The sequence below is a fragment of the Lolium rigidum genome, chromosome 2, assembly GCF_022539505.1.
Source record: "Lolium rigidum isolate FL_2022 chromosome 2, APGP_CSIRO_Lrig_0.1, whole genome shotgun sequence".
Taxonomy (NCBI): Eukaryota; Viridiplantae; Streptophyta; class Magnoliopsida; order Poales; family Poaceae; genus Lolium; species Lolium rigidum.
Window position 1 is genome coordinate 247565531 of NC_061509.1, and position 69213 is coordinate 247634743.

Below are 69213 nucleotides of genomic sequence, written 5' to 3' on the forward strand. Positions count from 1 at the left end.
TTCTTGGACCAAAACACTTTGGGCCTGGTGGTCCTTCTGCTTCGATCATTTCTGACAAGTATACTCTGTCCAGACAGTGCCTCGCATCCCGTTCCGGCGGGTATCTTTCTCCCAAACGTTCTGCCAATGGGTTCCGGTATGCTGCCGGTCTTGCTGAATCAACCTCGTCTTCATATTCCGGTACCGCGGCTCTTGCCTGCCGGTACCTTGGGGGATCTATTTCCTCCTCATCATATGCTGCCCTTGCAGCTCGATAATTTTGCCCGGTTTCGTGTCTACCGGCATGATTGTTTCCGGCATAGCCTCCTTTGGCGTAGCCTCTATCTGCCCCTTGGCTTTTTCTACCGGCATCGTGTTGCCCGGCTTGTTGTTTTCCGGCAAGAACCGGATCATACACAGTCATCTGCTGCACATTTGTCTCTTTTTCTCTCCTTCTGTCCGGATGGGGGGACGAAGCCTGCCCATGGGACTTGCTACCGGCATTCTTTGTTGAACGCGCGGATTATGAAGCCACAGCTTTGTTTAGCTTAACAAGCTGCTCAGCGTGCTGCTGCTCGATAGTCTCAAGCAGCTCCCGGACGCGCTCTTGTTGCTTTACCAGAGCGTCCCCGGAAAGCGATTCACATAGCGCTACCGCGGCTTTAGCAGCTTTCATGGTTTTATCCGGGCTACTGTACTTAGGTTTCTCTACAGTGCTCACAGATGCTGAGGTACTTTTGCCGGCAACAATTTCTTTGCGCAGATCCTGATCTAGATTGCGGGCCTTAAGCCGGTTCTCCGGTATCCTAGCAGCATGAGCGCTAACAGAAGCAAAGCCATGGGCAGCGTTGTACTCACGTATGGTTAGGTTCAGCTCGCGCTGCGCCTTGAGGATGTCCTTGCCGCTCTCAAGCACCTTCTGGCGCTGCGCCTCCAGCTCCGCCTGAGCCGCTGCCGGGTCGATGTTCTGCGCGATGGGGGTGGCGAGGACGTTCATTGCTGCTTGGAGCGGTGTTTCCGTTGGCGCGGATGATGCTCCCGCAGCGCCTGCGTCACGCTCCAGCGGTGGCTTGGCCGCACGGGTTGAAGCCGCACGCCCAGCACCTTCTTCCACAGCTCCTTTGCCGACGTCGACCGCGCCTGCCATCATCACCTCCACGCTGACAGGAGCGCGGCCAGCATGTAGCCATCTTGGCGGATCCGGCACCACCAGCACCGGCGAGGGGCACTGGCGCACAGGGACGGTGCCGAAATAGATGCGGTGGCTACCGAACTCGATGGTGCGGCCATTCTTGGGGAAGATGCCGCCGTTGGCGAAGCATCCCGCGTTGTCGTTGATGAAGTCCATGGCGTAGATGCGCTGCACCAGCGCGGACACCGTACGCTGGCCGGCGACGTCGAGGATGCCCACCCGAATGTGAACTCCAGCAAGCGCCACTTCATGCCCCACGGTGGGCGCCAACTGTCGTCGTGGTGAACGAGCAGATGCCATGGGATGGCTTGAGTTGGGGCCGAATGGACGCTAGAGGATTCGGGGGAGGGTTTGTGATTAGATGGGATGAACTTCCGGATGCTTTCCTCAAGAACACAGCCAAAGGCAGGGATGCAAGAAGAAACACACAAGGAAGAACTCTGCTCTAGATCACTATCCTCATTGATCTCAACATGATTACAGGTTTTTGGATACAAGGTTTCTCCAGAGATTGATCATCCTACATACGGGTGTGCCCCCTCTCCTTATATAGGGGAGATGGTGGCTTACAGAGCAAGAAACCCTAATGGCATCTTTGACTGGACAAACTACTTTACAAAGTAACTTTAATCATAGATGACGCCGGGGTCTTCTTTAATCAGGGAGGCTGACGTCCTCCGGCTCCTTTCAGCGTCATCCCTCTCTTTGGCGCCAGATCTTCGTTTAAAGCCACTTTGCTTACCTCAGCCTTGTCCTCTAGCTCTGAAGAGAATCTTTTACCAGTCTTGCCGACATGCTCTTCCTTTCGGTAACCCGGTGTCTTCTTCGTCCGGTTCCTGTATACCCCTCTGGGGATACCGGCATGGCTTTACTTAGCCAAACTCTTATCTTTGTGTTCCGGTAAAAATATTAAACCGGTATCTTGATGGCTCAAACCATCCGGTTTGGCATGCCTTTGGCATACCGGGGGTCATCCCCCCAACAGCACGCCAGCAAGCTGTTTTCTGGCACCGTTACTACTGCTCATATTCATTCATACCACTTGTATTTCACTATCTCTTCGCCAAACTAGTGCACCTATACATCTGACAAGTGTATTAGGTGTGTTGGGGACACAAGAGACTTCTTGTATCGTGATTGCAGGGTTGCTTGAGAGGGATATCTTTGACCTCTTCCTCCGTGAGTTCGATAAACCTTGGGTAATCCACTTAAGGGAAAACTTGCTGCTGTTCTACAAACCTCTGCTCTTGGAGGCCCAACACTGTCTACAGGAAAAGAAGCGTGAGTAGACATCAAGCTATTTTCTGGCGCCGTTGCCGGGGAGGAAAGGTAAAAGGTACTCACACTCCGGATCTCGGCAACTAAGCTATTTTTTGGGTGAGTGCTTGAAGCTATTTCCTTTAGATCCTGCATTTGCATCTTTTTGTTTCTTGTTTAACACTAGTAAGGCATAATGGAAAACAACTGTGAGCTTTTTAATCTACTTCCTGAGTTAAGGCATAAATGGTGTGTTGCAAAAATTAAAAAACCTATGGAACCTTATTTGCATGCTAGTAGCGATGTTATTAGTATGAACACTTTGAACACCATTGTTGCTAATGATATGGAAAATTCTAAGCTTGGGGAAGCTGGTTTTGATGAGCATGATATTTTTAGTCCCCCAAGCATTGAGGAGAAAATTTTCTTTGATGATACTTTGCCTCCTATTTATGATGATTATAATGATAGTGGTCTTTTGGTGCCACCTACTATGGAGAGTACATTTTATTATGATTATACTATGCCTCCTACACTTGATGAGAATAATAATGATAACTACTTTGTTGAATTTGCTCCCACTACAACTAATAAAAACATCATGCTTATGTGGAGAGTAATAATTTTATGCATATAGCTCATGACAAGAATGTTTCATTTGATAGTTATATTGTTGAGTTTGCTCATGATGCTACTGAAGATTATTATGAGAGAGGAAAATATGGTTGTAGAAATTTTCATGTTACTAAAATCCCTCTCTTTTTGCTGAAAATCTTGAAGTTGCACGTGTCTAGTTTTCCTATGCTTGTTGCATTATGCTTCATGAATTTGTTTATTTACAAGATTCCTTTTCATAGGAAGTTGGTTAGGCTTAAATGTGTTTTGAATTTTCTTCTTGATGCTCTCTTTTGCTTCAACTCTTATTTCTTGCGAGTGCATCATTTAAATTGCTGAGCCCATCTTAATGGCTATAAAGAAAGCACTTCTTGGGAGATAACCCATGTTTTTATTTTACTACATTAATTTTGTTTTATATTTGAGTCTTGGAAGTTGTTACTACTGTAGCAACCTCTCCTTATATTTATTTTATTGCATTGTTGTGCCAAGTAAAGTCTTTGATAGCAAGGTTGATACTAGATTTGGATTACTGCGCAGAAACAGATTTCTGTCTGTCACGGATTTGAGCAGTATTCTCTGTAGGTAACTCAGAAAATCTGCCAATTTACGTGAGTGATCCTCAGATATGTACCCAACTTTCATTCAATTTGAGAATTTTCATCTGAGAAAGTCTGGTGCACCTAAAAAATTCGTCTTTACGGACTGTTCTATTTTGACAGATTCTGCCTTTTATTTCGCATTGCCTGTTTTGCTATGTTTGATGGATTTCTTTGTTCTGTTGACTTTCAGTAGCTTTGTGCAATGTCCAGAAGTGTTAAGAATGATTTTGTCACCTCTGAACATGTGAATTTTTTATTATGCACTAACCGTCTAATGAGTTTGTTTTGAGTTTGGTGTGGAGGAAGTTTTCAAGGGTCAAGAGAAGAGGATGATACAATATGATCAAGAAGAGTGAAAAGTCTAAGCTTGGGGATGCCCCCGTCGTTCATCCCTGCATATTTCAAGAAGACTCAATCATCTAAGCTTGGGGATGCCCAAGGCATCCCCTTCTTCATCGATAACATTATCAGGTTCCTCTAGTGAAACTATATTTTTATTCCATCACATCTTATGTGCTTTACTTGGAGCGTCTGTATGTTTTTATTTTTGTTTTGTTTGAATAAAGTGGATCCTAGCATTCATTGTGTGGGAGAGAGACACGCTCCGCTGTTGCATATGGACAAATATGTCCTTAGCTTTACTCATAATGTTCATGGCGAAGGTTGAACTGCTTCGTTAAATTGTTATATGGTTGAAAATGGGAAATGCTACATGTGGTAAATGGTATAATATCTTGAATAATGTGATACTTGGCAATTGTAGTGCTCATGTTTAAGCTCTTGCATCATATACTTTGCACCTATTAGTGAAGAAATACATAGAGCTTGCTAAAATTTGGTTTGCATGATTGGTCTCTCTAAGGTCTAGATATTTTCTAGTAAGGGTCGAACAACAAGGAAGACGGTGTAGAGTCTTATAATGCTTGCAATATGTCTTTTATGTGAGTTTTGCTGTATGATACGCCTCCGACGTATCGATAATTTCTTATGTTCCATGCCACATTATTGATGATATCTACATGTTTTATGCACACTTTATGTCATATTCGTGCATTTTCTGGAACTAACCTATTAACAAGATGCCGAAGTGCCGCTTGTCGTTTTCGTCGTTCTTGGTTTCGAAATCCTAGTAACGAAATATTCTCGGAATTGGACGAAATCAACGCCCGTGTTCCTATTTTGCCCGGAAGCATCCGTAACACCCGAGAGAGGCCGGAGGGGGCCACAGGGCCCCCAGATGATAGGGTGGCGCGGCCCACCCCCTGGCCGCGCGGCCCTATGGTGTCGTCGCCCCTTCGACCTTCCGACTCCGCCTCTTCGCCTATATAAAGGTCCCAGACCTAAAACCTCGATACGGAAGAGCCACGGTACGAGAAACCTTCCAGAGCCGCCGCCATCGCGAAGCCAAGATCTGGGGGACAGGAGTCTCTGTTCCGGCACGCCGCCGGGACGGGGAAGTGCCCCCGGAAGGCTCCTCCATCGACACCACCGCCATCTTCATCAATGCTGCTGTCTCCCATGAGGAGGGAGTAGTTCTCCATCGAGGTTCGGGGCTGTACCTGTAGCTATGTGGTTCATCTCTCTCCTATGTACTTCAATACAATAATCTCATGAGCTGCCTTACATGATTGAGATTCATATGATGATGCTTGTAATCTAGATGTCATTATGCTAGTCAAGTGGGTTTTACTTATGTGATCTCCGGAGACTCCTTGTCCCACGTGTGTAAAGGTGACGAGTGTGTGCACCGTGTGGGTCTCTTAGGCTATATTTCACGAATACTTATTCACTGTTATGAATGGCGTAGTGAAGTGCTTATTTATATCTCTTTATGATTGCAATGTGTTTTGTATCACAATTTATCTATGTGCTACTCTAGTGATGTTATTAAAGTAGTTTTATTCCTCCCGCACGGTGTAATGGTGACAAGTGTGTGCATCCGTGTTAGTACTTGGCGTAGGATATGATTATGATCTCTTGTAGATTATGAAGTTAACTATTGCTATGATGGTATTGATGTGATCTATTCCTCCTACATAGTGTGAAGGTGAAAGTGTGCATGCTATGTTAGTACTTGGTTTAGTTGTGTTGATCTTTCATGCACTCTAAGGTTATTTAAATATGAACATTGAATTGTGGAGCTTGTTAACTCCGGCATTGAGGGTTCGTGTAATCCTACGCAATGGTGTTCATCATCCAACAAGAGTGTAGAGTATGCATTTATCTATTCTGTTATGTGATCAATGTTGAGAGTGTCCACTAGTGAAAGTATGATCCCTAGGCCTTGTTCCTAAATACTGCTATCGCTGCTTGTTTACTGTTTTACTGCGTTACTACTGCTGCGTTACTACTGCTTGTTTACTGTCCTGGGCAAAGCACTTTCCTGGTGCCGTTGCTACTACTTATTCATACTGTTGGGGGGATGACCCCCGGTATGCCAAAGGCATGCCAAACCGGATGGTTTGAGCCATCAGGATACCGGTTAGATGTTCGTACCGGAGTCTAAGATAGGCGTTTGGCTGAACAGGCTAAGCCGGTATCCTCATAAGGGGGATACCGGAACCGAGTAGAAAAGGTGCCGGGCCACCGGAAGGAAGGGCTTGTCGGCAGGACCGGTCAAAGATTCTCTCCGGAGCTAGAAGACAAAGATGAGCTAAGCAAAGTAGCTTTTGACGAAGGGCTGACGATAAAGAGAAGAGTGACGGTCAAAGAAGCCGGAGGACGTCAGCGCCCCTGATTAAAGAGGACTCCGATGTCAGCTATGATTAAAGTAGCTTTGTAAAGTAGTTTGTCTAGTCAAAGATGCCATTAGGGTTTCTTCCAGTGTAAGCCACCCTCTCCCCTATATAAGGAGAGGGGGCAGCCCTTCTTCACGGGCACGTAGCGAGACCATAGAGAGATCTCGTGTACTGAGAAACTTGTAACCATGTTGAGATCAATGAAGCTAGCGATCTAGTAAAGAGTTCTTCCTCTTGCCTCTCTTCTTGCATACCTGCCTTTGGTTGTGTTCTTGAGGAGAGCATCCGGAAGTTCTTCCCATCTAATCGCAAACCCTCCCCCGAATCCTCATACGTCCATTCGGCCCCAACTTAAGCCATCCTATGGCATCTCGCTCGTTCACCACGACGACAGTTGGCGCCCACCGTGGGGCATGAAGTGGCGCATGCTGGAGTTCACATTCGGGCGGGCCTCCTCGAGTTCGCCGGCGAACGGACGGTGTCTGCGCTCGTGCAGAACTTCTACTCCATCGATTTCATCAACGACAACGCGGGCTGCTTCGCCAACGGCGGCATCTTCCCCAAGAACGGCCGCATCATCGAGTTCGGCAGCCACCGCATCTACTTCGGCACCGTCCCCGTGCGCCAGCGCCTCTCGCCGGTGCTGGTGGCACCGGACCCGCCAAGATGGCTCTGTGCTGGTCGCGCGCCCGGCAGCGTCGAGGTAATGATGACCGGTGTGGCTGGTGCAGGAAAGGAGGTTGAGGCCGAAGGTGCTGGTCGCGCGGTTTCGACCCGTGCGGCTAAGCCACCGCTGGAGCGCGACGCGAGCGCAGCGGGAGCATCATCCGCGCCACCGGCAACGCCTCTTCAAACGGCGATGAACGCGCCGGCAACCCCCATCGCGCGGAACATCGACCCGGCAGCCGGCTCAAGCGGAGCCGGAGGCGCAGCGCCCGAGGATACTCGAGAGCGGCAAAGACGTCGTCAAGGCGCAGCCGCGAGCTGAACCTAACCGTACGTGAGTATAACGCTGCCCATGGCTTTGCTTCTGTTAGCGCTCATGCTGCTAGGATACCGGAAAACCGGCTTAAGGCTCGCAATCTAGATCGGGATTTGCGTAAGGAAGTCCTTACCGGCAAAAGTACCTCTGCATCTGTTAGCATTGTAGAGAAACCTAAGTACAGCAGATCCGGATAAAACAATAAAAGCCGCTAAGGCTGCTGTAGATCTGTGTGATTCGCTTACCGGAGAGGCTCTGGCAAAGCAACAAGAGCGTGTCAGAGAGCTGCTAGATGCTGTAGAGCAGCAGAACGCTGAGCAGCTGGTTAAGCCGAACAAGGCTATAGCCTCGAAATCCGCGCGTTCGACAAAGAATGCCGGAAGCAAGTCCCGTGGGCAAGCCTCGTCCCCCATCCCGATGTAAGAAAAGAAAAGGAAGTGAACGCACGGCAGATGACTGTGTATGATCCGGTCCTTGCCGGCAAACAAAAAGCCGGGCAACACGATGCCGGTAGAAAAATCCAAGGGGCAGAGCGAGGCTACGCCAAAGAAGGCTATGCCGGAAACAAACATGCCGGTAAACATGAAACCGGGCAAAACTATCCGGCTGCAAGGGCAGCGTATGATGAAGATGAGGAAGAGATGCCTCCACCAAGGTACCGGCAGGCAAGGGCCGCGGCACCGGAACGTTACGATGAAGCTGATTCTAACAGACCGGCAGCATACCGGAACCCTCTGGGAGAACGCTTGGGAGAGAGATACTTACCGGAACGGGATGCGAGGCACCGTCTGGATAGAGTATACTTGTCAGAAATGATCGAGGAGGAAGGTCCTCCTGGTCCAAAGTGCTTTGGCCCAAGAATCATGAGAGAAAAACCACCAGTTCGCAACTTCACGTTACCCCGTGACACAAAAACATACGATGGCACTACGAAGCCGGAAGATTGGCTCGCGGATTACGTGACCGCGGTATACGTCGCAGGAGGCGGAGGAACCGTAGCCGGAGGAGGAAACCGGCGTTGGGCCGTGAGGATCATACCGTCGTTTCTGGTTGGACCGGCAAGAATCTGGCTAAACAACTTGCCGGCAGGAAGCATAAATGGCTGGCTGGATTTTGAGGAGGCTTTTGTGAGCAATTTCAGCAGTACCTATCAGAGGCCAAACAGGCCGCAACAACTTGCTCTGTGTCTGCAGCGCCCGAACGAAACAGACCGGGATTATCTGGCCCGGTGGAACACCATAAGGAACTCTTGCGAAGGAGTAATCGAGGCGCAGGCCATTGCTTGGTTTAGCAGTGGGTGCAAAAGAGGTTCGCCGTTGTGGCAGAGGCTGCAGCGGAACATGCCGACAACGTTGGCAGAGATGCTACGTGTGGCGGATAACTATGCGTTGGGAGACCCAACGCAGCCGGCAATGCAACCTGAACCGGAACAGCTACGCCAAGAGCAACACCGGGACAACCGGAACAACAAGAGGAGGGAAGATTTCCCGGACCGAAGGTATGGCCCGCAGCAAGTTGCTGCTGTGCAGGAAGACTCTGATGCCAGCGGCAGCCAGAGGCAGAGAACCGGATCGCAGCCATGGGCGGGTCCAAAGAAACAATGGGTGGAGAAGAAACCCTGGGTCCAGAAAAGAAACTGGCAAGAACCCGCAAAATACACCATGGAAGCTGCCATGGACCAACCATGCCGGTGGCACACACCGAATCCGGCACACCCGTCAAACCATCTGACGAAGGATTGTACCTGGACCAAGTACTTGATGGAAAAAGGGGCGGTAAAAGATACCCAAGGGCGAGGAGGCAATGCGATGATGCCACCACCGGACATGCCGCGGCAGCAGCAGATGCCGCCACCACCGCCGCTTACCGGGCCAAATGCTCTACCGGTGCAGCCAAACCGGCAGCAGTACCAGCAAGTTAACCGGGTGGAACAAGATGGTAACCAGCTACCTCCACCGCCACCTTTAGGCCGGAATGTTTACGAAGACCCACATGTGTGCTGTGTTGTTTTTGTCACTGAGCCGACAGACAGGCAAAGTCTACATCGCCGCTCCATGGAAGTAAATGCCGTGATGCCGGCAGTGCCCAAGTACATGCAGTGGTCCAGCCAGGAAATTGCTTGGTCGATCAAGGATCACCCCAAGATCATGCCAAATCCGGGTGGATATGCTCTTGTTGTGGACCCAATCATGAAAGGGCCACAAACTCGAGTGAAGTTCAGCAAAGTGCTGATAGACAATGGCGTAGCATCAACATCATGTACAAGCATACCATGCATACACCGGGCATAACAGAAAACATGCTTCAGCCGACGCGCACAACGTTCCATGGAATCGTTCCGGGTTTGTCCTGCGCACCGGTTGGAAAAGTCCGGGTGGACGTGGCATTCGGAGGACGTGACAATTGCCGGGTGGAAAATCTGGAGTTTGAGGTGGTGGATCTAGACAGTCCCTACCATGCATTGCTGGGAAGACCGGCATTGGCAGCTCTCATGGCCTCAACCCATACGGCTTACCTCAAGATGAAGATGCCGGGACCTCGTGGACCACTAACTGTGGTGGGAAACTACAAGGTCTCGCTGGAAACAGCATCTGCCGGATCGAATCTAGCGGAATCGCTGGTGATCGCGGAGGAAAAGAAAAGGATGCAAACAGCTGTTGCGCCGGCTCGCTCCTCACAGCTCGAGCTTAGCGGCAATGAGTGCAAGTCTCGAGCGCTCCGGCATTCAAGCCAACAAATGAGACAAAGGACATTGTGCTGGATCCGGCCTACCCGCAGCGCACCGTTCGTATCGGTGCCGGCCTCGATCAAGCATAGGAAAGCGCGCTCGTCGCCTTCCTCCGTGAGAATCGGAATATCTTTGCCTCGGTCAACTCGAAGATTTGGTAGGTGTTCCGAGGAGCTGGCTGAGCACTCCTTGAACGTTCGGAAAGATGCCAAGCCGGTGCGACAACCTTTGCGCCGGTTCGCTGAAGATAGAAGAAAGATCATAGGAGAAGAGGTAACCAAACCGCTTGTTGCCAAATTCATTGTGGAGGTCACGCACACGCAGTGGCCGGCCAATCCGGTGATGGTTGAAAAGAAGAAAGATGAGAACCCGGAGGCAAAAGCTCCCAAGGTGTGGCGCATGTGCATCGACTACACCAACCTCAACAAAGCTTGCCCAAGAGACCCTTTTCCTTTGCCACGAATCGATCAAGTGATTGATTCAACCGCCGGGTGTGAGTTGTTGTCCTTCCCGGACGCCTATTCCGGTTTCCACCAGCATTCCCTTGAAAAAGGAGGATCAAATAAAAACTCGCGTTCATTACCCCGCACGGGGCTTATCGCTATATCACTATGCCTTTTGGTTTGCGCAACGCCGGTGCAACGTACCAGCGCTGTATGCAAAAATGCTTGTTTGATCAGATCGGAAAGAATGTGCAAGTGTATGTGGACGACATCGTGATAAAAACTAAGGTAAAAGATACCCTGATCGATGATCTCCGGCAAACATTCGATAACCTAAGGAGGTTCCGGATGAAGCTCAATCCGGCAAAATGTACTTTCGGTGTCCCCGCCGGCAAGCTGCTGGGTTTCCTTGTCTCGAGCCGAGGCATTGAGGTTAATCCGGTAAAGATCCGGGCAATCGAAAGAATGACAATACCACAGGATTTGAAGGACATACAAAAGTTTACCGGAAGCTTGGCATCGCTAAGCCGGTTCATAAGCAGGTTGGGAGAGAAGGCCTTGCCATTGTATGCCTTAATGAGAAAATCCGATAAGTTCGTCTGGACCCCTCAGGCAGACGCAGCGTTCAAAGAGCTGAAAACAATGTTAGCTACCGCGCCAATATTGGCTTCGCCGTTGGAAAGAGAACCTATGCTGTTGTACATAGCAGCAACCAACCGGGTCGTGAGTGTTGTTGTGGTAGTAGAAAGAGAAGAGGAAGGAAAAACCGTCCGCAGGCCGGTATACTACCTGAGCGAGGTGCTCTCCCTCTCAAAGCAAAACTACCCGCACTTCCAGAAAATGACCTATGGCGTGTTTATGGCCGCCACAAAGCTCAAGCACTACTTCGAGGAACACCCTATGAAGGTGGTTAGTGAAGCACCCATCTCTGACATCATGTGCAACAAAGACGCCAGCGGCCGGATTGCGAAATGGGCGATCCAGATATCCCCATACGTACCGGTGTACGAAAGAAGAGATGCCATAAAATCACAGTGCTCGGCTGATTTCCTTGTTGATTGGGCGGAGATGCAATACAAACCGCCTGATCAGAGGATAGAGTACTGGAAAATGCACTTTGATGGATCCAAGCTCAAGGAGGGTCTGGGTGCCGGTGTGGTGCTTACTTCACCAAAAGGAGATCACCTCCGCTATGTTTTGCAAGTACATTTCAGGGCATCGAACAACGTCGCTGAATATGAAGCTTTGATCCATGGGCTCAAGGTTGCAAAAGAAATCTAGGCACACCGGATCATTTGCTATGGAGATTCAGATCTTGTGGTACAAGCAGTTGTTCCGGAGATTGGGATGCAAAAGATGCCAACATGGCCTCGTACCGGTTTCACGTGCAAAAGATTGCCGGATTCTTCGAAGGTTGTGAGTTTCACCATGTACCGCGTGCGAAAATGAAGCCGCTGGATGCTTTGTCCAAGATAGGCTCATCCCGACAAGAAATTCCTCCCGGAATAGCTCGGCACACCCGAGAGTACCATCAATCAAGCCAAGTCCCGAGTCGGAATCAATTTTTGTTCCGGAGTCACACATTGTGCCAATGGATATCGATGGAGGGAACCCGGGGACCGCTCCGGCGAACCCGGGACTGTTCCGGCAAGCTCGGGGACTGCCGTGCCTATACCGGAAGAAACGATGCTGGTGGATAGCATGGAGATAGATGCACCGGTGTTTTTGGTTCGAGAGATACCGTCATGGGTTAAACCTATTAAGGAATTCCTGATTAACGGCACCTTGCCAGCTGACGAAAATGAATCAAGGAGAATCCAAAGAAGGTCCAAAGCATACACATTCATCAATGGTGAGGTGTACAAGAGAAGCGTTACCGGTGTCCTTCAAAGATGTGTGGAACCGGAGGAAGGGAAAGAAATGCTTGAGGAAATTCACCAAGGAGAATGTGGGCATCATGCTTCGTCAAGGGCGCTAGTAGCAAAAGTATTCCGGCATGGGTTCTATTGGCCCACCGCTTTGGAGAACGCTCGAGGATTTGGTAAGAAAATGCAACGGGTGCCGTAGGTACGCCAAGCAAAATCATACCCCAGCGTCCGGTTTAAAGACAATACCGCCGACATGGCCATTTGCCGTTTGGTGCCTCGGACATGGTTGGCCCATTCAAGATCGCAAGGAGCAAGCATGACTCACATCTTGGTCATGGTGGATAAGTTCACCAAATGGCTAGAAGTAAAACCTATCGCAAAGTGTGATGGGCATACAACTGTGAAATTCTTGAAGGATATCATCTTGCGGTATGGATACCCGCACAAGCATCATCACCGACAATGGAACCAACTTTGCTCAAGGGGAGTTCAAAAGGTTCTGTGAGGATAAGAATATCCGGTTGGATTTGTGTTCGATGGCACACCCACAAGGCAACGGCCAAGTGGAAAGAATGAATGCTTTGGTACTCTCCGGTATCAAACCCGGACTCATTGACGCAAGTGGAAAGAGCACCGGGGTGTTGGCTTGATGAGATACCATCGTCGTCGTGGAGCATAAGAACAACCCCAAACCGGTCTACCGGATACACTCCCTTCTTCATGGTTTATGGAGCAGTAAGCGGTGATACCAACCGACATCATCCATGACTCACCAAGAGTACAGCTCTATACTGAGCAAGAGGTCAAAGAGGCCAGAGAAAATGATGTGGACTTGCTAGAAGAAGCAAGAGAGCTAGCGTTGGCAAGAACAGCCATTTATCAGCAAAACCTAAGACGCTATCATGACCGGAAGGTCAATCCAAGAGTTTTCCGGGAAGGAGATCTTGTGCTTCGCCTAGTGCAGCGCACTGAAGGCCGGCATAAGCTCTTGCCACCTTGGGAAGGTCCCTTCATTGTAAGCAAGGTGCTTCACAATGATGCATACTACCTAATTGATGCACAGGAGTGGAAAAGGAAAGGCGGACAAGTCCGGAGAGGAGAGCAAGCGTCCATGGAACGTAGCTCGTTGCGTCCTTTCTACTCTTGAAGTGGTGGTGTAAGAAGTTCCTTTTTTGTACCTTATATGCTATGAATAAAAGATGTCGGAACCTCAAATGAGTCTCGGGGACTACCCCAACTTAAGTTGCATGTAACTTGTCTATTTTTTCAGCTTTACCGGTTGCTTATTGAATGTTTTTTCTTTCCGGTTTAGTAGTGTGCTAAATCCTACCGGAGTCTTCGACTCGCTGCTGTCCGCAAACCGGCTTCATGGCAAGCAAGATAAACCGGTAGGGGATAAGCACATGAACTCGCGGAGAGGGAGAGCAGGAAAGAACAATCCGAAAAATTTAACTAACCCCGGCCAAACCGGTTTTTTGCAAAATTTCAAAGTTATTTCTAAGTTCAAAGAGATGTTTGTTTGGTGAAAGAACCTTGTGCTCATACGCCAAAGAATGCCCGTGAGAAGGCAGGCAGAGCCAAGGCAAAAGAACCAAGTATGCATCAAATTGGATGCGGAAACAATTGGGAAATCTTTGCGGTACAAGATAAAACCAAAAACAAAAGCAAATGTGCTAAAGCAAACTCAAGATAATTAGCTACCGGTATAACTTACCGGCAGGGAATATTGTAGCACAACCACAAGAGAACTTAAGTTTTACATCATAGACCCCGCATTCCGGGCAGTAATTTAACAAACGTTGTTTTTAAGACAAGCAGTGGCAAACAGATAAGTCTCGTGCAAATAGTTGATAAGAGGTCATCGGCAAGCGGGGCGTCGGGTGGAGCGTCACCGGCTTCGGCATCTTCGGGAGGACCAGCGCCGGCTTCAGGAGCTTCCGGCGGCACGTCCCCGGCAGCTTCACCTTCATCTCCCTCGTCTTCTTCTTCCTCATCGCTGAGGTAGTCTTTGACACCAGGAGGGGGTGGGATGAAGGTGCGGACCTCGGCATACTCAGCAAGCCGGTATGCACGGTCCCGCCGCTCGCCGCAGTGAGCGCCGGGTCTGTGTCCGTGGGAGCATCCGCGCGCACGCCCTGAAGAGCGTCCAGGTCAAGAGCAGGGTACCATGAGCACGCGGAGCGCAGCGCCGTGTCAGCTCCAGCACGAGCCGCAGAGCATTGCCACTCGCGGATCCGGTGCCCGCATCTTTGAGCCGGTCGGCGGTGAGCGTCATGTTCTCCGGCAGCTCCTCCTCAGGCCATAACACCTTGAAGATCTGGATGGCGGCGGTTGGCAGGTCGACAAGGAGCCGGTCAACGCAGCGCATATGTTGAACCCGCGCTGAGAGGGCGACAAGATAGTCGTACCCGTCCCAAAGGCGCATCCATGTTGGGAAACTCCCGCGCAATCCGATCCTCCCTCACCTTCTTCACAAGATAGGCCCGGGATTCCGGAAAGTGCTCTACAGAAGAAAGAAAAATATAAACACAAGACACCGGAAAAGAGTATGTCGGAAAAGAAAGGAACAAAGATATATCTTCAAAAGGAAAAAAGCTTGTAAACAAAAGGAGGGACAAGGCAAGACTTACGGAGAGCTAGCGCATCTATCTTCATAACCAACCGATCGTACTCCCGGTGATCGGTGGTCATGGTATCAATAAGGCGCTCCGCTGCTTTCCGCGCCTTCCTTTCCTCCTCCAGCCTCGCCGTCAAGACGGTGTTGGCGTTCGTGGAGTCCTCCACAACCTCCGCCAGCCTGGCTTCCGCTGCAACCCGGGCATCCTTCAAAGCTTGCTCATGCTGAAGCGCGGCTTGTATGGCCTGCTCCTTGAGCTCCCCAAGGCGGTCTTCTGGGCCTCCAGCGCCTCGTTGTGCTCCTTGAGAAGCTGCTCCTTCTCGCCTAGGTACCGGAAAGAAAAGTCTTAGCAAGAAACACTAAGTCGAATGAAAAAAGGAAAGGGTCAGCAGAAAAAGTGGTACCTTGAAGCTTGGCAACTTGGGCCTTCAGGGCCTCGAGGCTAGCTTCCGGAACAACTGTTAAACAGAAAGTGCATAAATATCAAGGAAAGAAACATTCCGGAGAAAAGATGCCGGAGGGAAAAGAAACGAACCTTGGCAGTGGCTATGAGCCTCAGCAAGCTCCCGATGCTCCCACAAAAGCTCCTCGAAGAGTTGCTTCCGGGTGTCAGCAGTGCTCTGTTCAAAGGAAAGTAGTTGTGAGAAAGAAAACAAAGTTCTTAACCCGAAACTCGGGGACGGCAAGTGCCGGTTTTGCGCTAAGTTTTTAGCTAAGTTTTGCGCTAAGAACAAGGTTCTTAACCCGAAACTCGGGACCGGCAAAGTGCCGGTTTTGCGCTAAGTTTTTAGCTAAGTTTTGCGCTAAGAACAAGGTTCTTAACCCGAAACTCGGGATCGGCAATGGCCGGTTTTGCGCTAAGTTTTTGAGCTAAGTTTTACGCTAGAGAACAAGGTTCTTAACCCGAAACTCGGGGACTGGCAGTGCCGGTTTCACGCTAAGGTTTAAATTAAAGTTTTGCGCCAAGAGCTGCGCTCTCACCACAAAACTCGGGGACTGGCAGTGCCGGTTTTGCGCTAAGGTTTAAGTTAAAGTTTTGCGCCAAGAGCTGCGCTCTCACCACAAAACTCGGGGACTGGGAGAATAGATAAGATCTGGAAAGAGAAGGAAACCGGCATCAACAGAGATTATGAAAGAGGTTTAGCAGTAACTTACCACCACATTGTTGGTAGCATCGTACCAAGCACCGTCGAACTCTTTCACGGCGCGTTTAACACGCGTGAAGTGTTCTTCGCAGACCGAGCCCCAGCGAGGATCCGGCGCAGAAGGCGGTCCTTCCCCAGGCCGCGGGTTGAGGCAGAGATATCCGCCTCGCTCCACTTCCGGGCATAGGGGAGGAGATGCCCCAGTCCTTGCCCGCGCGCTTCGGCTCAACGATCCGACCTAGGAGGCCGGTGGGCTTGTCCCGTGCAGCCGAGCGCGGCGGGGCCGACGTGCAAGCACCACATCTCCCGAACCACCGGAGGTGCCGCCCTCCACAGCCTTGCCGCGGGAAGCCCCGGGCTTTAGATAAGTGGTGATCTTGGGGGTCTTGGACGGCACCGGCTGCTTGGCCACGGAAGATCCTTGGCTGGGCGGCGGTGTCGGCGTGGCCTCAGGAGGAGGAATAAAGACCGGCGCGGAAGCATCCGGCGCGGTAGGGGAAGAGCTTGGCTTCTTCTTCTTCTTCTTCGGGGAGGAGGGAACCGCAGGTTCCGCCCGCCCGGCATCAGTTTGGCCGGCGCCGATGTTGCTGGCGCCGGTGTCTTGGGTCTCTGGAGGGGAGGTAGAGTCCTCCTCCGCGCGGTGATCTGGAGGTGTTGGGGCCGCGCGCCCCGAACTTGTAGTGCCCCCCGAAGGGGAGGCAGAGGTGTTGCCGGCACCAGATGGTGCCGGACTTGAGTGAGGAGGAGGAGTTGAAGTCCTCGCGGAGCCGGCGGAGCCAGCGAGAGCCGGCCGAGCCAAGCTCAAGTGCAGGGCTGAAAGAAAGGAAAAGGAGAACGAGTTGGAAAAAGCAACCGGAGAAGAATTCGGTAGAAACAAAGAAAGTATAAAAAGAGATAAAACTTACCCGAAGACATCGGCATCCGCCTCGCTTGTAGCGCTTGGTGCTGACCTGCTTCCCGCCGATGACCTCGGTCCGAGGGCGCTTGCCGGAAGAGGCACGGCCGGGGCCGGCATCAGCAGCCGGAGGATCACTCTTCCGGCCTTCGGCCATAAGGTTGTCCAGAACTCGTCCCCCACCTCGGCTTGCAGCCGGAGGCACGTGCTCGTGGACCCGTGGTTTGTTGCCGACCGAGGAAATGTCTACGTAACGGAAATAGCAAAAAGAGCATAAGAAAACGAACAGTAAAGGCTACCTCAAGCATGGTCAAATCATCGACGAACCAGCCGGGTTCCGGCGGAGACTTGCCGAGGCGGGAAGCTGGAGTCCGGCCCATCCTCAGATCCAGCCAGTGAATGACAGGATCCGGATCGTACTTGTCCAAGGGCCGCTTCTGGACAGGGCCTCGCCGGTCCGAGTCAATCCGGGGGAAGCGGGCCTTGGCCTGAAAGCAAAGGAAAAAAGAAAAGTTAGACACTAGCACAAAAGTTACCGGTAACACGACCCGAGCCGCATATCTTCTTACATCTTTGGACGGAGGGTTCCTGGCACTAAGAGGGCAAAGGCCCCACTCCCAGTCATCCGGCATGTCCGTTTGGCAGATTTGGCCCGCCTTTAGGACCACGTCCTCCTTGCTCAAAGCCAAGCCGGTGATCTTGGTGGGATCGCCAGGGCCGTACATCTCACTAATTTTGTGAGCGCGCTGCTGGAGGGGAAGCACCCGGCGGCTGATGAAGGCACGGATGATATCGTTGGAGCAGATCTTGGTGTCCCTCATCAACCCCTCGCATGAAGCGCACCACCCGGTTCGTCTCGGTGTGATCCCTTCCGGGGTTGTACTCGCCAGCTTGGTCTTGGTGGGTGGCGCCGGGTTGAACGCCGGCAAGTTGATGAGGTCCTCGTCGCCCGCGTTCTTCACATAGAAGAACGTCGTCTCGCCACAAGCGGCAAGACTCGAGGCCGTTGAACTTAAAAAAGGGGCTCCCTTGGCGGGAGCCGATAATACAAGACCCGCATTGAACGGGGGGTTTGGGCTTAGGAATGTCCTTGCCCTGGACCGAATTGATCCGAAGGGAGAAAAACCGGGAAAACGTCTCGCGAGCGGGACAGATGCCAATGTAGCCCTCCATGAAGGCCACAAAGCAAGAAAGATAAAAAACGGCGTTGCCGGGGAGATGATGAGGTTGGAGGCGATAGAAGTCGAGGAGTTGGCGAAAGAAATCTGAGGCAGGAAGGCCGAAGCCGCGCTCAAAGTGAGCGAGGAAAACAACGGCCTCACCCGGTTCGAGCACCGGTTGGATTTCGCCGCGAGGAAGCCGGCAGGTAACTCCTTCCGGGATCCTCCGGGACCGGTAAAGCCAGTCAATCTCATATTGGGTCACGTCGGAACCTCTCCAGGCTCCGCGTGTCTTGTCCTTTCCGGAGGCCCGGCTAGATGTGCCGGCCTCTTGCTTCCTGGCTGGAAGCCCGGCCCATCCGGCGAGGTCGTCGGTTAACCCGTCGGAGGCGTTGCTATCCTGGGTGCTAGAGGTGGCAGCAGGAAGAGATCCTTCGCTAGACATGGGAATCTAGGAGATGCCGAAATCTACTGAGAAACAGTTTTCCCCAAACGAACCCTCGCGCGAAGATCTACGAGTAAGAGGAAAAGCAAAACAAAGAGCGAATAAATACTCTACCGTCCCCGAGATCCAAAGTGCAGAAGAGAAAGAGGTAAAGGCGCGTCGAACCTAACCTGAGGCGGCGAAGTCGCGAGGGAGAAGTTTGCTGGAGGAGCGGCGAGCCTGGGGCCGGCGAGGAAGTCCGGCGACGGCGAGGCGAAGAACAGCTTGGGGAAACACAAATGCTGCGGGCGCGGTGAAGTTGCAGCAAAGGATCTCCGCGCGGCGAGGTCCGGCGGAACGAAGGAGTAAGTTCGCCGGGCGACGGGCTCGAACAAGCGGCGGCGACGGAGAATGGCAAAGGCACGGAGGCGATGAACTCTGCGCGCAGGGAAGTGGAGAATGCGAAGAAGATGAAAGAGGAACGGCGGTTGCGCTTATAAAGAAGGAGGGAAGTGGGCTGGAAACCGCTGGGCCGCGGCGGTTCGCCTCGCGGCCCACGGCGGTTTGCACCATGGGCCGCCCCGTGTCGAAGGGATACACGCGAAAAACATAAGGCCACACGGGGGCACACAGAGATCCGGAACGGCTAGTGGGATCCGCTGCGGTGCATTAAATGAGCGCGCGGGAGTCGAAGCGAAATGACAACTGACACTGGCGCGTCAGTCACAGTGCGCATGTCTCTGTCAGGCGCGGGGCCCGAGATATTCTCGACTTCGCCGAGGAAGCGTTAAATGGTTAAGATACCGGAAGATAAGATACCGAGGTATGACTTACAAAGAAAAGATGAGGAGGATCCGGGCAAAGATGCCGGATCCGAGCGTGACGCCGGATGAATCAAACCGGTATCAAAGACATAGGAACCTGGCATGGTCCGTTGGATAGGATCCGTCGACTATACCAGCCTTCGGGGACTAATGTTGGGGGGATGACCCCCGGTATGCCAAAGGCATGCCAAACCGGATGGTTTGAGCCATCAGGATACCGGTTAGATGTTCGTACCGGAGTCTAAGATAGGCGTTTGGCTGAACAGGCTAAGCCGGTATCCTCATAAGGGGGATACCGGAACCGAGTAGAAAAGGTACCGGGCCACCGGAAGGAAGGGCTTGTCGGCAGGACCGGTCAAAGATTCTCTCCAGAGCTAGAAGACAAAGATGAGCTAAGCAAAGTAGCTTTTGACGAAGGGCTGACGATAAAGAGAAGAGTGACGGTCAAAGAAGCCGGAGGACGTCAGCGCCCCTGATTAAAGAGGACTCCGATGTCAGCTATGATTAAAGTAGCTTTGTAAAGTAGTTTGTCTAGTCAAAGATGCCATTAGGGTTTCTTCCAGTGTAAGCCACCCTCTCCCCTATATAAGGAGAGGGGCAGCCCTTCTTCACGGGCACGTAGCGAGACCATAGAGAGATCTGTGTACTGAGAAACTTGTAACCATGTTGAGATCAATGAAGCTAGCGATCTAGTAAAGAGTTCTTCCTCTTGCCTCTCTTCTTGCATACCTGCCTTTGGTTGTGTTCTTGAGGAGAGCATCCGGAAGTTCTTCCCATCTAATCGCAAACCCTCCCCCGAATCCTCATACGTCCATTCGGCCCCAACTTAAGCCATCCTATGGCATCTGCTCGTTCACCACGACGACACATACCACCTGTATTTCACTATCTCTTCGCCGAACTAGTGCACCTATTAGGTGTGTTGGGGACACAAGAGACTTCTTGCTTTGTGGTTGCAGGGTTGCATGAGAGGGATATCTTTGACCTCTTCCTCCCTGAGTTCGATAAACCTTGGGTGATCCACTTAAGGGAAAACTTGCTGCTGTTCTACAAACCTCTGCTCTTGGAGGCCCAACACTGTCTACAGGAAAAGGAGGGGGCGTAGACATCACTGTACCGGTTCATACTTGTGTTTGTTTCAAATAACCTTGCTAGCATAAGCCTTGTATTGAGAGGGAATACTTCTCGTGCATCCAAATCCTTGAGTCAAACACTATGCCATTTGTGTCCACCATACCTACCTACTACATGGTATTTCTCTGCTATTCGAAAGTAAATTGCTTGAGTGCTACCTTTAAATTTCCATTCTTTGCCTTTGCAATATATAGCTCATGGGACAAATAGCCTAAAAACTATTGTGGTATTGAATATGTACTTATGCATCTTATCTCTTATAAGTTGCTTGTTGAGCGATAACCATGTTCCTGGGGACGCCATCAACACTTTGTTGAATATCATGTGAGTTACTATGCATGTTCGTCTTGTCTGAAGTAAGGGCGATTTACCATGAGTTGAATTGTTTGAGTATGCATATTGTTAGAGAAGAACATTGGGCCGCTAACTAAAGCCATGATCCATGGTGGAAGTTTCAGTTTTGGACAAAAATCCTCAATCTCTTATGAGAATATTATTTGTTGTTGAATGCTTATGCATTAAAGAGGAGTCCATTATCTGTTGTCTATGTTGTCCCGGTATGGATGTCTAAGTTGAGAATAATCAAAAGCGAGAAATCCAATGCGAGCTTTCTCCTTAGACCTTTGTACAGAGCGGCATAGAGGTACCCCTTTGTGATACTTGGTTAAAACATATGTATTGCAATTATAATCCAGGTAATCCGAGCTAATTAGGACAAGGTGCGGGCACTATTGGTAATCTATGCATGAGGCTTGCAACTTGTAGGATATAATTTACATAATGCATACGCTTTATTACTACCATTGACAAAATTGTTTCTTGTTTTCAACATAAAAGCTCTAGCACAAATATAGCAATCAATGCTTCCCTCTGCGAAGGGCCTTTCTTCTACTTTCATGTTGAGTCAGTTTACCTATTTCCTTCTATCTTAGAAGCAAACACTTGTGTTAACTGTGCATTGATTCCTACATACTTTCATATTGCACTTGTTATATTACTTTGCATTGACAACTATCCATGAGATATACATGTTACAAGTTGAAAGCAACTGCTGAAACTTAATCTTCCTTTGTGTTGCTTCAATGCCTTTACTATGAATTTATTGCTTTATGAGTTAACTCTTATGCAAGACTTATTGATGCTTGTCTTGAAAGTACTATTCATTAAAAGTCTTTGCTATATGGTTCAGTTTTTTACTCATTGTCTTTATCATTTCTTAGAATCGCTGCATTCATCTCATATGCTTTACAATAGTATGATCAAGATTATGTTGGTAGCATGTCACTTCAGAAATAATTCTTTTATCGTTTACCTACTCGAGGACGAGTAGGAACTAAGCTTGGGGATGCTGATACGTCTCCAACGTATCTATAATTTCTGATGTTCCATGCTTGTTTTATGACAATACCTACATGTTTTGTTCACACTTTATGATGATTTTATGCGTTTTCCGGAACTAACCTATTGACGAGATGCTGAAGTGCCAGTTCCTGTTTTCTGCTGTTTTTGGTTTCAGAAATCCTAGTAAGGAAATATTCTCGGAATTGGACGAAGTCAACGCCCAGGATGTTAAAATTCCACGAAGCTTCCAGAACACCCGAGAGGCACCAGAGGGGAGCCCTGGTGGCCCCACACATGTGGGCGGCGCGGCCAAGGAGCCAGGTGCGCTCCCTACTATGTGGTGGCCCCAGACCCCCTCTGACTCTGATTCTTCGCCTATAAGAAGCCTCCTGACCTAAAACATCGATACGAATAAGCCACGGTACGAGAAACCTTCCAGAGCCACCGCCATCGCAAAGCCAAGATCTGGGGGATAGGAGTCTATGTTCCGGCACGCCGCCAGGACGGGGAAGTGCCCCCGGAAGGCATCTCCATCGACATCACCGCCATCTTCATCACCGCTGCTGTCTCCCATGAGGAGGGAGTAGTTCTCCATCGAGGCTAAGGGCTGTACCGGTAGCTATGTGGTTCATCTCTCTTCCATGTACTTCAATACAATGATCTCATGAGCTGCCTTACATGATTGAGATTCATATGAGCTTTGTATCACTATTCATCTATGTGCTACTCTAGTGATGTTATTAAAGTACTCTATTCCTCCTTCATGATGTAATGGTGACAGTTTGTGCATCATGTAGTACTTGGCGTAGTTTATGATTGTGATCTCTTGTAGATTATGAAGTTAACTATTACTATGATGGTATTGATGTGATCTATTCCTCCTTTCATAGCTTGATGGTGACAAGTGTGCATGCTATGTTAGTACTCGGTATAATTGCGTTGGTCTATCATGCACTCTAAGGTTATTTAAATATGAACATCGAATGTTGTGGAGCTTGTTAACTCCGGCATTGAGGTGCTCTTGTAGCCCTACACAATTAGTGGTGTTCATCATCCAACAAGAGAGTGTAGAGTGGTTTTATTATGTGATCAATGTTGAGAGTGTCCACTAGTGAAAGTATGATCCCTAGGCCTTGTTTCCTAATACTGCAATCATCGCTTATTTACTGTTCTATCGCATCTTTACTTCCCGCAATATTACTACCATCAATCGCACGCCTGACAAGCTGTTTTCTGGCACCGTTACTACTGCTCATATTCATTCATACCACTTGTATTTCACTATCTCTTCGCCAAACTAGTGCACCTATACATCTGACAAGTGTATTAGGTGTGTTGGGAACACAAGAGACTTCTTGTATCGTGATTGCAGGGTTGCTTGAGAGGGATATCTTTGACCTCTTCCTCCCTGAGTTCGATAAACCTTGGGTAATCCACTTCAGGGAAAACTTGCTGCTGTTCTACAAACCTCTCCTCTTGGAGGCCCAACACTGTCTACATGAAAAGAAGCGTGAGTAGACATCAGCAACCAATTTTTAGCTCTTCCTCTTAATGAGAAAGGAAACAATTTTAATTTTATAATGTCACCATCTACATCCTTATACTTTTGCATTTCACATAGTTCAACAAAATTATTAAGATGGGCAGCAGCATCATCAGAACTAACACCAGAAAATTGCTCTCTCATAATAAGATTTAGTAAAGCAGGTTAAATTTCAAAGAATTCTGCTGTAGTAGCAGGTGGAGAAATAGGTGTGCATAAGAAATCATTATTATTTTTGTTTGTGAAGTCACACAACTTAGTATTTTCAGGAGTACCCATTTTAGCAATAGTAAATAAAGAAAACTAGATAAAATAAATGCAAGTAACTAATTTTTTTTGTGTTTTTAATATGGAGAACGCAAACAAGATAGTAAATAAAGTAAAGCAAGTAACTAATTTTTTTGTATTTTGATATAATGCAGCAAACAAAGTAGTAAATAAAATAAAGCAAGACAAAAACAAAGTAAAGAGATTGGAAGTGGAGACTCCCCTTCCAGCGTGTCTTGATCTCCCCGGCAACGGCGCCAGAAAAAGCGTTGCTTGTGACGGTAAAGCACTCGTCCGTTGGGAACCCCAAGAGGAAGGTGTGATGCGTACAGCAGCGAGTTTTCCCTCAGAAAGAAACCAAGGTTATCGAACCAGTAGGAGTCAAGAAGCACATTGAAGGTTGATATTGGCGGAGTGTAGTGCGGCGCAACACCAGGGATTCCGGCGCCAATGTGGAACCTGCACAACACAACCAAAATACTTTGCCCCAACTTAATAGTGAGGTTGTCAATCTCACCGGCTTGCTGTAACAAAGGATTAGATGTATAGTGTGGATGATGATGTTTGCGAAGAATAGTAAGAACAATGTTTGCAGTAGATTATGTTCGATGTAAAGAATGGACCGGAGTCCACAGTTCACTAGTGGTGTCTCTCCAATAAGAAATAGCATGTTGGGTGAACAAATTACAGTTGGGCAATTGACAAATAAAGATGGCATGACAATGCCCATACATATTATGATGAGTAGTGTGAAATTCAATTGGGCATTACGACAAAGTACATAGACCGCTATCCAGCATGCATCTATGCCTAAAAAGTCCACCTTCGGGTTAGCATCCGCACCCCTTCCGGTATTAAGTTGCAAACAACAGACAGTTGCATTAAGTATGGTGCGTAATGTAATCAACACAAATATCCTTAGACAAAGCATTGATGTTTTATCCCTAGTGGCAACAGCACATCCACAACCTTAGTACTCCCTCTTGGAGTTACAAGTAATGACTTGGCCAGAGCCTCTACTAATAACGGAGAGCATGCAAGATCATAAACAACACATAGATGATAGATTGATAATCAACATAACATAGTATTCCATATTCATCGGATCCCAACAAACGCAACATGTAGCATTACAAATAGATGATCTTGATCATGATAGGCAGCTCACAAGATCCGACAATGATAGCACAATGAGGAGAAGACAACCATCTAGCTACTGCTATGGACCCATAGTCCAGGGGTGAACTACTCACACATCACTCTGGAGGCGATCATGGCGATGAAGAGTCCTCCGGGAGTTGATTCCCCTCTCCGGCAGGGTGCCAGAGGCGATCTCCTGAATCCCTCGAGATGGGATTGGCGGCGGCGGCGTCTCTGGAAGGTTTTCCGTATCGTGGCTCTCGGTACTGGGATATTCGCGACGAAGGCTTTAAGTAGGCGGAAGGGTAGGTCAGGGGGCGACGCGAGGGCCCCACACGCCAGGGCCGCGCGGCCAAGGCCTGGGCCGCGCCGCCCTGTTGTGTCGGCGCCTCGTCGCCCGACTTCGTTTCCCTTTCGGTCTTCTGGAAGCTTCGTGGAAAAATAAGACCCTGGGCGTTGATTTCGTCCAATTCCGAGAATATTTCCTTTGTACGATTTCTGAAACCAAAAACATCTGAAAACAGCAACTGGCTCTTCGGCATCTTGTTAATAGGTTAGTGCCGAAAAATGCATAAATATGACATAAAGTGTGTATAAAACATGTGAGTATCATCAATAAAGTAACATGGGACATAAGAAATTATAGATACATTTGAGACGTATCAAGAATTTACTTCGAATGGTTTGAAATGCCATGTATAGGTATTTATGGTGGACACTTTGGAATAACTTGGTTTTCAGAGGTTTGGAAGCACGAGCAGCGTTCCCGCTCAGTACAAGTGAAGGCTAGCAATAGACTGGGATGCGACAATCAAGAGAGCAGTAACCATCATAATCATGCTTGCGACAAAATAAATTAACGGAGGCATAAAAGTGATACAAGAACTCTGAGGCAAAGCAAATCATCGATTCTTAATTGACTTTTGTTCAGTCATATGCATGCACGAGCATGTGCCAAGTCGATTCAAGTGAATTTTTCAGAGGGGGATACCACAATGTCATATCTATCTATGAATAAAACAATGCAGGCAAATATTTATGACATGCTACTCATATTAATAAATTGGAGCTAAATATGAGAGATCATGAACTACTAGACTTTCATTAAATGACATATACCTCACATGAACCAACTAAGCATGCTCACATGGATGAGTATATGTACAAAAATGAAAACAAATAGAGTTCATACCAGCCTCTCACCACAGTCGAGTTGTCGTAGATTGTCATTATTGCCTTTCACTTGTGTAGCTTGAATAATATGGAATGAAAACCAAGCTCCAGCCACCGGAGACCACTGAACTCCATAATAAACTTTACAAAACCAAAGAAGAACAACAAATATTTTTGGTGTTTTCGAATTGGAAACAAGAACAAAAGGAAACAGACAAACAAATCAAAATCTTTTTAGATTTTCCCATAGCAAACCAATGATAGCAAATAAAGCAAAATAGGAACAAGAAACAAAAATAAACAAATGGTAAAGAGAAACAACAAAAATATTTTTGGTTTTTTTATGTTTTAGGAAAGAAATAAAGGAAAAACGAAAGAATGAAAACTAAAAGAGTCACATAAATACAAAAATTCGTCAAACTTGACAACAGTACATTAATCAATTTTTACGAAAATCTTCCGCTGCTCAACTCGAAAAGTTCTCAACTAATGAAAGTTAGATAATAACCTGGGGAACATGCACAAAAATTGGCCTCGCAAAATAACGTTCTGGCTGTTTTTAAGAAATTTTTTAGTGTCAGTATATAATCTGTTTTTAGACAGCACTTCCCCAAATATCATCTCCCTCTTATTAGAGGCCACCTTAAGAAGCAAAACAAGTATGTACAAGTATCCGGCAACTGTAATATTCAATGAATGAGTGATGCCGGCATACTGCTGCGCGTGGTTGACGTATGTCTTTTCCGTTCAACACGCGTCCGTTGGGAACCCCAAGAGGAAGGTGTGATGCGTACAGCAGTAAGTTTTCCCTCAGTAAGAAACCAAGGTTTATCGAACTAGTAGGAGCCAAGAAGCACGTCGAAGGTTGATGGCGGCGGAGTGTAGTGCGGCGCAACACCAGGGATTCCGGCGCCAACGTGGAACATGCACAACACAACCAAATTACTTTTCCCCAACGTGACATTGAGGTTGTCAATCTCACCGGCTTGCTGTAACAAAGGATTAGATGTATAGTGTGGATGATGATTGTTTGCAGAGAACAGTAGAACGAGTATTGCAGTAGATTGTATTCGATGTAAAAGAATGGACCGGGGTCTACAGTTCACTAGTGGTGTCTCTCCCATAAGATAAATAGCATGTTGGGTGAACAAATTACAGTTGGGCAATTGACAAATAAAGAGGGCATGACCATGCACATACATGTTATGATGAGTATTGTGAAATTCAATTGGGCATTACGACAAAGTACATAGACCGCTATCCAGCCATGCATCTATGCCTAAAAAGTCCACCTTCAGAGTTATCATCCGAACCCCTTCCAGTATTAAGTTGCAAACAACAGACAATTGCATTAAGTATGGTGCGTAATGTAATCAACAAATACATCCTTAGACATAGCATTGATGTTTTATCCCTAGTGGCAACAACACATCCACAACCTTAGGGGTTGCTGTCACTCCCCCAGATTTAATGGAGACATGAACCCACTATCGAGCATAAATACTCCCTCTTGGAGTTACAAGTATCAACTTGGCCAGGGCCTCTACTAGCAACGGAGAGCATGCAAGATCATAAACAACACATAGATAGATTGATAATCAACATAGCATAGTATTCCATATTCATCGGATCCCAACAAACGCAACATGTAGCATTACAAATAGATGATCTTGATCATGTTAGGCAGCTCACAAGATCTAAGAATGATAGCACAATTAGGAGAAGACAACCATCTAGCTACTGCTATGGACCCATAGTCCAGGGGTGAACTACTCACACATCACTCCGGAGGCGACCCTTGCGGTGAAGAGTCCTCCGGGAGATGATTCCCCTCTCCGGCAGGGTGCCGGAGGCGATCTCCTGATCCCCCGAGATGGGATTGGCGGCGGCGTCTCTGGAAGGTTTTCCGTATCGTGGCTCTCGGTACTGGGGTATTCGCGACGAAGACTTTAAGTAGGCAGAAGGGCGGAGTCGGAGGGCTGACGGGGGCCCCACACGCTAGGGCCGCGCGAGCCCCTCTTGGGCCGCGCCGCCCTAGTGTGGCGGTGCCTCGTCGCCCCACTTCGGTTCCGTTTCGGTGTTCTGGAAGCTTCGTGGAAAAATAGGCCCCTGGGCGTTGATTTCGTCCAATTCCGAGAATATTTCCTTACTAGCATTTCTAAAACCAAAAACAGCAGAAAACAGGCTCTTCGGCATCTCATTAATAGGTTAGTGCCGGAAAATGCATAAATATGACATAAAGTATGTATAAAACATGTGAGTATCATCATAAAAGTAGCATGGAACATAAGAAATTCGATACGTTGGAGACGTATCAGCATCCCCAAGCTTAGTTCCTACTCGTCCCGAGTAGGTAAACGATAACAAAGATAATTTCTGAAGTGACATGCCATCATAATCTTGATCAATACTATTGTAAGCACATGTAATGAATGCAGCGATTCGAAGCAATGTAAATGCAATGAGTAAACAATTGAATCATATAGCAAAGACTTTTCATGAATAGTACTTTCAAGACAAGCATCAATAAGTCTTGCATAAGAGTTAACTCATAAAGCAATAAATTCAAAGTAAAGGTATTGAAGCAACACAAAGGAAGATTAAGTTTCAGCGGTTGATTTCAACTTATAACATGTATATCTCATGGATATTGTCAACATAAAGTAATATAAAAAGTGCAATATGGAAGTATGTAGGAACCAATGCATAGTTAATACAAGTGTTTGCTTCTTAAGATGGATAGAAATGGGTAAACTGACTCAACATAAAAGTAGAAGAATGGCCCTTCACAGAGGGAAGCATTGATTGCTATGTTTGTGCTAGAGCTTTTATTTTGAAAACAAGAAACAATTTTGTCAACGGTAGTAATAAAGCATATGTATCATGTAAATTATATCCTACAAGTTGCAAGCCTCATGCATAGTATACCAATAGTGCCCGCACCTTGTCCTAATTAGCTCGGATTACCTGTATTATCATCGCAATACATATGTTTTAACCAAGTGTCACAAAGGGGTACCTCTATGCCGCCTGTACAAAGGTCTAAGGAGAAAGCTCGCATTGGATTTCTCGCTTTTGATTATTCTCAACTTAGACATCCATACCGGGACAACATAGACAACAGATAATGGACTCCTCTTTAATGCATAAGCATTTAACAACAAATAATATTCTCATATGAGGTTGAGGATATTTGTCCAAAACTGAAACTTCCACCATGGATCATGGCTTTAGTTAGCGGCCCAATGTTCCTCTCTAACAATATGCATACTCAAACCATTCAACTCATGGTAAATCGCCCTTACTTCAGACAAGACGAACATGCATAGCAACTCACATGATATTCAACAAAGTGTTGATGGCGTCCCCAGGAACATGGTTATCGCTCAACAAGCAACTTAATAAGAAACAAGATGCATAAGTACATATTCAATACCACAATAGTTTTTAGGCTATTTGTCCCATGAGCTATATATTGCAAAGATAAAGAATAGAAATTTTAAAGGTAGCACTCAAGCAATTTACTTTGGAATGGCGGAGAAATACCATGTAGTAGGTAGGTATGGTGGACACAAGTGGCATAGTGTTTGGCTCAAGGATTTTGGATGCATGAGAAGTATTCCCTCTCGATACAAGGTTTAGGCTAGCAAGGTTGTTTAAAGCAAACACAAGGATGAACCGGTACAGCAAAACTCACATAAAAGACATATTGTAAGCATTATAAGACTCTACACCGTCTTCCTTGTTGTTCGACCCTTACTAGAAATTATCTAGACCTTAGAGAGACCAATCATGCAAAAAAAAATTTAGCGGTGCAAGGTATATGATGCAAGAGCTTAAACATGAGCACAAAAATTTCCAAGTATCACATTATTCAAGATATTATACCAATTACCACATGTAGCATTTCCCATTTCCAACCATATAACAATTTAACGAAGCAGTTCAACCTTCGCCATGAACATTATGAGTAAAGCCTAAGGACATATTTGTCCATATGCAACAGCGGAGCGTGTCTCTCTCCCACACAATGAATGCTAGGATCCAACTTTATTCAAACAAAACAAAAATAAAAACATACAGACGCTCCAAGTAAAGCACATAAGATGTGATGGAATAAAAATATAGTTTCACTAGAGGAACCTGATAATGTTGTCGATGAAGAAGGGGATGCCTTGGGCATCCCCAAACTTAGACGCTTGAGTATTCTTGAAATATGCAGGGATGAACCACCGGGGCATCCCCAAGCTTAGAGCTTTCACTCTCCTTGATCATATTGTATCATCCTCCTCTCTTGATCCTTGAAAACTTCCTCCACACCAAACTCAAAACAACTCATTAGAGGGTTAGTGCATAATCAAAATTCACATGTTCAGAGGTGACATAATCATTCTTAACACTTCTGGACATTTCACAAAGCTACTGAAAGTTAATGGAATAGAAAAATCCATCAAGCATAGCAAAACAGGCAATGCGAAATAAAAGGCAGAATCTGTCAAAACAGAACAGTCCGTAAAGACGAATTTTATAGGTGCACCAGACTTGCTCAGATGAAAATTCTCAAATTTAATGAAAGTTGCGTACATATCTGAGGATCACTCACGTAAATTGGCAGAATTTTCTGAGTTACCTACAGAAACTATTGCTCAAATTCGTGACAGCAAGAAATCTGTTTCTGCGCAGCAATCCAAATCTAGTATGAACCTTACTATCAAAGACTTTACTTGGCACAACAATGAAACAAAATTAAGATAAGGAGAGGTTGGTACAGTAGTAAAAACTTCCAAGACTCAAATATAAAACAAAGTACTGTGGTAAAATCATGGGTTGTCTCCCATAAGCGTTTTTCTTTAACGCCTTTCAGCTAGGCGCAGAAAGTGTGTATCAAGTGTTATCAAGAGATGATGCATCTACAGCGGGGTTTGGAGTTTTTTCAACCATGCATTGTATTTTGTATATGTAAGTTTCAGAGGCTCCCTTTTCATTAGTCTTAGGCTTGCTATTCTCATCAAACAAATTTTTAGGGACAAGCCAAGCATAATTATCTTCTAGAGCTTCATGCATTCCTAGGAGCTTGCAAGGTATTGGTGCTTTAATCTCCCCGCCATCATTAACATTATTAGTGTACCTTATTCTATCCATGTCCATCTTTTCAAGTGTCCTTTTAAAATCGGTGAACATACCAAGCCACTTATGCTTAATTAAAACTTTTCTAGCTTCTTTAGCTATATCCTCAAATTCTCTAGCAAGGACTTTTAAAACAAAATCTCTCTTTTCTCCCTTCTCCATATCAGAAAGTGTAAGAAACATGTGTTGTATCATGGGGTTGAGACTAATAAATCTTGTTTCTATAAAGTGTACTAAACAGGTAGATGCACTTTCATAAGTAGGAGCAGCTTTTAATAATGGTATATCTTCGAAATCTTCATCCATGCTAACAAGGGTGAAAAATGCTTCTATATTATCTCTTCCAATTATAGACCCTTATCCTACATATATATCTTTTATAGTGAACTTAGGAGGAATCATGATGAAATAAGTAAAAGTAAATAAAGTAAATGCAAGTAACTAATTTTTTGGGTTTTTAATACGGCAAACAAGACAGTAAATAAAGTAAAACTAGCAACTAATTTTTTTGTGTTTTGTTTTAGTGCAGAAAACAAAGTAGTAAATAAAAGTAAAGCAAGAGAAAAACAAATTAAAGAGATTGGAGGTGGAGACTCCCCTTGCAGCGTGTCTTGATCTCCCCGGCAACGGCGCCAGAAAATCTACTTGTTGCGCGTGGTTGACGTATGTCTTTTCCGTTCAACACGCGTCCGTTGGGAACCCCAAGAGGAAGGTGTGATGCGTACAGCGAGTAAGTTTTCCCTCGGTAAGAAACCAAGGTTTATCGAACCGAGTAGGAGCCAAGAAGCACGTCGAAGGTTGATGGCGGCGGAGTGTAGTGCGGCGCAACACCAGGGATTCCGGCGCCAACGTGGAACCTGCACAACACAACCAAATTACTTTGCCCCAACGTGACAATGATGTTGTCAATCTCACCGGCTTGCTGTAACAAAGGATTAGATGTATAGTGTGGATGATGATTGTTTGCAGAGAACATTAGAACGAGTATTGCAATAGATTGTATTCGATGTAAAAGAATGGACCGGGGTCCACAGTTCACTAGTGGTGTCTCTCCCATAAGATAAATAGCATGTTGGGTGAACAAATTACAGTTGGGCAATTGACAAATAAAGAGGGCATGACCATGCACATACATGTTATGATGAGTATTGTGAAATTCAATTGGGCATTACGACAAAATACATAGACCGCTATCCAGCATGCATCTATGCCTAAAAAGTCCACCTTCAGGTTATCATCCGAACCCCTCCAGTATTAAGTTGCAAACAACAGACAATTGCATTAAGTATGGTGCGTAATGTAATCAACAAATACATCCTTAGACATAGCATTGATGTTTTATCCCCAGTGGCAACAGCACATCCACAACCTTAGGGGTTGCTATCACTCCCCCAGATTTAATGGAGACATGAACCCACTATCGAGCATAAATACTCCCTCTTGGAGTTACAAGTATCAACTTGGCCAGAGCCTCTACTAGCAACAGAGAGCATGCAAGATCATAAACAACACATAGATAGATTGATAATCAACATAGCATAGTATTCCATATTCATCGGATCCCAACAAACGCAACATGTAGCATTACAAATAGATGATCTTGATCATGTTAGGCAGCTCACAAGATCTAACAATGATAGCACAATTAGGAGAAGACATCCATCTAGCTACTGCTATACACAGAGGCGATCTCCTGAATCCCCCGAGATGGGATTGGCGGCGGCGGCGTCTCTGGAAGGTTTTCCGTATCGTGGCTCTCGGTACTAGGGTATTCGCGACGAAGACTTTAAGTAGGCGGAAGGGCGGAATCGGAGGGCTGACGGGGCCTAGTGTGGCGGTGCCTCGTCGCCCCACTTCGGTTCCCTTTCGGTGTTCTGGAAGCTTCGTGAAAAAATAGGCCCCTGGGCGTTGATTTCGTCCAATTCCGAGAATATTTCCTTACTAGGATTTCTGAAACCAAAAACAGCAGAAAACAGCAACTGGCTCTTCGGCATCTCGTTAATAGGTTAGTGCAGGAAAATGCATAAATATGACATAAAGTATGTATAAAACATGTGAGTATCATCATAAAAGTAGCATGGAACATAAGAAATTATCGATACGTTGGAGACGTATCACATACCTCCCCCCAAGCTTAGGCTTTTGGCCTAAGTGGAGATCAACCCCAGCGAGGGTCAGGGTTCCACGCCGGTGGATCATACATGGCGTGGTCATAGTAAGGTCCCTGTGCAGAAGAAAAGGGTGAAGGCTCCACATGCCCAAAATGTTGATGTGAAGAACTCGCTGCATCGGATGACAAGTCGAGGTGTTCCTCGGCCTCCTCCGTGCCGTCCCCTGTATGATGGCCATCTCCCTCTGTGTATGCATCTAGTTCATCTTCTGTGACCGACCAATTTTTCCTGGAATCAAGGTTAAACAAAACAGGTGCAGGCAATCCTACTAGCCTTTCAGTTTTTTTAGTTGTTCTCCATTTTTTCTTGTAAAAGGTTATCTTATAAGACAGGTTACTCAAATTAGACCAATCAGAAACAAAGTCATGTTTTATCATGGAAACAATATCAAGTTTCTCTATGGAGAGCTGAACATCAAGAGGGTGAGGTTCTACACCATGCATAGCTAGCAAATGAGAGGCGATGAGACCTCCACAAATTCCTCCTTTATCACGGTTAGTAGCAAGTCTAAAGGCTATCAAAGCACCCAAATTATAAGTCCTATCACATTGCAATGCAGCAGCTAGGAAAGCCAAATCCTGCATAGATAACTTATTTGCATTCTTTCTAGCAAGTACGCACTTGGTGATAAAGTAAGCAAAGTAGCGAATAGCTGGGAGTTGAATACTACGAATTTTACCACTCTCATCTGAGAAGCTTCTCCCTTGACAGATCTTCTTGTATAGACACAAGAGCTCCTGCGGCAGTCCCCTAACCTTCTCGCATAATCCCCAACCTAACCCCATTGTAAACCATGCTGCACAAAAATCATCAAAGGGCAAGTCGATAGTTTAATTATAAATTTTGTATCGAACCTTGGGGTTAGGTTGGGACCAATGGAATTCAAAATCCTGAACCACTGACATGGTTAGTTTTGCATATTGGTAAGGTTCACCAACAATAAAACTTTCCAACCCGGCATTGGAAATCAGATTTTGAACATCTTGCAAGATTCCTGCACTCCTCATAAAATCGGTGCATGGGTAGTAGGAGGGGTATACTCCCTCTTCGCGGTGAACTCTCATAACTTCTTGCACCTCCAATTCTTGTTGGTTGAGTTGGTGCCTATTCCACTCCATTTTCGGAGAGCAAATGTGCCAAATTTCAGACAGAAATCTGGGCTGAGCAAAGAGATCGAGAAATCCTGAGCTCTTGAGCAAAAACGCGAGTGAGAGAAAGTTGGTACGAGTTTTTTCGGGAGAGAGAGTAGAATGGGAGGAAGAGATGACTTAGTGGGGCAAGGAGGGGCCCACACCACAGGGTGGCGCGCCCCCCTCCTTGGCCGCACCGGCACATGGGGGGCAGCCCTGGGGTGCCCCACTGGTCAGCCCCAGGCACTCCCAGGTTGCTCTTCGAAAAATAAGACCAACGGTATAATTTTTGTAAATTGTTGAAAACTTTGAAAAATGCACATTTCTGGGTGTTAAAATTATTATTACAGGGCAGAAAAAGATTTTCAAACCTCTAAACAACTAAAGTACCTTGCAAAGCAAGTAGTGCTACAGCAAGTAAAACAAGTGGAGGAAGAAAGAAATGTTGTTTAGCTCCTCTATGCATATAAAATGTACTTGTTAACAAGGTTGATCAAGTCTTTCCACCAAATAAATTTTACATGACATAAGATGAAATAAACCTCAAATCAATCATGTTACCTTGTATTGAATTGATATGGATCCAATCATAATATTTTGATATCCTTCTTTAGGCTCATATATAGGACAATCAATAACTCCCACTTTGATAGTTCTCACATTAGAAATTGTATTAACTCCACATACTTTATCAATCCTCTTGGGAAAATAAACAGTATGCTCCTTGTCATCAACATTGAAAGTAACTTTTCCTTTATTGCAATCAATAATAGCCCCTGCAGTGTTAAGAAAAGGTCTTCCAAGAATAATAGACATATTATCATCTTCAGGCATTTCCAACACAACAAAATCAGTTAATATTAAGCAATTATTAGTAACTTGAACAGGAACATCCTCACATATACCAACATGAATAGCGATAGATTTATCGGACATTTGCAAAGATATATCAGTTGGTATCAACTTATCTAAATAAAGTCTGTTGTAAAGAGAAAAAGGCATAACACTAACACCTGCTCCCAAATCACATAGAGCAGTTCTAACATAATTATTCTTGATGGAACAAGGAATAGTCGGTATACCTGGGTCGCCCAGCTTCTTTGGAACTTTGCCATTGAAAGAGTAATTAGCAAGCATAGTGAAAATCTCCTCATTAGGAATTTTCCTTTTTGTTAGTGAGAATATCTTTCATATACTTTGAATAAGGAGGCAATTTAATAGCATCAGTCAAAGGGATTTGCAGGAACAAAGGTTTCATCCAATCACAAAATTTATTATAGTGTTCTTCTTCCTTTGATTTTAGTTTCTTAGCAGGAAAAGGCATTTGCTTTTGAACCCAAGGTTCTCTTTCATTACCATGTTTCTTAGCAATAAAATCTTCTTTAGTATACTTTTTATTTTTAGCATGCTTTTCAGGTTCATCTTCAACCTCTTCTTTATCAGAAGCATCATTCTTATCATTATCTTTATCATGTTCATTACCACTTTCAGTTTCAGCATCAGAAATAGAAATACTATTAGGATCATTAACAGGCTCAGAGGATTCTACAACAGTTTTATGTTTCTTCTTCTTTTTCTTAGAAGGAGCACTAGTTTCAGTTCGTTGAGAATCTTGTTCAACTCTTTTGGGATGCCCCTCGGGATATAGAGGATCCTGAGTAGAAACACCGCCTCTAGTTGTTACTTCATAAGCATGTTTTTCTTTAGAACTATTTTTTAACAAGTCATTTTGCACTTTAGTGAGTTGATCAATTTGAGTTTGAACCATATGAAAATGTTTAACAAGCATCTTAACATCATTGGAGGTTCTCTCCACAATATCATGCAATTTGCTAATAGCGTGAGAATTTTCCATTAAATGATTCTCTACTCTCATTTTAAAATTATCTTGCTTAAAAATATAATTATCAAACTCATCTAAACATTGATCAGGAGGTTTTGAATAAGGAATATCTTCCCTACTAAAGCGTTGAAGAGAATGTACCTCAATCATGGATGAAGGGGGAGTTATCTTACATAAATCTTCTATGGGAGGTAAATTCTTCACATCTTCAGATTTAATACATTTCTCCTTAAGAGACTTCTTGGCTTCCCTCATATCTTCATCATTTAATTTAATCATACCCCTGTTCTTCAATATTGGCGTTGGGGTTGGTTCAGGCGTAGTCCAATCATCATGATTTCTGCCTATTCTAGCCAATAATTCTTCAGCTTCGTCTGGAGTTCTTTTCCTGAAAACACAACCAGCACAACTATCCAGGTATGCCCTAGACTCAATGGTTAGTTCACTATAAAATATATCAAGTAAATCATGCTTTTCCAGATCATGTCCAGGTCGAGCTCTGATAAGAGAACAAAACCTTGCCCAAGCTTCAGGCAATTTCTCTCCATCTTGCTGGTCAAAACTATAAATTTTCTGCAAAGCAATATGTTGAGCACTAGCAAGAAAGTATTTTCGAAAGAAAACATCAAGCAAACCACTGGGACTATCAATAGAATCAGGAGGCAAACTATTATACCGAGTTTTAGCATCATCCTTTAATGAGAAAGGAAAAATTTTAACAACAAAATAATTATGCTTCTTGATATCATCGGAAAACGAGCTACTCAAAGTAGAAACCTCATTCATGTGTTCTAGAGCACTTTCTTTTTCAGTACCACAAAAAGGTGTTTTCTCAACAATAGATATATGAGATAAATCAAGAGAAAAATCATAATCCTTATCCTTAATGTTTATAGGAGATGTGGCAAATTTAGGATCAGGAGACAGTTTATATCTAACGGTATGTTGTGCAAGAAGCTTTTTAATATTACTTGTACCAGTAGTAGCATTGCATTTAACAATAAAATCATCATCAAGTTCCACATAATCTTAATCAAGATCATCACTAGAGTATTCAACAGACTCACGTGAATTAACAGGTGTAACAGTATTTTCATTAGGAATTTCAGTATTTTCAATTTGTCTAGACCTAGAAATTGTAGCATCTAGAAAAGATCCTAACGAACCACTATCATCAAGCACAGCAGAAGCATCATTAAAATTATAAGAGGAATTTTCAGATTCAGTAGAAGTACCAGCATGTGAAGCTTGTGGTGGTGAAACAAGTTGACTTATCACAGATGGTGAATCAAGAGCAGCAGAGGTACTCAGAGTTGTACCTTTTCTTGTAGTGGATGGTAATATGGCGACTTTAGTATCGGGAGGTTTACCCATGATGGAGAATTTGGAGCGAACAATATCAATCCAAGTGAACTTGCAAATAAAGCTATGCTCCCCGGCAACGGCGCCAGAAAATAGTCTTGATGACCCACAAGTATAGGGGATCGCAACAGTCTTCGAGGGAAGTAAAACCCAATTTATTGATTCGACACAAGGGGAGCCAAAGAATATTTGTAAGCCTTAACAACGGAGTTGTCAATTCAGCCGCACTGGAAACAGACTTGCTCGCAAGAGTTTATCAGTAGCAACAGCTTTATAGCGAAGAGCGGTAGTGAAATATCGACAACGAGTGTAACAAAGATAGCAGTAGTGATTATAGTAAACAACAGGATTAAAATATCGTAGGCACAGGGATGGATGAACGGGCGCTGCATGGATGAGAGAACTCATGTAACAATCAAGGTAGGGCATTTGCAGATAGTAATAAAACAGTATCCAAGTACCAAACAACCATAGGCATGTGTTCCGTATATAGTCATACGTGCTCGCAATGAGAAACTTGCACAACATATTTTGTCCTACCAGCCGGTGGCAGCAGGCCTCTAGGGAATCTATTGGTAATTAAGGTACTCCTTTTAATAGTGCACCGGAGCAAAGCATTAACACTCCGTGAACACATGTGATCCTCATATCACCGCCTTCCCCTCCGGTTGTCCCAATTTCTGTCACTTTGGGGCCTCGGGTTCCGGACAGCAATATGTGTAGACAACTTGCAGGTAAGATCATAAAGCAATGCATATCATCATGAATCTGAGATCATGGCACTCGGGCCCTAGTGACAAGCATTAAGCATAACAAGTTGCAACAATATCATAAAAATACCAATTACGGATACTAGGCACTATGCCCTAACAATCTTATGCTATTACATGACCAATCTCATCCAATCCCTACCACCCCCTTCAGCCTACAGCGGGGGAATTACTCACATATGGATGGGGGAAGCATGGCTGGTTGATGGAGAGGCGTCGGTGGTGATGATGGCGATGATCTCCTCCAATTCCCCGTCCCGACGGAGTGCCAGAACGGAGTTTCTGGTCCCAAGACGGAGTTTCGCGATGGCGGCGGTGTTCTGGATGTCTCCTACAATCCCGCGTGCGTTTTTGGTCGAAACCCTTAAGTAGTCCAGAGGGGAGCATCGGGGGCTGCCCGAGGCGTCGCCACCATAGGGCGGCGCGGCCCAGGGGCCCACCGCGCCGCCTTGTGGGGTGGGCGCCTCGTGGCCCCCCTCCTTCTGGTCTTCTGGCTTCGTCAATCTTCTGTGAAAATAGGCCCATTGCAATTAATCCTGGGGATTTTCCTGAAAGTTGAGTTTCTGCACAAAAACAAGACACCAGGGCAATTCTGCTGAAAACAGCGTTAATCCGTGTTAGTTGTATCCAAAATACACAAATTAGAGGCAAAACAATAGCAAAAGTGTTCGGGAAAGTAGATACGTTTTGGACGTATCAACGCCCCAGGTATGGACCAGAAAAAGTCTAGAACCATCAGGAGATCGTGCTAACCACCAAGAGCCAAGATTGTACCGACCTTGTTCATCAAGTTCTGGCGGAATAAGTGTCGTGTTGATCAACAAAGGACCTTGCAAAGGAAAGCGCAGCTTGAAGTGAGTTCATCAAAACTTGATTAGTTCATTACATACATGAATAATGATACTAGCTAAAATACTGCCTCCGATCCAAATTAATTGACTCAACTGGATGTGTCTAGCTAGATATGCACAAATTAATTGACTCAAGTTTATCTAGCTAGATGCACTCGCTAGACAAAGCCGAGTCAATTTGATTTGGATCGGAGGCAGTACTTTATTTTGACTCAAAGGCATATCGCTGCTGATTTTGATTGAATATAGAGGGGAAAAGGTACAGGCATGACACGAAAACTGCACAACAAAAAGAAAAAAGGCTAAAGCTAAATATGAAACTAGTAGGTAATACCGAAAACACATCATATGAGATGAGAAAAATTACCCCAAAAAAGTTGATTCCATGCATAAACTTCGCTTGTCTGAGTTACAGCAAATACAATACCCTTGTGGATGATTGCATCGGAGTAGCCGAACGCTAAGAACTAGTTGTCAAGAACTCGTCCATCTCGCTAGAAGCACGGTGAAGGATTGCAATTGCCGCGTTGAAGATGGCAAGAACGAGAGAAACTAGTATAATTTGAAGAAGCTGTTGGAACTCGGCAAATGGCTATCTTCGCAGATTGAAGATGTTTATCATTAGACTCGAACACAAGTTTATCCGGGGTGGATTTAAACTCACGTATTGGTGGTAGAGGAATCCGGCGACCAGTGTACACATTCACAAGCTCCCAATTCCAGGGGAAGCCAAGAAGAGCGATCCAATCTCCATTCGCGCCTGCCCACATGCCCGTATGTGACGCCCCAAAACCGGTACCATGAGGATCCCAGCGAATCCGCCGAAATCCGCACGATATCGATTCTAGGAGACGAACCACCAAGCGCCTCGTACACGCCGAAGCATGCACATATGCGGCTGGAACACACAACGTATGCAAGTCTTACTACTACGGATAAGGAAGAATCGGCATGAGCAAGATGATATGCATGACATGGCAAAGATGATGCGATGCACTTTATCCAAATTAAGCGGGATCGGAACTCGGACAAACAATTATTAGGTTCAAGTTGTTTATCTACCCCGCAAATTAAATGTTGATTAGCATGGCAAGACAAGGAATGGGTGAGCTACGGCAAAATTAAATGGAACCGGGACAAGAATAGCAATCCCGCATAATTCCATATTTAATTAGGTGATAGTGCAAACTATCGCGAAACTATATGATGCATAATGCAATAGCAAGCATGGATGTCATGTTTAGATTGTACACATTTTTCTGATTGATAAACATATAAAATACTTTACATTTCAAGTTATGGTTTAAAAGATATGAACTAGATAAGATATAGGTATTTGCATCAATTTTCAGAAAACAGGGAAACTGCATCGAACACTTCTCACCGAGAGAAAACTAGCCCCAGGGAATGACATCTGGGACCCAGGAAGCTGACTTGGACGCTGACTGGATGTTGACTGCAGAGGATGGAGCTGACGGCGGGACCCGGCTGTCAGTTACACGAAAAGAATTAAAAAGATGGAGAATGGATCTCTTCGTTATTTGAACACAGGAACTGCATGTTGCGGAACAAGCAACAAACCAACTGGACTACCTCGTGTATTGATCAATTGTGAGCGACTAAGATTTTGAACATCATCACGCAGACTAAGGGCTGCACGATACAGATTGAGACGAACTGACGACGAAGACTTCTTCTGCTGGACAGAGAAACAACCTGTAAAAGGAGTGGCCTTTTAGGCTTAGGCTGGGTGCCAAACATGGAATCGATTGCTTGAACTTAAGGGAACAGACCAGCTGGTATACTGCATGGGTCGTATCAAAGATTAAGACGTACATCTGTTGATGTGCTTCCAAGCCGGAGGCTTGGCCATGCGCGAAGCGGACGGGGAGGCATGATGGCCGCTGCACCGGGTTTCATTGCCGGACGGGCGGAGGGGCACCGGCTCGCGTCGGAGGAAGATCGAGGAAGGCCGCAGCAGGGTGCGGGGCTGGCGGACGTGGCGTCAGGCACGCGCTGTTGATGGACGGACACACGGCCTGAGTTGTGCCGACGACCAGATCCTGCGGAGAAGAGCGGCGATCAACGCCGGTAGCACGGCAAGAAAAACGGAGAACAACCTGGGAGAGGTTCAGGAGGACGCGGAGCTCACCAAGGAGAGTCGAGCGGCGTCCAGGATGCGGCGCTCGTTGTGTTGAACCAGCCGAAGGCCAAAGGATGCATGCACGACGCCGGTGACGGACGTGTCCGACGAGGGAGACGCGGAAGTGGCGACCAGGCCGTGAGCAGCGCGGACGCGCTTGAGCGCGGCGGCGAGGCGGACCTTGGGGAGAACCCGGACGCGCGGCGCTGCGGTTGAAGAAGACCGGCCAGCGGAAGGAGAACCGCGCGGCTGACGACGTGCTAGACGCGCGCCCGGCCGAGCACGTCGGGAGGATATTGGTCGAGCCGACGCCGAGGTCGCACAGCTTGGCGGCGCACGCGAGGTCGACGAAGAGCAGCTCGGCGTGTGCTGTAACGAGATGAGTTCGTGGACGGCGATGAACTGGAAGACGACGGTTTGGTCTCTCCCGTAAGCAGACGACGGAGCGACGGCGTGGTCGAGCACGGAAACACTAGGCTTCTGTTTTCTCTTGGAGGCGAAGAAGAGTGCAGCGACAAGGAGGGAAGAGTGGCGGCGCTGTGCGGAAGAAGTGAGGTTAGGGTTCAGCAGGTGGTGGCTGCAAGATATTTATAGGAAGGAGCGGACGCACGGGAGCCGTCCCGTCGCTAGACAGCGACGTACAGATGTTCGGATGCTCGTCCGTACAGAGGTAGAAGAAAGACAGCTACGTGTGCTAGATGGGCTGTTCCGGTGGATAAAGATTAGCCATGCTGGGCTTGGTTCGACTTGGGCCGATGGTGGGGTGGATGCAAAGCAGGAAATGGACCAGACTACGAACAGCCGGTCATGTTCTCCAAATTTCAGGAAGTTGCAATTTACAAAGAGATAGCAAGATACACAAAGATAAAGGAAAAGAGGAAGAAGGATAGAAATCAAAGAGAGAAACAAATTGAGAAACGGTTTTATATAGATCCATCTGAGAGAGAAAACAAAATATTTAAAATGACAATTTTATTTTGTTTTGATAGTTTTGTTTTAGGGTTTGTTAAATGAATAGAAAGAGGAGGTTTATTACATAAACCATATAATAGGGAAAATATTAAAATAGGGTTTTACGAAATAATTTTATTTGTTAAAATATGGATGATATGATGCATGATGCATGTTGATGCATAAAAAGAAAAACAACAAACAAAATCTAATAGGGTGTTTTCCTGGGCCGTTACAATCGACACCACTAACAAGGAACCTCGCCCGAGGTTCCACGTCAACCTAAGGGGGAGTTGGTTAAACTATCGGATCTTCTTGCGACGTGTCGAACTCCTCGACACCACTAACAAGAGTTCTTGCTCCATGTAGATCGGCGACACCACTAACAAGAAGTCGTTGTTCCGTCGATGATGATGCACTTATGATGAGATCCTCCGAAGACCGAACCTATTAGGATGAAGGCATAGATCGTCCAACCCACGTAGATACCTAAGACTCAGAGAAACTCAGATAAGAGAGAAGACTCAAACTCGCATAGGTAAGATGAGAAAGAATAGAGGTAAGGAGAAAAATAGAGCTAATCAGATCTATCCAACGAATTTTAGAAAATAGTTTGGACTCTCTAAACTCAACGACCGTTGGCAAGGTTATCCTACAGACTGGACTAGTGGGGTATCGTCAACCTGATGCTCTGATACCAACTTGTGACGCCCCAAAACCGGTACCATGAGGATCCCAACGAATCCGCCGAAATCCGCACGATATCGATTCTAGGAGACGCACCACCAAGCGCCTCGTACACGCCGAAGCATGCACGCGATGCGGGTGGAATCAATCTCGAGCGGTAACATTACAACAGGATTACAATAGAGCCCACAAGAAACATATATTACAACAACGACTCCAACGAGTCAAGATACAAATAGATACAACATAAGATCCAATTCATACATGAGATCAAATACATCCGAGTACGGACAAGATACAAATTTGGACTAAGAGTCCTGAAGATAACCAGTGGCGTCCATAACCCTGCCCAGGCCAAGCCGGAAGGGTAACCTTGCTAACGTCGTCTTCATCGAACATATCTTCATACCTGCTCGGTTATATCCCGTAGAAGCAGCAATAAGTACGGGTTCGTACTTAACAAGACTTCAAGACGTATAAGCATTCGTCAACCAGTCGTCCTTTGTACTTGAGGCACGCAGGGGACTTAGAGGACGCAAGAGGAACGTCATAGGCAATATGGTGGGGTTAAGCGATAGCGTGCAAGCACTAAAAACCTATAGAGACACTCTACAACATTCGTCTAATCAGAGAAGGTGAGAGAGCGCATAAACTAACAGTTCTATACTCTACAAACATAACACAGCCGATGCGTTCCCCCCTCGCAAGGAAGTACTTACAAAGGCACTCACATGGTTTTCAAGTTTTAACCATTTATTATTGAAGTTGTACCAACTTACTACGCAAGTTATTATTAATGAACAACATGTGTAAGTTGTCTATGGTCGAGTCATACAGCTCCAAGTCGTCCATAACCACGGACACGGCTTATCGGTAAGATGTACACCCCTGCGGGGTTGCCCAAATGTACCCACACGCACCGCTCGATCCACTTACGACAGGTGGACATCACGGCTCGCACTCTCCTTCACGACAACAATGTTCAGGAAGCCAACTAACCAAGTTGAACCCGTATCGAAGTCCGGCCGAATCTCCAAAACGGACCTAGCTGTTGCGCCAGCGTACTAGGTGGTTTAAACACACACTGGGGCGATAAACCACTTCGCAGCAGCTTCGCGACCTATACGTGCATACCGTAAACAAGGGATACAAGGCACCCAGGGGCTTCCCAAAGTAAATAAGTAACAGGCTGGCATGCACGCAAACAACAAATGGTAAAACATTGCAAACTAGTTGTGGCCACTAGACAAAGCTGTAGATTCCGGCAGTGGTCAAGGGGAGACCCATAAGCATACCCACGTGTGGTTAGAGCGCTCAGTCTCGAAACAGATAACAAGAACTCGGGTCCTAAGATATTTAGGAAACACAAGTGAGCCGTCACAAAACGATCAGCTGACCCACCGATACCTCCGCTAACAACTATTAACAAGTAACCATGATTCCCTCAACAAATATAACCATGTAGCATGTGTCATGATTGCCAAGAGATAACCGATAAGATAATGGTAACGGTAACGAGATATAAACATCACTAGCAAGCACTACGACTCGCAAGGCAGACCCGATAACCAAACAACAGCTGTAGGAGGTTGGTGGTGGCAATATGGGCTGCTTGAGGTAACAAGTGGAAGGGACACGTGACAAGAACGCAACTTAAGGATAGCATGAGGGAGAAGGCAAAATAAAATAGATGAGCGACTTCTGCAGGGGCAGAAGTATAGGGGAAATGCTTGCCTGTTAAAACTTGCCGAGGGACATCCGGAGGACTTTTCGTATCTCACCACACCACTTCGTGATTCTATCCGGGAAGAAGCAAATGCTGGAACACACAACGTATGCAAGTCTTACTACTACGGATAAGGAAGAATCGGCATGAGCAAGATGATATGCATGACATGGCAAAGATGATGCGATGCACTTTATCCAAATTAAGCGGGATCGGAACTCGGACAAACAATTATTAGGTTCAAGTTGTTTATCTACCCCGCAAATTAAATGTTGATTAGCATGGCAAGACAAGGAATGGGTGAGCTACGGCAAAATTAAATGGAACCGGGACAAGAATAGCAATCCCGCATAATTCCATATTTAATTAGGTGATAGTGCAAACTATCGCGAAACTATATGATGCATAATGCAATAGCAAGCATGGATGTCATGTTTAGATTGTACACATTTTTCTGATTGATAAACATATAAAATACTTTACATTTCAAGTTATGGTTTAAAAGATATGAACTAGATAAGATATAGGTATTTGCATCAATTTTCAGAAAACAGGGAAACTGCATCGAACACTTCTCACCGAGAGAAAACTAGCCCCAGGGAATGACATCTGGGACCCAGGAAGCTGACTTGGACGCTGACTGGATGTTGACTGCAGAGGATGGAGCTGACGGCGGGACCCGGCTGTCAGTTACACGAAAAGAATTAAAAAGATGGAGAATGGATCTCTTCGTTATTTGAACACAGGAACTGCATGTTGCGGAACAAGCAACAAACCAACTGGACTACCTCGTGTATTGATCAATTGTGAGCGACTAAGATTTTGAACATCATCACGCAGACTAAGGGCTGCACGATACAGATTGAGACGAACTGACGACGAAGACTTCTTCTGCTGGACAGAGAAACAACCTGTAAAAGGAGTGGCCTTTTAGGCTTAGGCTGGGTGCCAAACATGGAATCGATTGCTTGAACTTAAGGGAACAGACCAGCTGGTATACTGCATGGGTCGTATCAAAGATTAAGACGTACATCTGTTGATGTGCTTCCAAGCCGGAGGCTTTGGCCATGCGCGAAGCGGACGGGGAGGCATGATGGCCGCTGCACCGGGTTTCATTGCCGGACGGGCGGAGGGGCACCGGCTCGCGTCGGAGGAAGATCGAGGAAGGCCGCAGCAGGGTGCGGGGCTGGCGGACGTGGCGTCAGGCACGCGCTGTTGATGGACGGACACACGGCCTGAGTTGTGCCGACGACCAGATCCTGCGGAGGAGAGCGGCGATCAACGCCGGTAGCACGGCAAGAAAAACGGAGAACAACCTGGGAGAGGTTCAGGAGGACGCGGAGCTCACCAAGGAGAGTCGAGCGGCGTCCAGGATGCGGCGCTCGTTGTGTTGAACCAGCCGAAGGCCAAAGGATGCATGCACGACGCCGGTGACGGACGTGTCCGACGAGGGAGACGCGGAAGTGGCGACCAGGCCGTGAGCAGCGCGGACGCGCTTGAGCGCGGCGGCGAGGCGGACCTTGGGGAGAACCCGGACGCGCGGCGCTGCGGTTGAAGAAGACCGGCCAGCGGAAGGAGAACCGCGCGGCTGACGACGTGCTAGACGCGCGCCCGGCCTAGCACGTCGGGAGGATATTTGTCGAGCCGACGCCGAGGTCGCACAGCTTGGCGGCGCACGCGAGGTCGACGAAGAGCAGCTCCGGCGTGTGCTGTAACGAGACGAGTTCGTGGACGGCGATGAACTGGAAGACGACGGCTTGGTCTCTCCCGGAAGCAGACGATGGAGCGACGGCGTGGTCGAGCACGGAAACACTAGGCTGCTGTTTTCTCTTGGATGCGAAGAAGAGTGCAGCGACAAGAAGGGAAGAGTGGCGGCGCTGTGCGGAAGAAGTGAGGTTAGGGTTCAGCAGGTGGTGGCTGCAAGATATTTATAGGAAGGAGCGGACGCACGGGAGCTGTCCCGTCGCTAGACAGCGACGTACAGATGTTCGGATGCTCGTCCGTACAGAGGTAGAAGAAAGACAGCTACGTGTGCTAGATGGGCTGTTCCGGTGGATAAATATTAGCCATGCTGGGCTTGGTTCGACTTGGGCCGATGGTGGGGTGGATGCAAAGCAGGAAATGGACCAGACTACTACGAACAGCCGGTCATGTTCTCCAAATTTCAGGAAGTTGCAATTTACAAAGAGATAGCAAGATACACAAAGATAAAGGAAAAGAGGAAGAAGGATAGAAATCAAAGAGAGAAACAAATTGAGAGACGGTTTTATATAGATCCATCTGAGAGAGAAAACAAAATATTTAAAATGACAATTTTATTTTGTTTTGATAGTTTTGTTTTAGGGTTTGTTAAATGAATAGAAAGAGGAGGTTTATTACATAAACCATATAAGAGGGAAAATATTAAAATAGGGTTTTTTGAAATAATTTTATTTGTTAAAATATGGATGATATGATGCATGATGCATGTTGATGCATAAAAAGAAAAACAACAAACAAAATCTAATACGGTGTTTTCCTGGGCCATTACAATCGACACCACTAACAAGGAACCTCGCCCCGAGGTTCCACGTCAACCTAAGGGGGAGTTGGTTAAACTATCGGATCTTCTTGCGACGTGTCGAACTCCTCGACACCACTAACAAGAGTTCTTGCTCCATGTAGATCGGCGACACCACTAACAAGAAGTCGTTGTTCCGTCGATGATGATGCACTTATGATGAGATCCTCCGAAGATCGAACCTATTAGGATGAAGGCATAGATCGTCCAACCCACGTAGATACCTAAGACTCAGAGAAACTCAGATAAGAGAGAAGACTCAAACTCGCATAGGTAAGATGAGAAAGAATAGAGGTAAGGAGAAAAATAGAGCTAATCAGATCTATCCAACGAATTTTAGAAAATAGTTTGGACTCTCTAAACTCAACGACCGTTGGCAAGGTTATCCTACAGAATCAGACTAGTGGGGTATCGACAACCTGATGCTCTGATACCAACTTGTGACGCCCCAAAACCGGTACCATGAGGATCCCAACGAATCCGCCGAAATCCGCACGATATCGATTCTAGGAGACGCACCACCAAGCGCCTCGTACACGCCGAAGCATGCACGCGATGCGGGTGGAATCAATCTCGAGCGGTAACATTACAACAGGATTACAATAGAGCCCACAAGAAACATATATTACAACAACGACTCCAACGAGTCAAGATACAAATAGATACAACATAAGATCCAATTCATACATAAGATCAAATACATCCGAGTACGGACAAGATACAAATTTGGACTAAGAGTCCTGAAGATAACTAGTGGCGTCCATAACCCTGCCCAGGCCAAGCCGGAAGGGTAACCTTGCTAACGTCGCCTTCATCGAACATATCTTCATACCTGCCCAGTTATATCCTGTAGAAGCAGCAATAAGTACGGGTTCGTACTTAACAAGACTTCAAGACGTATAAGCATTCGTCAACCAGTCGTCCTTTGTACTTGAGGCACGCAGGGGACTTAGAGGACGCAAGAGGAACGTCATAGGAAATATGGTGGGGTTAAGCGGCAGCGTGCAAGCACTAAAAATCTATAGAGACACTCTACAACATTCGTCTAATCAGAGAAGGTGAGAGAGCGCATAAACTAACAGTTCTATACTCTACAAACATAACACAGCCGATGCGTTCCCGCCTCGCAAGGAAGTACTTACAAAGGCACTCACATGGTTGTCAAGTTTTAACCATTTATTATTGAAGTTGTACCAACTTACTACGCAAGTTATTATTAATGAACAACATGTGTAAGTTTTCTATGGTCGAGTCATACAGCTCCAAGTCGTCCATAACCGCGGACACGGCTTATCGATAAGATGTACACCCTGCAGGGGTTGCCCAAATGTACCCACACGCACCGCTCGATCCACTTACGACAGGTGGACATCACGGCTCGCACTCTCCTTCACGACAACAATGTTCAGGAAGCCACCTAACCAAGTTGAACCCGTATCGAAGTCCGGCCGAATCTCCAAAACGGACCTAGTCGTTGCGCCGCCGTACTAGGTGGTTTAAACACACACTCGGGGCGATAAACCACTTCGCAGCGGCTCCGCGACCTATACGTGCATACCGTAAACAAGGGATACAAGGCACCCGGGGGCTTCCTAAAGTAAATAAGTAACAGTCGGCATGCACGCAAACAACAAATGGTAAAACATTGCAAACTAGTTGTGGCCACTCGGACAAAGCCGTAGATTCCGACAAGTGGTCAAGGGGAGACCCATAAGCATACCCACGTGTGGTTAGAGCGCTCGGCCTCGGAACGGATAACAAGAACTCGGGTCCTAAGATATTTAGGAAACACAAGTGAGCCGTCACAAAACGATCAGCTGACCCACCGATGCCTCCGCTAACAACTATTAACAAGTAACCATGATTCCCTCAACAAATATAACCATGTAGCATGTGTCATGATTTCCAAGAGATAACCGATAAGATAACGGTAACGGTAACGAGATATAAACATCACTAGCAAGCACTACGACTCGCAAGGCAGACCCGATAACCAAACAACAGCTGTAGGAGGTTGGTGGTGGCAATATGGGCTGCTTGAGGTAACAAGTGGAAGGGACACGTGATAAGAATGCAACTTAAGGATAGCATGAGGGAGAAGGCAAAATAAAATAGGTGAGCGACTTCTGCAGGGGCAGAAGTATAGGGGAAATGCTTGCCTGTTAAAACTTGCCGAGGGACATCCGGAGGACTTGTCGTATCTCACCACACCACTTTGTGATTCTATCCGGGAAGAAGAAAATGCTGGAACACACAACGTATGCAAGTCTTACTACTACGGATAAGGAAGAATCGGCATGAGCAAGATGATATGCATGACATGGCAAAGATGATGCGATGCACTTTATCCAAATTAAGCGGGATCGGAACTCGGACAAACAATTATTAGGTTCAAGTTGTTTATCTACCCCGCAAATTAAATGTTGATTAGCATGGCAAGACAAGGAATGGGTGAGCTACGGCAAAATTAAATGGAACCGGGACAAGAATAGCAATCCCGCATAATTCCATATTTAATTAGGTGATAGTGCAAACTATCGCGAAACTATATGATGCATAATGCAATAGCAAGCATGGATGTCATGTTTAGATTGTACACATTTTTCTGATTGATAAACATATAAAATACTTTACATTTCAAGTTATGGTTTAAAAGATATGAACTAGATAAGATATAGGTATTTGCATCAATTTTCAGAAAACAGGGAAACTGCATCGAACACTTCTCACCGAGAGAAAACTAGCCCCAGGGAATGACATCTGGGACCCAGGAAGCTGACTTGGACGCTGACTGGATGTTGACTGCAGAGGATGGAGCTGACGGCGGGACCCGGCTGTCAGTTACACGAAAAGAATTAAAAAGATGGAGATTGGATCTCTTCGTTATTTGAACACAGGAACTGCATGTTGCGGAACAAGCAACAAACCAACTGGACTACCTCGTGTATTGATCAATTGTGAGCGACTAAGATTTTGAACATCATCACGCAGACTAAGGGCTGCACGATACAGATTGACACGAACTGACGACGAAGACTTCTTCTGCTGGACAGAGAAACAACCTGTAAAAGGAGTGGCCTTTTAGGCTTAGGCTGGGTGCCAAACATGGAATCGATTGCTTGAACTTAAGGGAACAGACCAGCTGGTATACTGCATGGGTCGTATCAAAGATTAAGACGTACATCTGTTGATGTGCTTCCAAGCCGGAGGCTTGGCCATGCGCGAAGCGGACGGGGAGGCATGATGGCCGCTGCACCGGGTTTCATTGCCGGACGGGCGGAGGGGCACCGGCTCGCGTCGGAGGAAGATCGAGGAAGGCCGCAGCAGGGTGCGGGGCTGGCGGACGTGGCGTCAGGTGTGGGAGCTGCAAGTTGCAGCTCCTTCTTCTACCTCGGGTTGCCTCACGCAACACACCTGAACTCAAGAACAAGAAGAGGATTTTGGCCTCGGACTGCCTCTCACAGCCGAGCTTTTCTTTCTATTCTCTTGTCAAATAAACATGATGAATACAATGGCTTAAATAGACTCACTAACTCTGGGTGCTGCCCACTAACTCACGCACTAACCCATGACTCAACTTCTCCTAGAATCACTCCAGGATACATGAGACTCGGGCAACACACGCACCTAAATACATATGCAACGACTAGATAATCTAGCTTGACTGATTCACTCAGTCCATCACCGTGACTCACCGGATTACTCGGCCAGGCCCTACACCTTCACGCACGTCACTCGCATCGCACGGTGCTCGGCATCGCACCTTGCCGTTTCTCACGGCCACTGGCATCTCACCTTTTGCGTGCTATGAATCAGCCCGAGAATTCCCTAAAGCATCTACTACATGCAGAACGAAACAAACAAATGCAGATACATAAATCAAGATTAAAGCTAACAATCACCCCCTAATCTTGATTCTCACTTCATCATTGAGCTTCAAAGAAGACATGGCCGGTCGCAGGCGAGCAGCGCCTTCTCTTCTTCATGGATGGCATCACGCCACCAAAGACCGGCATTACGCCGATCCTCGTGACGGCACCGTACTGCCGTACATCTTCTCTGCGGTATCACACCGTCCCCTCCTTGTCGCGGCATCGCACCACACTCGGCTGCTAGCGGCATCACAACGCCGGCAGCCTTCATCTCGTGCGGCCATCCTCCACCTCGCATGGAGTTCGCCGCCGCCACCATGGTCGGCTTCAGCGGCATCTCACCGCCGCTGCCGCAGGCTTCCGGGATCATCCGGCTCTGATACCAATTGTAGGAGCTGCCACACGCAGCTCCCCTTCTTCCTCTACCTCTCACTCTCAATCTCTCTTGTATTTCTCACACAAGAACTCACAGCACACCGGCCACTAACACATGACCCGGCCAAACTTGCACAGCTAGTTAACAGCCCAGCCATGCACTAACACACTAACTAACATGTCCACTTCTTGATCCTAGAAACACTCTAGGAGCCCACACGATCAGGTCAAAACGCGATGCACAAGCACGCAACTAACTAGCTACTCTGGATGTCCCGGTTAACCTTGATCAGCCTGTCACGCTGCAGCCTCCGTCGCGCCTGGCCGCTTCTCACGGCGTCGCCATATCGCACAGCACCATGGGCATCTCACCGTGTCCGCTGCATCGCACGACAGCCCAGCATCTCGCCTCTTTTGGGCACACAGCTGAAGCATTCTTTGCTTACAGACATTTTCCTAGACCATCCGTTCTAGACTACATGCAAAACTCAAAGATAAACATGCAGATACATGATCATGACAAGATTAATTCTAACATTCACCTCCCTAATCTTGTCATGTCAACTTGCAGATCACCCACAACTTCTTGCCATGGACGAGGCCCTTGCATCGCCAAACTCCACACTATCTTGCTTCAGCATCACGCTGCAAATGTTGTTGGCTTCACACCAACTCTTCATGATGGCGATGGCATCGCACCACCGTCGACCCTCCTCGAGATGACGGCATCACGCCGTCGTCGCCGCGCAACGGCATCACACCATCGCCGCCGGCACCAGCGGCATCTCGCCAATCGCTGTTGGCAACCAGCGGCATCGCACCGCGGACGCCGCGTGACGACGGCATCGCACCGTCGTCTCCTTGTCGCAGCAACACACCACGCTGGGCTGCTAGTGGCATCACACCGCCAGCGAACTTCACCTCCTAGAGGCATCGCGCCGCCAACAGCCTTCTTCTTGCGCCCTCGGCCTCCACCTAGCATGCCGCCGAGCCGCCGCCACCGCCTCGGATCTTGAGGCTCTGATACCAAATGTTGGGGCTGCACCTCGCAGCCCCTCTTCTACCTCGGGTTGCCTCACGCAACACACCTGAACTCAAGAACAAGAAGAGGATTTTGGCCTCGGACTGCCTCTCACAGCCGAGCTTTTCTTTCTATTCTCTTGTCAAATAAACATGATGAATACAATGGCTTAAATGGACTCACTAACTCTGGGTGCTGCCCACTAACTCAGGCACTAACCCATGACTCAACTTCTCCTAGAATCACTCCAGGATACATGAGACTCGGGCAACACACGCACCTAAATACATATGCAACGACTAGATAATCTAGCTTGACCGATTCACTCGGTCCATCACCGTGACTCACCGGATTACTCGGCCGGGCCCTACACCTTCACGCACGTCACCGCATCGCACGGTGCACGGCATCGCACCTTGCCGTTTCTCACGGCCACTGGCATCTCACCTTTTGCGTGCTATGAATCAGCCCGAGATCAGGCACGCGCTGTTGATGGACGGACACACGGCCTGAGTTGTGCCGACGACCAGATCCTGCGGAGGAGAGCGGCGATCAACGCCGGTAGCACGGCAAGAAAAACGGAGAACAACCTGGGAGAGGTTCAGGAGGATGCGGAGCTCACCAAGGAGAGTCGAGCGGCGTCCAGGATGCGGCGCTCGTTGTGTTGAACCAGCCGAAGGCCAAAGGATGCATGCACGACGCCGGTGACGGACGTGTCCGACGAGGGAGACGCGGAAGTGGCGACCAGGCCGTGAGCAGCGCGGACGCGCTTGAGCGCGGCGGCGAGGCGGACCTTGGGGAGAACCCGGACGCGCGGCGCTGCGGTTGAAGAAGACCGGCCAGCGGAAGGAGAACCGCGTGGCTGACGACGTGCTAGACGCGTGCCCGGCCGAGCACGTCGGGAGGATATTGGTCGAGCCGACGCCGAGATCGCACAGCTTGGCGGCGCATGCGAGGTCAACGAAGAGCAGCTCCGGCGTGTGCTGTAACGAGACGAGTTCGTGGACGGCGATGAACTGGAAGACGACGGCTTGGTTTCTCCCGGAAGCAGACGACGGAGCGATGGCGTGGTCGAGCACGGAAACACTAGGCTGTTGTTTTCTCTTGGATGCGAAGAAGAGTGCAGCGACAAGAAGGGAAGAGTGGCGGCGCTGTGCGGAAGAAGTGAGGTTAGGGTTCAGCAGGTGGTGGCTGCAAGATATTTATAGGAAGGAGCGGACGCACGGGAGCCGTCCCGTCGCTAGACAGCGACGTACAGATGTTCGGATGCTCGTCCGTACAGAGGTAGAAGAAAGACAGCTACGTGTGCTAGATGGGCTGTTCCGGTGGATGAAGATTAGCCATGCTGGGCTTGGTTCGACTTGGGCCGATGGTGGGGTGGATGCAAAGCAGGAAATGGACCAGACTACGAACAGCCGGTCATGTTCTCCAAATTTCAGGAAGTTGCAATTTACAAAGAGATAGCAAGATACACAAAGATAAAGGAAAAGAGGAAGAAGGATAGAAATCAAAGAGAGAAACAAATTGAGAGACGGTTTTATATAGATCCATCTGAGAGAGAAAACAAAATATTTAAAATGACAATTTTATTTTGTTTTGATAGTTTTGTTTTAGGGTTTGTTAAATGAATAGAAAGAGGAGGTTTATTACATAAACCATATAAGAGGGAAAATATTAAAATAGGGTTTTACGAAATAATTTTATTTGTTAAAATATGGATGATATGATGCATGATGCATGTTGATGCATAAAAAGAAAAACAACAAACAAAATATAATAGGGTGTTTTCCTGGGCCGTTACAATCGACACCACTAACAAGGAACCTCGCCCCGAGGTTCCACGTCAACCTAAGGGGGAGTTGGTTAAACTATCGGATCTTCTTGCGACGTGTCGAACTCCTCGACACCACTAACAAGAGTTCTTGCTCCATGTAGATCGGCGACACCACTAACAAGAAGTCGTTGTTCCGTCGATGATGATGCACTTATGATGAGATCCTCCGAAGACCGAACCTATTAGGATGAAGGCATAGATCGTCCAACCCACGTAGATACCTAAGACTCGCAGAAACTCAGATAAGAGAGAAGACTCAAACTCGCATAGGTAAGATGAGAAAGAATAGAGGTAAGGAGAAAAATAGAGCTAATCAGATCTATCCAACGAATTTTAGAAAATAGTTTGGACTCTCTAAACTCAACGACCGTTGGCAAGGTTATCCTACAGACTGGACTAGTGGGGTATCGTCAACCTGACCGGCATGATGCTTCAATATTTCCATTTTGGAATCTTTTATTAGATTATTATGGCAGTCTTTATCAATTCATAGATGCCTCTTTCCGGTCCAGGTGAAATGGTCGCTGTAGGTCGGGACGTGATTCGAGATGCTCTGATACCAATTTGTGACGCTCCAAAACTGGTACCATGAGGATCCCAACGAATCCGCCGAAATCCGCACGATATCGATTCTAGGAGACGCACCACCAAGCGCCTCGTACACGCCGAAGCATGCACGCGATGCGGGTGGAATCAATCTCGAGCGGTAACATTACAACAGGATTACAATAGAGCCCACAAGAAACATATATTACAACAACGACTCCAACGAGTCAAGATACAAATAGATACAACATAAGTTCCAATTCATACATAAGATCAAATACATCCGAGTACGGACAAGATACAAATTTGGACTAAGAGTCCTGAAGATAACCAGTAGCGTCCATAACCCTGCCCAGGCCAAGCCGGAAGGGTAACCTTGCTAACGTCGCCTTCATCAAACATATCTTCATACCTACCCGGTTATATCCCGTAGAAGCAGCAATAAGTACGGGTTCGTACTTAACAAGACTTCAAGACGTATAAGCATTCGTCAACCGACCGTCCTTTGTACTTGAGGCACGCAGGGGACTTAGAGGACGCAAGAGGAACGTCATAGGCAATATGGTGGGGTTAAGCGGCAGCGTGCATGCACTAAAAACCTATAGAGACACTCTACAACATTCGTCTAATCAGAGAAGGTGAGAGAGCGCATAAACTAACAGTTCTATACTCTACAAACATAACACAGCCGATGCGTTCCCCCCTCGCAAGGAAGTACTTACAAAGGCACTCACATGGTTGTCAAGTTTTAACCATTTATTATTGAAGTTGTACCAACTTACTACGCAAGTTATTATTAATGAACAACATGTGTAAGTTGTCTATGGTCGAGTCATACAGCTCCAAGTCGTCCATAACCGCGGACACGGCTTATCGATAAGATGTACACCCTGCAGGGGTTGCCCAAATGTACCCACACGCACCGCTCGATCCACTTACGACAGGTAGACATCACGGCTCGCACTCTCCTTCACGACAACAATGTTTAGGAAGCCACCAAACCAAGTTGAACCCGTATCGAAGTCCGGCCGAATCTCCAAAACGGACCTAGCTGTTGCGCCAGCGTACTAGGTGGTTTAAACACACACTGGGGCGATAAACCACTTCGCAGCGGCTCCGCGACCTATACGTGCATACCAGAAACAAGGGATACAAGGCACCTGAGGGCTTCCCAAAGTAAATAAGTAACAGTCGGCATGCACGCAAACAACAAATGGTAAAACATTGCAAACTAGTTGTGGTCACTGGACAAAGCTGTAGATTCCGGCAGTGGTCAAGGGGAGACCCATAAGCATACCCACGTGTGGTTAGAGTGCTCAGTCTCGGAACAGATAAAAAGAACTCGGGTCCTAAGATATTTAGGAAACACAAGTGAGCCGTCACAAAACGATCAGCAGACCCACCGATGCCTCCGCTAACAACTATTAACAAGTAACCATGATTCCCTCAACAAATATAACCATGTAGCATGTGTCATGATTGCCAATAGATAACCGATAAGATAACGGTAACGGTAACGAGATATAAACATCACTAGCAAGCACTACGACTCGCAAGGCAGACCCGATAACCAAACAACAGCTGTAGGAGGTTGGTGGTTGGTGGTGGCAATATGGGCTGCTTGAGGTAACAAGTGGAAGGGACACGTGACAAGAACGCAACTTAAGGATAGCATGAGGGAGAAGGCAAAATAAAATAGGTGAGCGACTTCTGCAGGGGCAGAAGTATAGGGGAAATGCTTGCCTGTTAAAACTTGCCGAGGGACATCCGGAGGACTTGTCGTATCTCACCACACCACTTCGTGATTCTATCCGGGAAGAAGCAAATGCTGGAACACACAACGTATGCAAGTCTTACTACTACGGATAAGGAAGAATCGGCATGAGCAAGATGATATGCATGACATGGCAAAGATGATGCGATGCACTTTATCCAAATTAAGCGGGATCGGAACCCGGACAAACAATTATTAGGTTCAAGTTGTTTATCTACCCCGCAAATTAAATGTTGATTACCATGGCAAGACAAGGAATGGGTGAGCTACGGCAAAATTAAATGGAACCGGGACAAGAATAGCAATCCCGCATAATTCCATATTTAATTAGGTGATAGTGCAAACTATCGCGAAACTATATGATGCATAATGCAATAGCAAGCATGGATGTCATGTTTAGATTGTACACATTTTTCTGATTGATAAACATATAAAATACTTTACATTTCAAGTTATGGTTTAAAAGATATGAACTAGATAAGATATAGGTATTTGCATCAATTTTCAGAAAACAGGGAAACTGCATCGAACACTTCTCACCGAGAGAAAACTAGCCCCAGGGAATGACATCTGGGACCCAGGAAGCTGACTTGGACGCTGACTGGATGTTGACTGCAGAGGATGGAGCTGACGGCGGGACCCGGCTGTCAGTTACACGAAAAGAATTAAAAAGATGGAGAATGGATCTCTTCGTTATTTGAACACAGGAACTGCATGTTGCGGAACACGCAACAAACCAACTGGACTACCTCGTGTATTGATCAATTGTGAGCGACTAAGATTTTGAACATCATCACGCAGACTAAGGGCTGCACGATACAGATTGAGACGAACTGACGACGAAGACTTCTTCTGCTGGACAGAGAAACAACCTGTAAAAGGAGTGGCCTTTTAGGCTTAGGCTGGGTGCCAAACATGGAATCGATTGCTTGAACTTAAGGGAACAGACCAGCTGGTATACTGCATGGGTCGTATCAAAGATTAAGACGTACATCTGTTGATGTGCTTCCAAGCCGGAGGCTTGGCCATGCGCGAAGCGGACGGGGAGGCATGATGGCCGCTGCACCGGGTTTCATTGCCGGACGGGCGGAGGGGCACCGGCTCGCGTCGGAGGAAGATCGAGGAAGGCCGCAGCAGGGTGCGGGGCTGGCGGACGTGGCGTCAGGCACGCGCTGTTGATGGACGGACACACGGCCTGAGTTGTGCCGACGACCAGATGCTGCGGAGGAGAGCGGCGATCAACACCGGTAGCACAGCAAGAAAAACGGAGAACAACCTGGGAGAGGTTCAGGAGGACGCGGAGCTCACCAAGGAGAGTCGAGCGGCGTCCAGGATGCGGCGCTCGTTGTGTTGAACCAGCCGAAGGCCAAAGGATGCATGCACGACGCCGGTGACGGACGTGTCCGACGAGGGAGACGCGGAAGTGGCGACCAGGCCGTGAGCAGCGCGGACGCGCTTGAGCGCGGCGGCGAGGCAGACCTTGGGGAGAACCCGGACGCGCGGCGCTGCGGTTGAAGAAGACCGGCCAGCGGAAGGAGAACCGCGCGGCTGACGACGTGCTAGACGCGCGCCCGGCCGAGCACGTCGGGAGGATATTGGTCGAGCCGACGCCGAGGTCGCACAGCTTGGCGGCGCACGCGAGGTCGACGAAGAGCAGCTCCGGCGTGTGCTGTAACGAGACGAGTTCGTGGACGGCGATGAACTGGAAGACGACGGCTTGGTCTCTCCCGGAAGCAGACGACGGAGCGACGGCGTGGTCGAGCACGGAAACACTAGGCTGCTGTTTTCTCTTGGATGCGAAGAAGAGTGCAGCGACAGGAAGGGAAGAGTGGCGGCGCTGTGCGGAAGAAGTGAGGTTAGGGTTCAGCAGGTGGTGGCTGCAAGATATTTATAGGAAGGAGCGGACGCACGGGAGCTGTCCCGTCGCTAGACAGCGACGTACAGATGTTCGGATGCTCGTCCGTACAGAGGTAGAAGAAAGACAGCTACGTGTGCTAGATGGGCTGTTCCGGTGGATAAAGATTAGCCATGCTGGGCTTGGTTCGACTTGGGCCGATGGTGGGGTGGATGCAAAGCAGGAAATGGACCAGACTACGAACAGCCGGTCATGTTCTCCAAATTTCAGGAAGTTGCAATTTACAAAGAGATAGCAAGATACACAAAGATAAAGGAAAAGAGGAAGAAGGATAGAAATCAAAGAGAGAAAAAAATTGAGAGACGGTTTTATATAGATCCATCTGAGAGAGAAAACAAAATATTTAAAATGACAATTTTATTTTGTTTTGATAGTTTTGTTTAGGGTTTGTTAAATGAATAGAAAGAGGAGGTTTATTACATAAACCATATAAGAGGGAAAATATTAAAATAGGGTTTTACGAAATAATTTTATTTGTTAAAATATGGATGATATGATGCATGATGCATGTTGATGCATAAAAAGAAAAACAACAAACAAAATCTAATAGGGTGTTTTCCTGGGCCGTTACACCGTACCACCATCTGGAATCACGGCATCGGAAGAGATCCTGTCCAGAGGCGTCAGTTGGCACAATGTACCCTTGCGCTTTTTCGAATCCCGCTGCTCGCCCTTCTGCGCACCCTGCTGCTTGAACTTGACGACGCGGGAGAAGGGATTGTGCGCGGACGGTACCTGAGTTTGGTGAGTATGAAGAACACAGTGCAAGCCAAACGGCTGAGATGCAGGAAGAGCTACACTTTGTGTTGCTGAATCATGATAAAACTTGCATGAACCGACAAGGCTCGCGGCGGTGATGACATCGCATCAGGATGCGATTTCTTCAAAGGGGCCATCAGCAAACACCCAAGAACTGCCACTCTCATTGATCGATCTCGCCATTGGAAGGATGTGGTCAAGTGGGTGTGGGGGTGTGGGAGTGGGACGCTGGCGTTTGGGTATGAGGTATTGGAGGACAGTGCGAGCGGCGGCTGGTAGAGCGATATGGATAAAAGTCCACAACTCCTACTAGGACCATTAAACAGGTGGCTCGAGATGATCCGAAAAAGGCATGGCGACGGTGGTGCAGGGGCTGCTGGTGTAGGCGGGGTCGCCAGAGAAGATGGGGATGAGACGGAGAGGCAGGCAAAAAACAATTTTAATTGAAATCAATATACGAGTACTACGGGCGTGCCTTCTCTCTCTGGTCTCTGCTGCACTTACTGCACCTGTCGTGAAGGCGTGTGACCCGAGAAGAAGCTAATGTACTGTATAGCTGTCCTTGCACGCTGTGGAGCTGTATTGTGTCTCATCAAATCAGCTCTGGACAGTTTCAGCAGAGAAAAGATCCTTTGCCATCATCATGATATATTACCACAGGCCCACGGCAGTGCACATTCATCTTGTACTACCATATATTGTACTGCTCTATATGTTGCACAAACCACCACTTGGACATTTTTTTTGCAGCTTTCCACCATGTGGTGGTCTAATATGTTGCAAATTTCACCACTTGGTTATCTAATCAGCTAGTTAGTCATGTTGATAGCAAAATCGACAAGTGGGTTCAACATGTCAATGCTCCAATTAATGTTTTAGAAAAAATAGATTTTTCAAAATTCATACTTCTTTTATTTAGCTATTTAAAAATGCGTATTCATTTATTTCAACAAATATTGTGCGGTCTTGAATTTTTTTTCAAACAAATATTATGGCATCGGGTTCGGGACTCCTGAAAAGGACTGGTCGTGGTACGGGAACCCGAAATGAGGCCCACAACATGGTCGAAAGTGGCAAGGAACCCGTCGAGGTTGATGAACTCGGGAAACCTTGGTAGAGGTAGGGATCTTGAGGAGGCCATTAGGGTTAGCCTACCCCCAATAAGCGTATGAGCGGAAAAAAATCACATAAGTAGTAGCTATTATTAAATTTTCACAAATATTACGCGCTTTTGAATATTTCAAAAGTATTGTGGCGTCGCGCTGGCCTTGCCCGAATTTTATCTTTCAGGCTGGATATCACGAGCATGATCACTCAACCAACCGGGTCCAAACATATATATACAATTGGCCTCCTCGAGCCTACACCGACCAGATTGTCGCTGAAACTGGATCATAGAGTTTCTATAGGATTGATGTCCTAAGGAAATATTCCAACAACGGAAGCCGTTTGGTTCGTTGTATTATATTCCTTAGGAATCTTGTTGGGCTTGTTTGGTTCGAAGAAAATTCATAGAAATTTTGTGGGATTCAAATCTTAGTGGCTCAATTGATTCTTGAATACATGATAATTCATACTAATTCACGTGTTTTTTGTGTAGCACTACAACCAAAGAACATGCAATTCAAATTTGTGTGATTTTTTTCATATAGGATTAATTCAACATGTAATCATATTCAATTCCTACATTATTTCTATTTTAACATTTTGTACACATCATGCATGCGACCCAAACAATACGTATAGGGGGGGTTATTTCGTTGCAAAACAGTTGGTCACACCACAAACAAACATGCAACAATTAATCTAAATTCACGTGGTTTCCCCGCGATGCAACCAAACAATATTCGATGAAACTAAGCATGCCATAAACATATACAATACACACCATAAATTTTGGCTGTTTTGATTATTCACAAGATTTTCAAAGTGCGGGAATATGAAAATTGTATGATTAGAGAGTGATGATCATCTCCAAATATATAGGATTGAGAAACAACGGTATTTGGATCCAATAACGTTTGATTACGTGTGAAAACCAAAAGAAATTGTAACATACGGTTACACAATGAAGGATTTTTTGTTTTTATATAAAAATGTATTATCAATGAATTCTGAAAATTGCAATTCTATGAATTAAACAATCAGAAATCGTGTCAGATTAATTTCTATGATTCGAGATTCTAGTACGAGTACGGAGTATGATTTCTTTGAAGGGGCGCAGAGGGACGTGTGTAGCAATGTCGGGTCCCTGTCTTGTCCGTATACAGTGTACTTACGTCAGACTAGTGTTGCTCAGGAAGTCTTAATCTGACGTACTCTGAAGCTAGATGCATCATCGTTTCCGATCCGACACCAGAAATCCTCAACTCGTCTCCAGTCTTTGTCCTCGTTTTTTCGGCAAAATAGACAGAAATAACCCGAAGTCAAAAAGATTGGGAAAAACAAACTTTTGACATACTAGCAAGCTTGGGTTATTTTTGTCCAAATTCTCACTTTTTTCTCTTGGCTTCCCTACCCTTGAATCCATGTCACTTACGTGTGTTGCCCATGCGTCAGGTCCCACACTTCAGTGAGCACAAGTGACGTGCTGTACGTACGCAAACTCCCAGCGATCTTCTTTGTCAAGAGAAGACGCATCAAGATTCAAGACCCGATCGCATTTCTTGCTTTCAGCCTTGGTCTTCCATGTAATAGTTAGGGATTTAGATGTAATTTCATGTTTATTTTGTGTGCTGTTGTAAAATGTTGATTTTTTATGTCCATTTGAATCTTGGTCAAATCCTAGGTTTGATCTAGATTTAAACAAGTTTAAAACATGAAAATGAAAAATAATCCTGGATCCTCCTTAGTCAATCCAAAATGAAGTTTTGGGAGGTTTTAGAAATTTCCATGTTCGAAACCCAAAACCACTTCTTTTCATGCTAGACTTCATAAGACATAGTTTAGGGATAGGGGTAGATACATGATTTGTCTGGTTTCAATATGTCTAGACCTTGTTTATCAACTTGAATGCTTACTATATGACATAAGAAGACTATGTGCTTTGGTTTTTCATTTATCTATTTTTTTTTTGAATTTTATGCCCATTTGAATCTTGGTCAAATCCTGGGTTTGACCAGGATTTAAACAAGTTTAAAACATGAAAATGAAAAGGTGTAAGCATGGATCCTTCGTAGTCACTGTAAAATAAAGCTTTTGGGAGGTTCTTGACATTTCCATGCATGTTTGAAACCCAAAACCACTTTTCTTCATGCTTGACTTCATAAGACAGAGTTTAGGGTTAGTGGTAGATATATACATGATTTTTATGGTTTGAATATGCCTAGACCTTGTTTATCAACTTGAATGCTTACTATATGACATAATTAAGAAGGCTATGTGCTTTGGTTTTTCATTCTTTATATTTTTTGTCCAAATTTTTATGCCCATTTGAATCTAGGTCAAATCCTAGGTTTGACCAAGATTTAAAAAAGTTTAAAACATGAAAATGAAAAGGTAAGCATCGATCCTTCTTAGTCGCTCTAAAATGAAGCTTTTGGGAGGTTTTTGAAATTTCCATGTTTGAAACCAAAAACCACTTCTCTTCATGTTTGACTTCATAAGATAGAGTTTAGGGTTAGGGGTAGATACATGATTTGTCTTATTTGAATATGTCTAGACCTTGTTTATCAACTTTTGAATGCTTACTATATATATGTGTGACATAAGAAGACTATGTGCTTTTGTTTTTTGTTTTTCTGTTTTTATTTTATTTTATGCCCATTTGAATCTTGGTCAAATCCTAGGTTTGACAATGATTTAAACAAGTTTAAAATATGAAAATGAAAAGATAAGCATGGATTCTTCTTAGTCACTCTAAAATGAAACTTTTGATAGATTTTTGAAATTTCCATATTTCAAACCCAAAACCACTTCTCTTCATGCTTGACTACATAAGACAGAGTTTAGGGTTAGGGTGTAGATACATGATTTTTCTTGTTTGAATATGTCTAGACCTTGTTTATCAACTTTAATGCATGCTTACTATATGACATAAGAAAACTATGTGCTTTGGTTTTTCATTTTTCTGTTTTTTTTTGGAATTTTGATGCACATTTGAATCTTGTGTGATTATGTCTAGACCTTGTTTACCAACTTTAATGCTTACTATATGACATAAGAAGACTATATGCGCTTCGGTTTTTCATTTTTTTTCTATTTTTTAATTTTATGCCCATTTGAATCTTGGTCAAATCCTAGATTTGACCAAGATATAAAACAGTTTAAACCATGAAAATGGAAAGGTAAGCCTGGATCCTTCTTCGCTCTAAAATGAAGCTTTTGGGATGTTCTTGAAATTTCCATGTTTGAAACCCAAAACGACTTTTCTTCATGCTAGACTTCATAAGATCGAAAGGGGGTAGATACATGATTTGTCTGGTTTGGATATATCTAGACCTTGTTTATCAACTTGAATGCTTACGATATGACATAAGAAGACTATTTTTTGTGCCCATTTGAATCTTGGTCAAATCCTAGGTTTGACCAAGATTTAAACAAGTTTAAAACATGAAAATGAAAAGGGAAGCATGTATCCTTCTTAGTCACTCTAAAATGAAGTTCATGTTTTCTGCTGTTTTTGGTTTCAGAAATCCTACACAGGAAATATTCTCGGAATCGGACGAAACAAAAGTCAACGGTCTTATTTTGCACGGAGCCTTCCAGAAGTCCGAAGGGGAGACGAAGAGGGGACGCGGGGCGCCCACACCCTAGGGCGGCACGGTGGGGCCCCTGGCCGCGCCGTCCTGTGGGGTGGGGCCCTCGAGCCTCTCCCGACTCTGCCTCTTCGCCTATTTATTCCCTCTGTCGCGAACACCCTATTACCGAGAGCCACGATATGAGAAAAGTTCCAGAGACGCCGCCGCCGCCAATCCCATCTCGGGGGATTCAGGAGATCGCCTCCGGCACCCTGCCGGAGAGGGGAATCATCACCCGGAGGAATCTACATCACCATCATCGCCTCCGGACTGATGTGTGAGTAGGTCATCCTTGGACTATGGGTCCATAGCAGTAGCTAGATGGTTGTCTTCTCCTCTTGTGCTATCATGTTTAGATCTTGTGAGCTGCCTATCATGATCAAGATCGTCTATTTGTAATGCTACATGTTGTGTTTGTTGGGATCCGATGAATATGGAATACTATGTCAAGTTGATTATTGATCTATCATATATGTGTTGTTTATGATCTTGCATGGTCTCTGTTGCCAGTAGAGGCTCTGGCCAAGTTGATACTTGTAACTCCAAGAGGGAGTATTTATGCTCGACAGTGGGTTCATCAATGCTTTGTCTAAGGATATGGACAGTGACAAAAAGTTCTAAGGTTATGGATGTGCTATTGCCACTAGGGATAAAACATCAATGCTTTGTCTAAGGATATTTGTGTTGATTACATTACGCACCATACTTAATGCAATTGTCTGTTGTTTGCAACTTAATACTGGAAGGGGTGTGGATGCTAACCCGAAGGTGGACTTTTTAGGCATAGATGCATGCTGGATAGCGGTCTATGTTATTTGTCGCAATGCCCTAAGTAAATCACATATTAGTCATCATGATATGTATGTGCATTGTTATGCCGTCTCTATTTGTTAATTGCCCAACTGTAATTTGTTCACCCAACATGCTATTTATCTTATTGGAGAGACACCACTAGTGAACTGTGGACCCCGGTCCATTCTTTTACATCTGAATACAATCTACTACAATCATTGTTCTCTGCTGTTTTTTGCAAACAAACATCATTCTCCACACCATACGTTTAATCATTTGTTTACAGCAAGCCGATGAGATTGACAACCTCACTGTTAAGTTGGGGAAAAGTATTTTGATTGTGTTGTGCAGGTTCCACGTTGGCGCCGGAATCCCTGGTGTTGCGTCGCACTACACTCCTTCACCAACAACCTTCACGTGACCTTCATCTCCTACTGGTTCGATAACCTTGGTTTCTCACTGAGGGAAAACTTGTTGTTGTACGCATCACACCTTCCTCTTGGGGTTCCCAACGGGCGTGTGCTTTACGCGTCATCAAGACTGTTTTCTGGCGCCGTTGCCGGGGAGATCAAGACACGCTGCAAGGGAGTCTCTCACATCCAATCTCTTTACTTTGTTTATTGTCTTGCTTTACTTTATTTTATTTCCAGTCTTGTTTGCTTTCTTTATATCAAAAACACAAAAAAATTAGTTACTTGCATTTACTTTACTTAATTTAGTTTGCTTTACTTATTTTTACTACTGCTAAAATGGGTACTCCTGAGAACACTAAGTTGTATGACTTCACTAGCACAAATAATAATGATTTCCTATGCACACCTATTGCTCCACCTGCTACTACGGCAGAATTTTATGAAATTAAACCTGGTTTACTAAATCTTGTTATGAGAGAACAATTTTCTGGTGTTAGTTCTGATGATGCTGCTGCCCATCTTAATAATTTTGTTGAACTTTATGAAATGCAAATGTATAAGGATGTATATGGGGATATTATAAAACTGAAATTGTTTCCTTTCTCCTTAAGAGGAAGAGCTAAAGATTGGTTGCTATCTTTGCCTAAAAATAGTAGTGATTCATGGACTAAATGAAAAGATGCTTTCATTGGTAGATATTATCCTCCTGCTAAAATTATATCTTTGAGAAGTAGCATAATGAATTTTAAGCAATTGGATAATGAACATGTTGCCCAAGCATGGGAAAGAATGAAATCTTTGGTAAATAATTGCCCTACCCATGGACTGACTGTTTGGATGATCATCCAAACCTTTTATGCAGGATTGAATTTTTTTTCGAGGAACCTATTGGATTCAGCTGCTGGAGGTACTTTTATGTCCATCACCTTGGGCGCCGCAACAAAGCTTCTTGATAATATGATGATCAATTACTCTGAATGGCACACTGAAAGGACTCCACAAGGTAAGAAGGTAAATTCTGTTGAAGAAACCTCCTCCTTGAGTGATAAGATTGATGTTATTATGTCTATGCTTATTAATGGTAGATCTAATGTTGATCCTAATAATGTTCCTTTAGCTTCATTGGTTGCTCAAGAAGAGCATGTTGATGTGAACTTCATTAAAAATAATAATTTCAACAACAATGCTTATAGGAATAATTCTGGTAACAACTATAGGCCATATCCTTATAATAATAGTAACGGTTATGGTAATTCTTATGGTAATTATTACAACAATAGTAGGAGTGTACCCTCTGGTCTTGAAGCCATGCTTAAAGAATTTATTAGTACACAAACTGCTTTTAACAAATCTGTTGAAGAAAAGCTTGGTAAAATTGATGTTCTTGCTTCTAAGGTTGATAGTCTTGCTGCTGATGTTGATCTTTTAAAATTGAAAGTTATGCCTAATGAAGAAAAATATATTAAGTCATTTGCTACAGCAAACGCTATACAAGTTCGAATTAACGAAAATATTAGATTGATGGCTGAATTGCATGCTAGGTGGGAAAGAGAAGAAAAACTTGCTAAACAGAATAATGTAGCTAAAGTTTGGACTATTACCACCACTAATAATGTTGATGCTTCACATGTTGCTAAACCTCCTACTATCAATGGTAAAATAATTGGTGTTGGCAATGTTTCTACTCCTAATGCAAAGCATGCAAAACTGCCTGAAATTGTTTGTGATAAAAGTGCTAAAAAATTTCAGAACATTGGGGACAATGATTCCATTGCTGTAGATCATAATGGTTTAGATTTTGATAATTGTCATATCTCTGAAGTTATCAAGTTCTTGCAAAAACTTGCTAGAATTCCTAATGCTAGTGATATAAATTTGGCCTTTACAAAACATATTACAAATGCTCTCATAAAAGCTAGAGAAGAGAAATTGAAACTTGAAACTTCTATTCCTAGGAAGTTGGAAGATGGTTGGGAGCCCATCATTAAAATGAAGGTCAATGATTTTGATTGTAATGCTTTATGTGATCTTGGTGCAAGTATTTCTGTTATGCCTAAGAAACTCTATGATATGCTTGACTTGCCACCATTGAAAAATTGTTATTTGGATGTTAATCTTGCTGATAATTCTATAAAGAAACCTTTAGGGAGGATTGATAATGTTCGCATTACGGTTAACAATAAACTTGTCCCCGTTGATTTTGTTGTCTTGGATATTGAATGCAATGCATCTTGTCCTATTATTTTGGGAAGACCCTTTCTTCGAACTGTTGGTGCTATTATTGATATGAAGGAAGGGAATATTAAGTATCAATTTCCTCTTAAGAAAGGTATGGAACACTTCCCTAGAAAGAGAATGAAGTTACCTTTTGATTCTATTATTAGAACAAATTATGATGTTGATGCTTCATCTCTTGATAATACTTGATTCACACTTTCTGCGCCTAGCTGAAAGACGTTAAAGAAAAGCGCTTATGGGAGACAACCCATTATTTTACTTCTGCACTTTTTGTTTTATATTTTTGTCTTGAAAGTTGTTAGTACTGTAGCAACCTCTCCTTATCTATATTTTATTGCATTTTTGTGCCAAGTAAAGTCTTTGATAGTAAGGTTGATACTAGATTTGGATTTCTGCGCAGAAACAGATTTCTTGCTTTCACGAATTTGAGTAGATCTCTCTGTAGGTAACTCAGAAAAATCTGCAAAAAATCATGAGTAATCCGCAGATATGTACGCAACTTTCATTCAATTTGAGCTTCTTCATCTGAGCATGTTAAGTGCCTCGAAAAAATTCGTCTTTATAGACTGTTCTATTTTGACAGATTCTGCCTTTTATTTCACATTGCCTCTTTTACTGTGTTGAATGGATTTCTTTGTTCCATTAACTTTCAGTAGCTTTGGGTAATGTCCAGAAGTGTTAGGAATGATTGTGTCAGTGATACGTCTCAAACGTATCTATAATTTCTTATGTTCCATGCTAGTTTTATGACAATACTCACATGTTTTATACACACTTTACATCATTTATATGCATTTTCCGGCACTAACCTATTAACGAGATGCCGAAGAGCCAGTTCTGTTTTGTGCTGTTTTTGGTTTGCATGATTGGTCTCTCTAAAGTCTAGATATTTTCTGGTGAGGTATTTGAACAACAAGGAAGACAGTGTAGAGTCTTATAATGCTTGCAATATGTTCTTATGTAAGTTTTGCTGTACCGGTTCATACTTGTGTTTGCTTCAAACAACCTTGCTAGACAAAGCCTTGTATTGAGAGGGAATACTTCTCGTGCATCCAAATCCTTGAGCAAAAAAATATGCCATTTGTGTCCACCATACCTACCTACTACATGGTATTTCTCTGCCATTCCAAAGTAAATTGCTTGAGTGCTACCTTTAAAATTTCATTCCTTGTCTTTGCAATATATAGCTCATGGGAAAATAGCTTAAAAACTATTGTGGTAAAGAATATGTAGCTTATGTATCTTATTTCTTATAAGTTGCTTGTTGAGCGGTAACCATGTTTCTGGTGACGCCATCAACTATTACACCTTTGTTGAATATCATGTGAGTTGCTATGCATGTTCGTCTTGTTTGAAGTAAGGGTGATTTATCATGATCAAATGGTTTGAGTATGCATATTGTTAGATAAGAACATTGGGCCGCCAACTAAAGCCATGAATCATGGTGGAAGTTTCAGTTTGGACATCAATCCTCAATCTCTTATGAGAATATTATCTGTTGTTGAATGCTTATGCATTAAAGAGGAGTCCATTATATGTTTTCTATG

General features: G+C 45.7%; 1 protein-coding gene and 2 long non-coding RNA genes across 3 annotated transcripts; all 3 read right to left on the reverse strand.

The window, feature by feature from the left end:
* Positions 1-39953: 39953 nt before the first annotated feature.
* LOC124688476 lies at positions 39954-41266 on the reverse strand. The gene is made up of 4 exons (XM_047222151.1): positions 41158-41266; positions 40915-41037; positions 40706-40809; positions 39954-40219 (listed from the first exon to the last, which is right to left on the reverse strand). Exons 1-4 carry the CDS (start codon positions 41192-41194, stop codon positions 40166-40168), a joined length of 318 nt encoding a protein of 105 aa, XP_047078107.1. The 5' UTR covers positions 41195-41266; the 3' UTR covers positions 39954-40165.
* A 4141-nt stretch (positions 41267-45407) lies between these two features.
* On the reverse strand, positions 45408-45883 carry LOC124688477. The gene is made up of 3 exons (XR_006998542.1): positions 45860-45883; positions 45617-45739; positions 45408-45511 (listed from the first exon to the last, which is right to left on the reverse strand). It is a non-coding gene; the product is annotated as an uncharacterized LOC124688477 (long non-coding RNA).
* An 11467-nt stretch (positions 45884-57350) lies between these two features.
* On the reverse strand, positions 57351-57917 carry LOC124688478. Its single transcript, XR_006998543.1, has 3 exons — positions 57803-57917; positions 57560-57682; positions 57351-57454 (listed from the first exon to the last, which is right to left on the reverse strand). It is a non-coding gene; the product is annotated as an uncharacterized LOC124688478 (long non-coding RNA).
* Positions 57918-69213: the final 11296 nt, after the last annotated feature.

Excerpts from the sequence above, each read along its gene's own strand:
- LOC124688476 (XM_047222151.1), bottom strand. The coding sequence starts at position 41,194 with ATGGCCAAGCCTCCGGCTTGGAAGCACATCAACAGAT. Across the intron at positions 41,038-41,157 it reads TTGGAAGCACATCAACAGAT|GTTGTTTCTCTGTCCAGCAG; the intron begins GTACGTCTTAAT and ends CTCCTTTTACAG. Across the intron at positions 40,810-40,914 it reads ACAATTGATCAATACACGAG|CCGGGTCCCGCCGTCAGCTC; the intron begins GTAGTCCAGTTG and ends TGTAACTGACAG.